Source organism: Chiloscyllium punctatum, chromosome 6, assembly GCF_047496795.1.
Source record: "Chiloscyllium punctatum isolate Juve2018m chromosome 6, sChiPun1.3, whole genome shotgun sequence".
NCBI lineage: Eukaryota > Metazoa > Chordata > Chondrichthyes > Orectolobiformes > Hemiscylliidae > Chiloscyllium > Chiloscyllium punctatum.
The window spans coordinates 93,829,607-93,890,554 of record NC_092744.1 but is presented as its reverse complement, the minus strand read 5'-3'; the positions used below and the strand labels follow the sequence as shown (position 1 = coordinate 93,890,554).

General features: G+C 46.7%; 2 long non-coding RNA genes across 4 annotated transcripts; both read left to right on the top strand.

Annotated features, from left to right (window-relative positions):
- Nucleotides 1–1,587: 1,587 nt before the first annotated feature.
- Nucleotides 1,588–10,899, top strand: LOC140478535 (uncharacterized). The gene is made up of 3 exons (XR_011960787.1): nucleotides 1,588–1,736; nucleotides 2,686–2,801; nucleotides 9,978–10,899. It is a non-coding gene; the product is annotated as an uncharacterized lncRNA (long non-coding RNA).
- A 4,580-nt stretch (nucleotides 10,900–15,479) lies between these two features.
- Nucleotides 15,480–53,325, top strand: LOC140479194 (uncharacterized). Of its 3 annotated transcripts, none has more exons than XR_011960962.1 (6): nucleotides 15,480–18,305; nucleotides 26,620–26,748; nucleotides 31,829–31,931; nucleotides 36,500–36,635; nucleotides 40,893–41,021; nucleotides 52,615–53,325. It is a non-coding gene; the product is annotated as an uncharacterized lncRNA (long non-coding RNA). The 3 variants fall into 3 exon arrangements; XR_011960961.1 differs by lacking the exon at nucleotides 15,480–18,305 and adding an exon at nucleotides 24,520–24,651; XR_011960963.1 differs by lacking the exon at nucleotides 31,829–31,931.
- Nucleotides 53,326–60,948: the final 7,623 nt, after the last annotated feature.

Here is a 60,948-nt window from a genome sequence, read left to right as displayed (position 1 = left end):
CTCACAACACTTCAACCCCAGGGCAACCTTCAACAGTTTCCTCATTTCTCCTTCCCCAACTCATCCCAGTTCCAAACTTCCAGCTCAGCACTGTCCCAGTGACTTGTCCTGACTTGTTCTACCTGCCTATCTTCTTTTCCACCTATCCACTCCATCCTCCGACTGCTCCCGACCTATCACCTTCATCCCCTCCCTCACTCACCTCTTGTACTCTATGGTACGTTCTCCCCAACCCCATCATCCTCTAGCTTATCTCTCCATGCTTCAGGCTCTCTGCCATTATTCCTGATGAAGGGCTTGTGCCCGAAACATCGATTTTACTGCTCCTCAGATGGTGCCTGAACTGCTGTGCTCTTCCAGCACCACTAATCCAGAATCTGTACCCCACCACATCACTTTGCCCCACAATCGTGGTATCTGTCTGTGCACAAAGAGAAGTGGCACAGTCTGTACTGGGATGCACTGGGGCCTTGAAACACATGGTAAAGACTAAAATCACCAGAGCATTGAGAGCCCCACCATATTGTTTGCATGTTCTATTGTTTTTACACTGTTCCTACCTTCCCTTATTTTTTCTTAATAAAGTCGTTATTACACACACCTGCACAAGCTGTGAAATGAACTCAGGCCTCTCGATCCAAGATTCGGGATATTTTCACCACATCACAAGGCATCGACTGTAACTTCCCTTGTCTCTTAGCCTGCTGAGTCACGCCTGAATCAACTCCGCAATTGGGAGGAAGGGGCGGAACAGGAGGACCGAGCAGCGGCCGGTCGTCTAACCAGAGTGAGTGAGGAGCGGGGCCAAAGCATTCTCGGAGAGTGAACGCTTCAGGATTGATCATTCTCACTACAGAGCATTGAGAGCCCCACCATATTGTTTGCATGTTCTATTGTTTTTACACTGTTCCTACCTTCCCTTATTTTTTCTTAATAAAGTCGTTATTACACACACCTGCACAAGCTGTGAAATGAACTCAGGCCTCTCGATCCAAGATTCGGGATATTTTCACCACATCACAAGGCATCGACTGTAACTTCCCTTGTCTCTTAGCCTGCTGAGTCACGCCTGAATCAACTCCGCAATTGGGAGGAAGGGGCGGAACAGGAGGACCGAGCAGCCTCTCCGATGAATCAATGTGAGATTTTTAAGAAATTGTTGAGATATAAATCTGATAACGTACATTAGGGAGATTTAAACAATCCTTCGATAAACATATGGGTGATTCTGCAATAGTGTAGGGGGACGAGCTGAGAATAATTCATAGGTCGGCGTGAATAATTCACAGGGCGGTTTACACAACTCGAGTAAGAAACTTATTTTCAAACTCCCAGAACGATTGGTAATTTACATACCTGGCTAGTATGGTTAAGTTGGACCAAACAATCTATTTGCATACTAATCATCTCAATGACTATAATTCGACAGAGCAATTGTTAATGACGATTATTTCACCCATGATCCTTTGCGCATATGAATATTCTCTGTAAACTCACTGATAACCAAACTGCGCGTGCGTCTGAGGTTTCCATGCAGAGCATGCGCAGTGTCACATTGAACAGGTCACGGAGAAAGAGAAACATGGAGTTACTTTCTCCGACATCGGCTGCAATCAGCTTCAGAGAGCGGCGCTCAGAGTCGTTGTGTGGTAGCCTCGCTGGGAGAAAGGAGCGGAGAGAATTCACAAGTCCTGGATACAGGTTAAAAATAACTCGGAAAAGACCTCCAGGCCCGGGTAAGGAGGCGGCGGTCTCTGATCAGGGAAGGGGCCCAGGGTCACGGACGCCATTTGTTTGAGGGAAGAGGGAGCACGGGCCTGGGGGCCGCCATCTTGAGAAGGTCAAGGTGCAGGAGGGCGGGGCTGTCGGGGTCTGTAGAACAATCAGAGGAAAGGGAAGCCCCATTGTTATTGATTAATTCCACGAACACAGCGTCACTGGGCGATCCTGCAGGAATATCCTCTCTCAGTCCTGCTGTGATGTTTCACCCCATCAGAACCAGCAGCTCTCCTCCTCTCTCAGCTCCCCTTCTGTCCTTCCTGCAGCATCTGTCCCCTGGAACACTGAGCTGCCTGTCCCTCCCTCAGCTGTTGTTTCTGTAATACCTGTGATACCCCAGTCCCATCTTAGATTACTTCACTAAAGACAGGAATGCATCCGATGGATTTTTCTTAACATCAGCAATTGTTTAATACTCATTTACAGGTTTTTAATTACATTGAATGTGAAGTAAATGCTTCAGAAACAATCATTTGCAATGGTGGGATTTGAACTTGTGTCCAGAGGACATTTGCTGAGTTTCTGGATAAATTGTCACACAATAATGCCACTAGGCCATCACTCCACCTGCTCACAGTTTGTATATCGCAGTGCAACATCAATCAAAACCCTTTCTTTCTGCACAATTGTTTGATCCGGCACTCTGGTGATGTGACTCAGTACCTCTCCATGTGGTATCCCTCACTATGTGGGTCTAATTGCTGCCTCTGTCAGCGTCTCTCACTTTTGAAGCTACTCCAGATCATGAGTCAACAGAATTCTCCACTCCAGAGAGATGAGGCAGCACAGGTCAGGAATGGAGACTGGGATTTTCCAGATCTCTGTGGGCTCACTGCCATTTTATATGTGTAACCCTCACAGCATCAGTCTAACTTCCCATTCGGCCTATTTCTGTGTCTTCTACAGGTACTCATGGAGTTCCTGACTCAATAGATTTGCCAACTGCTGGTTGGGACGATGGTTGGTCAGCCAGAAAGACAAAGTCAGGGAGGTCGGGAGTCTTCAATAAATCCTGCTGCCAGGTAAGATCATTCCAGTGCACAGAGCAGAAAGTAATAAGGGGGATCCAGACATCAGCTAACAAGACATGACATAGAGAAAGTGTTGGAGGGGGAGCACAGTACAGACACACCCCAGGCTCAATCACCATGCCTGCTGTAAGTTTTGTTGTAATGAGACAGCATTGGGAGTTCCCAGTTATCAGTCCAGGCCTGTGCTTTCTTAGGGAGCGTCAGAACAACTGGGGAGAAAGCAGGCCTCCCACCAGAGGGTGGTAATGCTGCCTGGGATCATTCTGTTCCCTATTCCCTCTCCAACACTGTAACTATGGCTTGTATTGAGGACCAGTGTCTTCAATCATTCTAACTCCTATAACAGTTCCTATCTCTGTCATCTCCTCCCCCCTCGCCAATTATTTCACATATTTGAAATCTCCAGTCCAGATGACCATCCGTATCGCTGTAACTTGCTTCAGTCTCGACAACATGCCTTGTCTCGATAGTCTCCTCCTCCAATAACTGGAGACACAGGGTCTGTTTCTGTGTGGCATGACTCTTCGGCCGAGGTTTCCTAAATGGAATGAGTTGCGTTTGCCTGTGTTTGGCCCATACCCCTTCCAATCTTCTCCTCTCCATGTACCTGCCCGAGTGTCTTTTCCATGTTGTAATTGTACTTGTTTTCACCATTTCCTCTGGCAGTCCATTCTGTCTATGCACCATCCTCTGTGGATAATGTTACCCCGCAGCTCCCTCTTTAAATCCTTGCTCTGTCACCTCAAGTGTATGCCTCTAGCTTTGGACTCACCTACCCTTGGCAATTCACCTTACTTTGGCCCTACATGGTTTCATAAATCTTTATAACGTCACCCCGTGGCCTCCCCTGCCCAGGAGAAATATAGACGACAATGTTACCAATATCTCCAACTCATGTACTCAATGCTCTGACCATTGAAGACAAGTGTTCCAATTGCCGCTTTCAACACCCTGTCACCCTGTGATGCGAGTCCAAGGAACAATGTAACTGCACCCCTTGGTCTCTCTCTTTTCTATAACACTGTCCAGGGCCCAACCATTCTCCATGTTAGTCATCCCTGGTTTGTCTGATCTAAATCCAACACCTGAATTAAACTCCATCTTTCATTCCTTGGCCCACTGGCCCAGTTGATTAACATCCCCTTCGATAACTATATTCCCTGCCCACTCTTCCACTCATCTTGGTATCCACAAACATACTAACAGGGACTCCTATATTTTCACTCAGATTGTTTATGTAAGTGGTGCACATCAGTGGTCCCAGCACCAATCCTTACAGCACACTGCTGGTCAGAGGCCCCAGTCTGAACAACAACCCTCTCCCACCACCCGCTGTCTCCCACTGTCATCCCATTTTGTATCCAGTTGGCTAGCTCTCTCTGATCCCTTGTGATCTACCCTTACTAACCAATGTATCATGCTACACCCTGAACAAGGGTTTGCGGAAGCCAGAAACAATGTCTGTTGCTCTGCCTTCATCGATCTTTTTGGTCACATCTTGAGCAAACTCCAGTCAAGTTTGTGGGACATGTTTTCCCACGCATAAAGCCATGCTGGCTGTCCGTAATCAGGCCTTATCTTTCCAAATGCATGGACGGCCTACCTCTCAGAATGACCTCCAACAACTGTCCCACCCTGATGTCTCGCTCATCAGTCTGTAGTTCCCTGGCTTTCTCTTGCAGCCTTTCTTAATTGATGACACGACATTATAATCATAGTCAGAGTCATACCGCACTGTTCAGTTAACGCTAACTATACTCTAAAACGGATCTCATCCCACCTGCCTGTTCCTGGATCATATCCCTTCAAACCTTTCCTATTCCTGTACTAATCCAAATGTCTTTTAAACATTGTAATTGTCCCCATGTTCACCCCTTCCTTACGAAGTTCATTTCACACACAAACCACCCTCTGTGTAACAATGTGCCTCATGTCTTTTTTTTTATATATCTCTCCTCTAAACTTAAAAATGTAGTGCCATGTCTTGAAACTCCCTTGTCCATGGGAAAAGACAACTCCCATTAACTCTGTCTATCCCCCTCATGATTTTATAAACTTCTATGAGGTCATCTGTCAACATTCAGGTTTCAGTGAAAAATACCAACCTATTCAGCCTTTCTTTATACTGAAGCCTTTCGTACCCAGTCACATCCCAGTAAATCTCCTCCCAAACGTTTCCAGCTTAATAATATCCTTCCTAGAACTGGGCAGCCAGAACTGGACACAGTCTTCCAGAAGAGGACTCACCAATGGCCTGTATAATCCCAATGCGACTTCCCAACTCCTATATCCAAAGGACTAAGCAATGAAAGCAAGTGAGGCCAGCACCTTTTTTTCAACTGTCCTGTCTCTCCATGTTACAAACTTCAAAGAATTATGTAGCTAAACCCTGAGGTCCCTCTGTTCTACAACACTACTGAAGGTCTTGCCATTAATTGTATAAGCCCTGCCCGTGTTTGTTGTACAAAATGCATTACCTCACATTTAATCAGATTGAACTCCATCTCCAGTTTTTCAGCCATTCACACAATTTATCAGGATCCCTTTGTAATCTCAGAAAACCTTCTTCACTGTCCACAATGCCACCCCCCAGTCTATCAGCCTATCATACATAGCTCTCTATGGTACAAATATCTCTGCTAGGGGGCCTACAATTTCTTCACCAGCTTCCCACAATGTCCTGAGATCCATTTGATCAGGTCCTGGGGATTTATCTACCTTTGTGTTTTAAAACCTGCAGCACCTCCTTTTCTATAATGTGGACTCATTTCAAGACATTGAGTCATAGAGATGGACTCCTGCATGACATTTCTAGTCACATTTGCCACAATTTTGCCAATATCCCTCTAAACCTTTGCTATTCATACACCCATCCACATGCCTTTTAAATGTATTTCTATCAGCCTCCATTACTTGCTCTGGCAGCTTATTCCATCCACTCTGCAGGAGCCAGTTGTCCTTTAGACCCCTTTGAAAAGTTTCCATCGCCTGGGGAAATGACCTTGTCCATTGACCCTATCGATGACCACCATGATTTTAAACACCTTTTATCGGTTAACTCCACAGCTTCCCATGTTCAAGTGAAAACAGCCCCATTCTATTCAGGCTTTTCCCTGAAGTACAAAACCTCCAACCCTGGCAACATCTTTGGTCATTTCTTCTGATCCCTTTCATGTTCCACGAAATCCTTCCGATGACATTGAGACCAGAATTGCACACACTATTCCAAAAGTGGTCAGGCCAAACACTGTTTAGTTCCCTGAGCGCCCCAGTCTTTATCCACAGTAAGTTCCAAAGTGAAATATTTGTTTTGGATCTTGTAGTTTCACACATCGTTGCCTTCATTGATCATTAAGGAGACCGGGTTTGTCCCGAGCTCTTCTTTTGCTCTTAATACACTTGTAGAGTCTCTTTGGATTCTCCTTAACTTTCTCTGCCAAAGCTATCTCGAGTCCCCTTTTTACATTCCTGATTTCTATCCTAAGTGTATTTCTACAGCCCCGATTGTCCTGAAGGGATTCCCTTGAGTCAGCCAGTTATATCTGACATGTGACCCCTTTTTTCTTGACCACAGCCTCGAAACTCAGCCAGTGTTTCCTAATTCAGTCAGCATTGAGCTGCACACTAACAGGAACACGCTGGCACTGAACGCTCCTTTTATCTCGGTTTTAAAATATTCCTACTTGCCAGACTTCCCTTTATCTGCAAATAGCCTCCTCAGATCTACTTTAAAAATTCCTGTCAAATACTATCTTGCTCCATTGAATAACTTTAACTTGTGGACCAGGCCTGTCCTTTTCCATCGCTATTTTCAAACTAATACAATTATGGTAACTTTCCAAAGTGCTCCCCCACTAACACCTCAGTCCCGTTCCCTACCTTGTTTCCCAAGGGGAGGTCAGGTTTAGCCCCATTCTCCAGTTGGGCCACTTACATAATGACTGGGAGTTTTCGGAACACACTTAACAAATTCCTTCCATCCAAATCCTTAACTTAGTCGCAATCCCAGTCCAGGTTTGGAATGGTTAAGATCCCCTATTATTACAACCCTATTATTCTAAGAGATATCTGAAATCTCCTGACATATTTGCTCCTTCATCTCCCGTTGCCTATCGCTGTAGTCCGACTGTAGAAAACTGATGACCAATTTTTATTTCTCAGTTCCACTAATATCGCTTAACTGGGCGATCCTACATGAATCCTCCCTCTAGGTACTGCTGGGATGTTTCCCCCCAATCAAACCCACCAGCTCTCCTCCTGTTTTGCCTCCTGTTCTATCCTTCCTGTAGTATCTGTCTCCGGAACATTGAGCTGCTGCTCCTGTTCCTCCCTCAGCTGTGTTTCTGTAATATCTATGGGATCCCAATCCCATGTTCCCATCCATGCTCTGGGTTCATCTGCCTTATCTGTCTGGCCCTTTGCATTGAAATAACTGCAGTTTAATCCACCAGTTTTCCCTAATTGTCTGCTATGTTCTTGCCTGCCTTGTCTACTAATATTGCTCTCTTGAACATTTGTACCAGCCTCAACTTTCTTTCTGGCCTTACAACTCTTTGGGGTCACACAGCCCTGCCAGATGAGTTTAAGTCCTCTCGAGCAGCTCCAGCAATGCTCCCCACCAGGATGTGGGCCCCCCTCCTGCTCCCAGTTCAGGTGTATTCCCCACCCTGTCTACCTGTGCTGACACCTTCAGACATCCAGGGACTTGCCCACCGAGGTCCCTGTGTTCCTCAGTACTCCAGGAGGACCTACCATTCATGATGTATATCATTCATTTATTAGACTTCCCACAGTGCATTACCTCACAGTGATCAGAAGTAAACTCTGTCTGCCATTACTCTGCTCAGTTTATCATCTGATCGATATCAGACTGCAGCCTAATTCCATCCCCCTCACTGTGGACAATACCCTCACCTTTCATGTTATCTGCAAACCTATTAATGTTACTTTCTGCTTTCACAATCGAGTGATTAATGTCCATAAGGAACAGCAATGGCTCCTGCACAGATCCCTGTGGTACACCCGCTGGGCAAAGGCTTTCAATCTCAAAACCAACCCTCCACCAATTGTGGAGTCAATTTACCGACTTGCCTTGGATCCCATGGGATCTTCCCTTTTGGACCAGCCTTCCATGTGGGACCTTGTCAAAGACCTTAATGAACTTCATGTAAACCACATCATCTGCACTGCCCTCATCAATATCAGAGGACAATCGTCGAGCAAATCCATACAGACAATCCCTAATGAAATTGCGGGGTATCCGTTTTTGGCGAATACATTGTATAGGTGTTCTTCTTTCTCTTTTTGCAGTTCTGGTGTACTGCAGTGTGTTGTGGCCCTTTTGAACAATGTCTTGATGCAACTACTTTTGTATGTGCTGGGGTGGTTGCTTTCGTAGTTTAGGACTTGGTCTGTGTGTGTGGCTTTCCTGTAAACCTTTGTGGTGAATTCTCCGTTAGGTGTTCTCTGTACCATCACATCTCGGAATGGGAGTTGGTTGTCCTTTTCTTTCTCTCTAGTGAATCTGATTCCTGTGAGTGTGGCGTTGATGATCTGGTGTGTGTTCTCTATTTCTGTGTTTTTAATGATTACAAAGGTGTCATCCACATATCTGACCCAGAGTTTGGGTTGAATTTGCGGTAAGACTGTTTGTTCTAATCTTTGCATTTCAGCTCCTGCTATGAGTCCAGAGATCGGTGAGCCCATGGGTGTGCCGTTGATTTGTTCATATATTTGGTTGTTGAATGTGAAGTGTGTTGTGAGGCCCAGGTCCGGTAGTTTGAGTATACCGTCTTTGTTGATAGGTTCAACGTCCTGTTGTCTGTTCTGTGTGTCCAGCGGGTTGGCTATTGTTTCTCTGGCTAGGGTTTTGTCGATAGAGGTGAACAGTGCCGTTACATCGAATAAGACCATAGTTTCTTCCTTGTCTATGTGTATATTTCTGATGATGTCCAAGAATTCCTGTGTTGACTGTACAGAGGGTCTGGATCCGCTGATCAGGTGTTTCAGTTTCTGCTGTAGTTCTTTAGCCAGTTTGTGTGATGGTGTCCCTGGTAGTGATACTATGGGTCTGAGTGGGATGTCTGGTTTGTGCACTTTACGTAGTCCATAGAATCTGAGAGTGTTGTTGCTTTCAGTTTTCATTCTCTGTAGGTCAAACCTGGTTATGTCTTTTTTTTGTAGGTTTCTCAGTGTGTTGTTTATCCTCTTGGTGAGCTGCAGGGTGGGGTCAAACTCCACGCAATTTCATCCACAGATGCCTCGGGGAAAGACAACGGAATGAAGACATGCCACGACCCAAAGGACTAGCCACACTACATCAAGAACATTTTGGAACGGACAGCCAGACTGCTGCGATCACTAGGACTAATAACAGCACACAATGCAACAGCCACTCTCAGACAACAACTCACCAGGACGAAGGACCCGATACCCAGCATGAGCAAAACCAATGCAGTGTACAAAATCCCATGCAAGGACTGCACAAAACACTACATAGGACAAACAGGAAGACAGTTAACAATCCGCATCCATGAACACCAACTAGCCACGAAACGACACGACCAGCTATCCTTAGTAGCCACACACGCAGATGACAAGCAACGTGAGTTTGACTGGGACAACACTATTATAGGACAAGCCAAACAGAGAACAGCCAGGGAATTCCTAGAAGCATGGCACTCATCCACAGTTTCAATCAATAAGCACATCAACCTGGACCCAATATACCGACCACTGCAGCGGACAGCTGGAACTGACAACTGGAAGCAGCAGATGCAAATCACTATAAATGCCGGAGGAAAGATCACAGAAGCGCTTCACAGGAGGCTCCCTGAGGATGTCACCTAGACAGGGGATGAAATGTCTGCAACACAAATTCCCAGCTCGGTGAACAGAACCACAATAATGAGCACCCGCGCTACAAATCTTCTCCCAAACTTTGAAGCCCTTTAGACTCTACAAAGCTCCGTCATGAACAATCCACCATCTCTCTATTTCCTTTGCCTTCTTCAGTGTCTGCAACTCTCGCAGTATCTTCCAGTAACGTTCTTTAATTACTGCAGGTCTGCCTCGCTCCCCAGATAACCTGTTTCATCCCCTACAGGTCCCTCAATCACTGTAACACCCTCTTCTCTGTCTAATACTCCTCTTCCCACTGTCTTCCAGGCACAACGGCGATCCTGTAAGAGAGCAGTGCGGAATGGGGTGTTATAAATCTCAGCTGAGGCTTGATGCCTACCATTACCTGGGAGTCACAAGCGGAGAGAACCTGAGAGAGAGCAGCACAGAGCGGGAGAATATACATCAGCAGCGAGGGTCAAGGCCGACTGGGACTTGGATTTGGATAAAAAGCAGAGCAGGAGGCTCGAAATCAGCACCGAGTCACAGACGGAGTGACCGTGTGAGGGAGCAACTTGGAGCAGGAGCTTGAGGCTGACTCACACCTGGGAGAATATAAATCAGCACTGAGGATCGAGGCCTAGTTGTACCTGGGAGTCACAGAGACGGTGACCCTGTGAGGGAGCAGACTGGAGTGAGAGCTGGACGATTACACATCCGAGGAGAGACATCACTGTGTGTGCACGTGTCCCTCCATTGTTCTGTGTTTGTGTGTGTATGCGTGTATGTCACCCTCCCTCACTGTGTGCGAGCATGTCCCTCTCTGTGTGTGTGTGTGTTTTTATGTGTGCATATGTCTGTGTGTCACCCTCCCTCACTTTGTGTGTGTGTGTCCCCTCTCGCATTCTGAGCATATGTCCCACCCTCGCTGTCTCTGCGTGTCTCAACCTCGCTGTGTGTGTGTGTGTGTGTGTGTGTGTGTATGTATGTGCCTCTTTTGCAGTGTGTGAGGGTGTCGTCCCCTCGCTCTGTGTGTGTATGCGTATCACTCACTCACTGTGTGTCTGTGTGTCCCTCTCTCGCTGTGTGAGTGTGTGTGATTCCCTTTTCACTGTGTGCGCGTAACTCTTGCTGTTTGTGTGTGTGAGTGCGTGTCCCTCCCTCCCCCTCGCTGTGAGTGCGTGTCCCTCCCTCCCCCTCGCTGTGAGTGCGTGTCCCTCCCTCCCCCTCGCTGTGAGTGCGTGTCCCTCCCTCCCCCTCCCTCTCCCTCCCCTCCCCCTCGCTGTGCCTGTCCCTCCCCCTCCCTGTGAGTGTGCCTGTCCCTCCCCCTCCCTGTGAGTGTGCCTGTCCCTCCCCCTCCCTGTGAGTGTGCCTGTCCCTCCCCCTCCCTGTGAGTGTGCCTGTCCCTCCCCCTCCCTGTGAGTGTGCCTGTCCCTCCCCCTCCCTGTGAGTGTGCCTGTCCCTCCCCCTCCCTGTGAGTGTGCCTGTCCCTCCCCCTCCCTGTGAGTGTGCCTGTCCCTCCCCCTCCCTGTGAGTGTGCCTGTCCCTCCCCCTCCCTGTGAGTGTGCCTGTCCCTCCCCCTCCCTGTGAGTGTGCCTGTCCCTCCCCCTCGCTGTGAGTGTGCCTGTCCCTCCCCTTCGCTGTGAGTGTGCCTGTCCCTCCCTCCCTCCCCCCTCGCTGTGAGTGTGCCTGTCCCTCCCTCCCCCTCGCTCTGAGTGTGCCTGTCCCTCCCTCCCCCTCGCTCTGAGTGTGCCTGTCCCTCCCTCCCCCTCGCTGTGGTGCGTGTGTCCCTCCCTCCCTCCTTCACCGCACCCCCCCCCCTCGCTGTGGCGCGTGTGTCCCTCCCTCCCCGCCCCCCCCCCCCCCTCGCTGTGGCGCGTGTGTCCCTCCCTCCCTCCCTCTCTCTCTCTCCCCCCCCCCCCCCCCCTCGCTGTGGCGCGTGTGTCCCTCCCTCCCTCCCTCTCTCTCTCTCCCCCCCCCCCCCCTCGCTGTGGCACGTGTGTCCCTCCCTCCCTCCCCCCCCCCCCCTCCCTCCCTCGCTGTGGCGCGTGTGTCCCTCCCTCCCCCCCCCCCTCCCCCCCTCTCGCTGTGGCGCCGTGTCCCTCCCTCCCTCCCCCTCGCTGTGGCGCACGTGTCCCCTCCTCCCCCTCCTCCCCCTCCTCCCCCTCGCTGTGGCGCGTGTGTCCCTCCCTGCCTCCCTCCCCGCCCCCCCCACCTCCCTCCCCCCCCTCCCCCCTGCCTCCCTCCCCCCTGCCTCCCTCCATCCCCCTTGACATGTGTGTGTCCCTTCATTCGCTGTGTGTGTGTGTGTGTGTGTGTGTCCCTCCCTCCCTGTGTGTCTGCGGGTAACCCTCTCACTGTGTGTGTTTGTATGTAGCTCCCTCACTGTGCGTGTGTGTGTGTGTTCTCCCTCGCTGTGTGTGTATGTCCCCCCCTTGTTGTGTGTGTGCGTGTCCCTCCCTTGCTGTGTATGTGCGTGTCCCTCCCTTGCTCTGTGTGTGTGTGTGTGCGTGTCCCCCCCTTGCTGTGTGTGTGTGCGTGTCCCCCCCTTGCTGTGTGTGTGTGCGTGTCCCCCCCTTGCTGTGTGTGTGTGCGTGTCCCCCCCTTGCTGTGTGTGTGTGCGTTTGAGCATGAGCTTGTCCATCCCTCTCTGTGTGTACGTGTCCCCTCTTGCTGTGAGTATGTGTGACCCTTTTACAGTGTATGTGTGTCCTTCCCTCATTGCGTGTATGTGTGTCACTCCCACTGTGTGTGCGTGTCCCTCCCTTGCTTTGTGCGTGTGTGTGTGTGCCTCTTGCTGTGTGTGTGCATGTCACTCCCTCACTCCGTGAGTGTGTGTCTGTCCCTTGTGTGCGTGTGTGTCCCTCCCTTGCTCTTTGTACATATCCCACCATTGTGTGTCTGCATCGACCCTCACTGTGTGAGTGCCTGTCCCCCCTTGCTGTGTGTGCATGTGTCCCTCCCTCGCCATGTCTGTGCATGTCCTCTCTCGCTGTGTGTGCGTGCCCCCTCTCAATTTCTGTGCACATGCCCTACCCCTCACCATGTGTCTGCTTGTCCCTCCTCCCCTGTGTGTGCGTATCCCTCCTTACTGTGTGTGCGTATCCCCCCTCACTGTGTGTGTGCATGTCCCTCCCTGGCTGTGTGTGCATGTCCCACTCTCACTGTGTGTGTCTGTGTTTGTGTGCTTGCGCATGCGCGTGTCCCTCCCTCGCTGTGTGTGACCCCCTCTTGCTGTGAGTGTGTGTGTCCCTCATGCAGTGTGTGAGAGTCCCTCCGTCTCTGTGTGTGTGTGTGTGTGTGTGTGTGTGTGTGTGTGTGTGTCCCTCCCTCGCTGTGTGTCTGTGTGTATCCCCTTAACTGTGTGTGTGTTCCTCTTGCTGTGTGTGCATGTCACTTCCTCGCTGTGTGTGTGTGTGTGTGTGTGTGTGTGTACGTTTCATTCCCTCGCTGTGTGTGTGTCCCTCGCTCACTGTGTGTGCATGTCCATCCCTTGCTGTGTGTGTGTCCCTCACTTGCTCTGTGTGTGTGCATGTCCTTCCCTCCCTCACTGTGTGCATGTGTGTGTATCACACTCTCACTGTGTGTGTACGTTTCACTCCTTCGCTGTTTGTGTCTCCCTTGCTCACTGTGTGTGTGTGTGTGTCCCTCCCTTGCTCTTTGTGTATATCCCCCTCGCTGTGTGAGTGCATGTGTCCCTCCCTTGCCGTGTCAGTGCGTGTCCCCTCTCACTGTGTGTGCGTGCCCCTCTCACTTTCTGTGCACATTTCCTCCCCTTCGCCGTGTGTGTGCTTGTCCCTCCGTGTGTGTGTGCGTGTGTCCCTCCCTCGCTGTGTGTGTTTGTGTATGACCCTCCATTGCTGTGTGTGTGCATGACCTTCCCTTGCTGTGTGTGTATCGCTCACTTGCTCTGTGTGTGTGCATGTCCTTCCCTCCCTCGCTCTGTGTGTGTGTGTGTGTGTGTATGTGTCCCGCCCTCGCTGTGTGTCTGCATCTATCTCATTAACTGTGTGTATATGTGTGTGTGTCCCTCCCTCACTGTGTGTGTGTATGTTTCACTCCCTCACTGTTTGTATCTCCCTCGCTCACTGTGTGTGTGTGTGTGTGTGTCCCTCACTTGCTCTGTGTGTATGCGTGTCCTTCCCTCCCTCGCTGTGTGTGTGTGACTCTCTCATTGTGTGTGTGTGTGTGTGTGTGTACGTTTCACTCCCTCGCTGTTTGTGTGTCCCTCGCTCGCTGTGTGTCTGCGTGTATCCCCTTAACTGTGTGTGTCCCACTCTTGCTGTGTGTGTGTGTGTGTCCCACTCTTGCTGTGTGTGTGTGTGTCCCACTCTTGCTGTGTGTACGTGTGTGTCCCACTCTTGCTGTGTGTACGTGTGTGTCCCACTCTTGCTGTGTGTACGTGTGTGTCCATCCCTCGCTGTGTGTGTACGTGTGTGTCCATCCCTCGCTGTGTGTGTACGTGTGTGTGTGTGTGTGTCTCCCACTCTTGCTGTGTGTGTGTGTCCCACTCTTGCTGTGTGTGTGTGTGTGTCCATCCCTCGCTGTGTGTGTACGTGTGTGTGTGTTTGTGTATGACACTCCATCGCTATGTGTGTGCATGTCCTTCCCTTGCTGTGTGTGTGTCCCTCACTTGCTCTGTGTGTGTGCATGTCCTTCCCTCCCTCGCTGTGTGTATGTGTGTATGTCACTCTCTCACTGTGTGTGTGTGTACGTTTCACTCCCTCACTGTTTGAGTGTCCCACCCTCGCTGTGTTTGTGTGTGTGTGTATGTATCCCTCCCTCGGTGTGTGTGTGTGTGTCCCTCCCTCACTTGTATGTGTGTATGTTTCACTCCCTCGCTGTTTGTGTGTCCCTCGCTCGCTCTGTGTGTGTGTGTGTGTGTGTGTGTGTCCCACCCTCGCTGTGTGTCTGCGTGTGTGTGTGTGTGTGTTTGTGTGTCCTGCCCTTGCTGTGTGTCTGCGTCTATCTCCTTAACTGTGTGTATGTGTGCGTGTCCCTCCTTCGCTTTGTGTGTGTGTCCCTCTTGCTGAGTGCGCATGTCACTCCCTCGCTGTGTGTGTGTGTGTACGTTTTACTCCCTCGCTGTTTGTGTCTCCCTCGCTCGCTGTGTGTGTGTGTGTCCCTCTCTCTCTCTGTGCATGTCCATCCCTCGCTGTGTGTGTGTGCATGTCTGTGCGCGCGCGTGTCATTCACTTGCTGTGTATGTGTGTGTCCCCCCCTCGCTGTGTGTGTGTGTGTGTGTGTGTCCCTCCCTCGCTGTGTGTGCATGTCCCTCACTGGATGTGTGCGCGTGTCACTCCCTTGCTGACTGTATATGTCCGTCTCTTGTGTGTGTGTATCCCTCCCTTGCTCTTTGTGTATATCCCCCTCACTGTGTGTGCGCATCTCACCTCGGTGTGAGTGCATGTCCCCCTTGCAGTCCTCCCTCGCTATGCCTGTGTGTGCGTGCACCCTCTCAATTTCTGTGCACATGCCCTCCCCCTCGCTGTGTGTCTGCTTGTCCCTCCTTCCCAGTGTGTGCGTGTCCCTCCCTCGCTGTGTGTGTGTGTGTGTGTGTGCGTGCGTGTGCGTGTCCCTCCCCTCCCTTACTGTGTGTGTACATGTCCCTCCCTCGCTGTGTATGTGTGAGATCCCCCCTTGCTGTGTGTGTGTGTGTCCCTCTTACTCTGTGTGTGTGTGTGTGTGTGTGTGTGTGTGTGTGTGTGTGTGTGTGTGTGTGTGTGTGTGTGTGTGTGCGTGCGTGCGTGCATGGCCCTCCCTCGCTGCATGTGCATGTTTCTCCCCCTCGCTGTGTGTGCGTGTGTCCCTCTCTTGCTTTGTGTGTGACCCTCAATATGTGCACGCGTGTTTGTGGCCTTCCCTCTTGTGTGTGCATGTGTCTCCCCCTTGCTATGTTTGCGAGTGTTCCCTCTCTTGCTCTGTGTGTGTGTGTGTGTGTGTGTGTGTGTGTGTGTGTGCCCCCTCTCACTTTCTGTGCACATTTCCTCCCCCTCGCCGTGAGTGTGCTTGTCCCTCTTTGTGTGCGTGTGTCCCTCCCTCACTGTGTGTGTTTGTGTATGACCCTCCATCGCTGTGTGTGTGTGCATGTCCTTCCCTTCCTGTGTGTGTGTGTCCCTCACTTGCTCTGTGTGTGCGCGCATGTCCTTCCCTCCCTCGCTGTGTGTGTGTGTGTCTCACTCTCTCACTGTGTATGTGTACGTTTCACTCCATCGCTGTTTGTGTGTCCCTCGCTCGCTGTGTGTGTGTTGTCCGTCCCACCCTCGCTGTGTATTTGTGTGTGTGTGTGTGTGTGTGTGTGTGTCCTTCACTCACTGTATGTGCGTGTCTATCTCTCGCTGTGTCTGTCTGTCTGTCTGTCTGTCTGTCCCACCCTCGCTGTGTATATGTATGCGTGTCCCTCCCTCACTTTGTGTGCGTGTCCCTCCCTCGCCCTGTGTGTGTGTCCCTCACTCCGTGTGTGCGTGTCCGTCCCTCGCAGTGTGTGTTTGTGTATGACCCTCCATCGCTGTGTGTGTGCATGTCCTTCCCTTGCTGTGTGTGTGTCCCTCACTTGCTCTGTGTGTGCATGTCCTTCCCTCCCTCGCTGTGTGTGTATGTGTGTTTGTGTCACTCTCTCACTGTGTATGTGTGCGTTTCACTCCCTCGCTGTTTGTGTGTCCCTCACTCGTGTGTGTGTGTGTGTGTGTGTGTGTGTGTCCCACCCTCGCTGTGTATGTGTGTGCGTGTGTCCCTCCCTTCCTGTGTGCGTGTGTCCCTCTCTCGCTGTGTGTGCATGTCCATCCCTCGCTCTGTGTGTACGTGTGTGTGTACGTCCCTCCCTCGTTCTGTGTGCATGTCCTTCCCTCCCTTGCTGTGTGTGTGTGTCCCTCCCTTGCTGTGTGTGTGTGTCCCTCCCTTGCTGTGTGTGTGTGTCCCTCCCTTGCTGTGTGTGTGTGTCCCTCCCTTGCTGTGTGTGTGTGTGTGTGTCCCTCCCTTGCTGTGTGTGTGTGTGTGTGTGTGTGTGTACGTCCCTCGCTCGCTGTGTGTGTGTGATCCTTGCTCGCTGTGTGTGTGTGTCTGTGTCCCACCCTCGCTGTGTATATGTATGCGTGTCTCTCTCTCGCTGTGTGTGCATGCCCCTCACTCTGTGTGCGTGTCCATCCCTCGCTGTGTGTGTGTGTGTCCGTGTCCCTCCCTTGCTGTGTGTGTGTGTTCCTCTCTCACTGTGTGCTTGTCCCTCTCTGTGTGTGTGTGTGTGTGTCCATCCCTCGCTGTGTGCGTTTGTGTATGTCCCTCCCTCACTCTGTGTATGTGCATGTCCTTCCCTCCCTCACTCTGTGTGTGTGTGTGTGTGTGTCCCACCCTCACTGTGTATATGTATGTGTGTCCCACCCATCGCTCTGTGTGTGTGTGTGTGTGTGTGTGTGTGTGTGTGTGTGTATCCCTCCCTTGCTCTTTGTGTATATCCCCCTCGCTGTGTGAGTGCATGTCCCCCCTTGCTGTGTGTGCGTGTGTCCCTCCCTCCCCGTGTCAGTGCGTGTCCCCTCTCACTGTGTGTGTGCACTCTCTCACTTTCTGTGCACATTTCCTCCCCCTCGTCGTGTGTGTGCTTGTCCCTCCTTCTCTGTGTGTGTGTGCGTGCGTGTCCCCCTCTCAGTGTGTGCGTGTCCCTCACTCTCTGTATGTGCATGTCCTTCCCTCGCTGTGTGTGCGTGTCCCTCCCACACTGTTTGTGCATGTCCTTCCCTCCCTAGTTCTGTGTGTGTGTGTGAGTGTGTGTGTTTGTGTCCCTCCCTTGCTGTGTGTGCATGTCCCTCTCTGGATGTGTAGTGTGCATGTCACTCCCTTGCTGTCTGTGTGTGTCTGTCCCTTGTGTGTGTGTGTCCCTCCATCGCTCTTTGTGTATATCCCCCTCAATGTGTGTGCGCATCTCCCCTCGGTGTGTGAGTGCATGCCCCCCTGACTGTGCGTGTGTCCCTCCCTCGCTGTGCCTGTGCGTGTCCCCTCTCGCTGTGTGTGCGTGCACCCTCTCAATTTCTGTGCACATGCCCTCCCCCTTGCCGTGTGTCTGCTTGTCCTTCCTTCCCTGTGTGTGTGTGCATGTCCCTCCCTTATTGTGTGTGCACGTATCCCTCCCTCGCTGCGTGTCTCAGCACATCCCTTCCTTGCTGTGTATGTGTGTCCCTCCCTCGCTGTGTGAGAGTACATGTCACATCCTCACAATAGGTGTTTGTGTGCCCCCCCCTTCACTGTGTGTCCCTCACTCGCTGTTTGTGTGTGTGTCACTCCATCGCGTTGTGTGTAGGTGTCTCTCTCTCGCTTTTTGTGTGCATGTCCCTCTGTGTGTGTGTGTGTGTGTGTATGTCTCCCTCCCATGCTGTGAGTGTGCGTGTCCCCCTTGCTGTTGTGTGTGTGTGTGCGTGTGTGTGCGTGTCCCTCCCTTGCTGTGTGTGTACATGTCCCTCCCTCGCTGAGTATGTGTGAGATCCCACCCCCCTCGTTGTGTGTGTGTGTGCGCGTGCATGCATGTCCTTCCCTCGCTGTGTGTCTGCGGGTATCTCCCTCACTGTGTGTGTTTGCGTGTTGCTCCCTTGCTATGTGTGTCCAAACTTTGCACCATCAGTGAATTGGCCATCATAACTTGACTGTGGTATTCAGGAATGTGTGGTTTAAGTAAGTTCACCACGAGAAATGCAGGGTTTAATGTATAGTTGGAGGGATGGGTCTGCGTAGGATGCTCTTCAGAGTTTTGGAATGGACTGGTTGGGCCAAATGGCCTGGTTGCACACGATGGCGATTCTATTCAGGTTATTGTCCAGCACTGTCAACCATCCCCGTCTCTTACACCTTGCCTTATCCCCAATATTCTCCTTAATACTGTAATCTCCCCCAGACTCTAAAACACTCCTTTCCTATGTAAGCTTCTCCAGTCCTTACTAAGATCGATATGTCTGTCACCTCGTCCTGCTTTTAGAACCCTCCCTATAACTATTACCATTTGGTACAGCACTCCCAATCATTGTTCCCTCTTGAAACTCCCATAAACATTTGTATCTCTGAAAACTCATCTGGACTGTCTCAACTTCCCTTTGACAGTTACATGCTGAGACCTGCTCTATTTCGGTGAAGTAATTAAGTCTTGGCAACACTCACTGTTATAACCTCCCTCCAGCTTTACAGCACTGAGGATCTGTAGAAGCTCTTTTCAACCCGACAGCCTTCTCTGTGTCTGTAATCTCCTCCACTCCCCATAATACATTCTCTCTGAGCTCCTCTGTAGTCCACTAAACACTCCCTAACACTGTCTGTATCATTGTAACCTTCTCCAAAAACACAACCTTCCCTATCTGTGTAAATCCCTACACCGGTCCCTATCCCTCTCAGCTCCGTCTAACAATACAACCCTTCATGTCTGTGTATTCACCTTCAGTCCCTACTCACCTCCCTATCTGTGTAACCTTCTCCATGCATTTTTGCTTCAGTCTCTTCAACTGTCTCTGTCAGTGTAACCTCTTCCAGACGCGAAAACTCTCCTCTTTTTGACTTATTCAGACCACACAGCCCTCACTATCTATGACCTACTCCAGTCTTAGAAACCTACCTCTGCAAATTGCTCCAACTCTTCAACTCTCCATAAGCTCCTGCAGCTCTTATATCCCTCCCTATCTACCAAATCTCTTCCATTCCCTAAACACCAACAGTCTGTGGAGATCCGACCACTATCCCTATCAGTGTAATCCTCTCAGGTCTCTGCAGTAATCCTGATCTGTCGAACTCACTCCATGCCTGTTCTTCTCCCAATCCAGTCCCTACAAAACCCACTATCTATTTAACACCCTCCTGTCACTATCACCCTCATGTCAATGTAAGCTCCTCCTGTGTCTCCACCATCTACCCATCTCCATAACCTTGTCCAGCTCTTACACCACTATCTGTTTAAACGTCACCCTCCTCTACAACTTCCTCCTGTTTGTGCTATACTCCCTTATCTGTGAAACTGTTGCTGACCAAAATTGTAATCCCAATCTCTGAAAAGAAATCCAGATTCCACAGCCTCCATAACCCCCAGACCCTAAGCCTTCCTATGTCTATAAACATCTTCAGTCATGACTACCCTGCATATCTCTGTTTGTTCTTCCAGTCAATACAAATATCTTTATCTCTGTAATCTGCTCAGCTCCCTAAAACAGTCCCTGTCTGTGATCCAGCCCTGGCCTACAAACATCCTTATCCCTGTAAACTTCTCCATCCCTATTCCCATCTCCATGAACCCCCGTCAGCCCTACAGCTCTCCACATTTCTGTAACCTCCTGTGGGTCTGTGGTCCTCCCTCCCTGTGAAACCACCTCCAGTCCCCACATCCCTCCCAGTCTGGGTCCTCTGCTCCAGATCAAACCATTGCTGTCTCTGTAAACACCTCCAGTCCTGACAACTCTTCCCATTTGTGTAACCTCGTTCAGACCCCATACTCTCCAGCTTCCTGAATCCTCTTCCTGCATTGCAACCAAAACCACATGTTTATGTAATATCCACCAGTGCTTACACCCTCCCCAACTCAGTAACCACTTGCAGCCCTAACAAACACCTAAACTGTGAACGCTCTCATTTCCCTATAATCCTCCCTCCCTCACTCCTCAAATATCTTCATCACCATGAAACCTCACAATTACTGAAGCCTCCTTTTGGCACTGCAACCCTCCTAATGTCTGCAAAAACCCTCCTGTCCTGATATCCCTCCCTATCTCTATAACCCCCAGTGCCCTTTGGGGAACATGGCAGAGGAGGGAAGATTTGTAAAGTCCGAGCCATGTTATGGAGGTAGAATTCTGGGAATTACAGATTTGGTCGAATGTCTGTGGTGTGCAGATTATTGGCGAGGACTCTAAAGACAGGATTTTTAACTATTTGGAAAACCATATTTAAATTTGTGACAGTCAGCATGGGTTTGTGAGGAGTCAGGTCATGCCTCACAAACCTTATTGAATTCTTTGAGGATATGGCAGAATATGTTGATGGCTCATTCAGAAAAGAAGGAAAATTGGGATAAAGGGAAATCTGTCTGTCTGGATACAGGATTGGATGGCCTAGAGAAGACAGAGGGTGGCAGCAGATGGACAGTATTGAGCCTGGAGCTCAGTGACCAGTGGGGTTCTGTAACAATCTGCTCTCTGTGATTTTTGTAAATGACTTGGATGTGGATGTTGGAGAGTGGGTTAGTAAGTTTGCCAATAACATGAAGGTTGATGGAGTGGTGGGGAATGTGGAGGGCTGTTGTAGGTTGCAGTGGGACATTGATAGGACGCAGAGCTGGGCTGGAAGCGGCAGATGGATTCCAATCTGGAAAAGTGTAAAGTGATTCATTCTGGAAGGTCGAATTTGAATACAGAATACAGGGTGAAAGGCAGAATACTTGGCAGTGTGGAGGAACAGAGAGATCATGGGGTCTGTGTCCATAGATCACTCAAAATCGCCACGCACGTTGGTAGGGTTGTTAAAAAGGCATATGTTGTGTTGGCTTCCCTTAGAAGGGGATTGACTGTAAGAGCCGTGAGGTTTTACTGCATCTTTATAGCGTCCTGGTAAGACCACACTTGGAATATTGTGTTCAGTTCTGGTCCCCTGTTTACAGGAAGGCTGTGCAAGTTTTAGAGAGTGTACACAGGAGATTTACCAGGATGCTGCCTGTAATGGAGGGCAGTTCTTATGAAGAAAGGTTGAGGGAGCTAAGGCTTTTTTCATTGGAGAAGGGGGCAGGGCGACTTTGTGGAGGTGAGCAAGATGATAAGAGGCACAGAGTGAGTGAATAGTCAGAGACTTTTCCTCCTATGGCATAAATGGCTATTACAAGGTGGTGTAATTTTAAGGTGAATGGAGGATGGATGAGGATAGAGAATGGTTGGTGGTTGGATGGACTGCCAATGGTGGTAGTAAAATTAGATACATCCGGGACATTTAATAGACTCTTGGACATTCACATGGATAATAGTGAAACGAAGGGTATGTAGTTTAATTTGATCTTACAGTTGGATAAAAGGTTGGCATGAAATCATGGCCGAAGGGTCTTGGGCTGAACTGTTCTGTGTTCTGGTAAACTGGGTAATAAGCTCAGATCAGTGTAAAAGGATATGGCATTCAGGAGGAGCTCGTGAACTGGATACAAAATTGGCTTGATGGTAGGAGACAGAGGGTGATGGGAGACATGTTATTTTTCTGACTGGAGACATGTGACCAGCGGTGGAGTGGGTCCCCTGTTGTTTGTCATTTGGATAAATGGTTTGGATGGGAATATTGGTTTCCTGGTAAGTAATTGTTTTGGGTGACACCGAAATTGGTGGGAAAGTGGACAGTGGAGAAGGTTATCTATGATACAACAGGATGGGCAGTACTGCTGGGATAGTGGGCTGAAGAATAGCAGATGGAGTTTAATTAGATAAAGTTTAAGTGTTCCATTTTGGTGAAACAAACCAGGGTGGGACTTGTACAGTTGATGTTCAGGCCCTGGGTAGTGTTGTCAGTCAGAGAGACCCAGGGATGCAGGTACACAGTTCTTTGAATGTGGTGTCACAGGTAGACAGGCTGGTGAAGCAGGCATTTGGGATGGTTACCTTCATTCGGGAGAGCATTAAGAGTAAGAGTTGGGATGTCATGTTGTGACTGTAAAAGACATTGATGGGGCCACCATTAAAACATTGTTGATCAGGAGGAAGAACTCATCTAGTTCACTAACCTTCTTAAGGGAAGGTCATCAAATATTCTAACCTGGTCTGGCCGACATGTGACTCCAGACCCACAGCAATATGGCTGACTCTGATCTACCCTCTCAGTAATTAGCAGAGGGGTCAAAGAACGTTGTTCCAGGCAGTGACACCTACATCCCATGAATGAATATATAAAAATACCTATGTCCCTCCGTACCTCTGCAAACCCCTCCAGCTGCAGCAATCCGTCCTGGCTTTGTAACACTCTGACCACTCTTTGTAACACTCTCACCACCTCCAGCACCTTCACCTCTCCCTGTCCCTATTGTGTCAATGAACCCTGACCGTGGCTCCCCTTCCCACAGCCCTCCTCCTGCGAGCAGACCCAATGCAATCCATTAACATTTACTCCTAAAGCACACTCTCATTTCAGGATTTTAAGTACTTTTTGGTGATCTTCTCAGCCTCCTAATCTAGTATGATTCCTTTTGTCCTGAGTGAGGGATCAGTAGGAATTTCTTGCTGAGGTTTTTACTGTTTCAATTGAATGTCCTTTTGTTGAGTATTTTGCATTGTCCCTTCAAATGGTTTCCACTGTTCATTTACAGGCACATATTTCAGTCTGTTTAGCCTATTTGTCTTGGTCAGTTCTCCTCTCAAACTCATGTCATTGGCTATTTTTGTTTCTAGTTGTAGCTTGTCCTTTCTGTGATTCACTTTAAAACTTTATATTTATCAAAACTGCACTTTATCACAATTTCCCGAAGGATCTCTCCAGGTGACATTACTCATTCACTAAGTTTCATTACACGGTCGCTCTGTGCAACTGTTAAGGGACATAACTATTGCAATGTGTTTTTCAAAGAAACACTGAAAAAAAATTAACCAAACTCCTCTTCCAATATCAACGTTGACCGTGTGTTGTCCCAGATTATACAAATATTGAAGTTTTCCAAAATTATCACAATGCCTGTGTTAAAAAATTCCAATGAGTTCCTGTGTAATGTAGTGATGAGCAATGAAATGCTGTTTGGTGGCTAAAACTGTTCTGCTGCTTGTGTCCTTGGCGAGTAGTAGCCAGAATTTACATTCAGTCTGACTCTACTTCATGGTCTGCGGCCAAATGCTTTCTCTGTAATGCCTTTCTTATCCATTATTGTTAGAGTTGCCCATTTTGCCTGAGTTTGCACAAGATTACGAACAACTGAATATTTTTGTTCACCCTGTATCCATGTCTCCCTGGTGTCTAAATCTCTTTTATCTGTGTCACACATCCATCGACCTTATTGCAGCAACGTTGTCCATTCAAAAAAAACCAATATACTCTCTTCCACAATTTTCTGTCGCAAATCAATTTGCTGATGTCCAATTTTAGTTAAACTTTGTCCCATCCTGTTCCTTTCTGCTTGTCTTCAGCCACCTTCCCATGCTGTTCCATTGCTTCACCTTTTCCCTTTGGATTTGGAAAGCTCCTTTCACCTGCATCCTCTCTGTCAGTTTAATGCCCTGTCCATAAACCTACCAACATGATTAGCCAGGACACTGCTCCCAGCACAGTTCCAGGGGGATCATCCGAATAGCTTTTTGTAAAATCAGGTATGGGATGTGTGAGTCTCTGGCTGACCAGCCTTTCTTGCCCAGTCCTAGAAGCCCTTGAACTGAGTGACTTGCTCAGCTATTTCAGAGGGTCATTGAGAGGCAAACCCTTTGCTGTGGGGATGTCGTGCAGACCACGTGAGGATGGGCAGATGTCCTTCTCTAAAGGACAAGTGTTTGCATTTGTTGTACATCAGTAATGGTTTCATACTTATTTGTGGATTGTTAATTATTATTTTTAAAATTATTGATTTCAAATGTCTCCTTTTCAGATGGTGAGATTCAATCCTGCCTCCCCTAAACATTAGCTGAGGTTTTGGATACATTCTCTCGCAATAATACCACTAGGCCATTACTTCACCTGCTCACTGGGTGCTCATTCCTGAGCACTGATACCAGGGCATCATGAAGCTAAACCCATTCTTCCCACACAATTGTGTGATGTTGACATCTTCCAACTATCTGGGACTATTACTTAATATCGCTCCATTTTCCAGATCTCTGTGGAACTCAGTGCCATTCTCCATGTGTAACCCTCACGGCATCTGTTTAATTTCCCATTCTGTCTATTTCTCTGTCTCCTGTAGGTACTCAGGAAAGTCCTGACTCAATAGCCTTCCCAGATGCTGGGTGGGTCGTCCATCACCTCATTGAACGCAGTTGGTCTGTAAAGAGAGAGACAAAGGGAAAGGAGATCTGGAGCCTTCAGTAAATCCAGTAGTGAAGTAAGGTCACCCACAGTGCACAGAGCAAAGAACAATGAGAGGGCTCCAAACATCTGTTAACACAACATGACATAGATACAGTGCTGGAGGGGAGCACAGTACACACACACACACCGCAGGCTCAATCACCACCCCAATGTAAGTTCAGTTATATTAAAACTCACTACTCTGCAACAGTGTGTCTATGGCATGTCTTGTGGTCCAGTGTCTTCAATAATTTTAATTCCTATAACAGATCCTATCGCTGTAACCTCCTCCCTTCCTGATAGTCCCTCCACATATTTGAAATGTACTGCATTCCAGACTACCATCCCTATCGCGGTAACATGCTTCAGTGTCTACAACATGCCTTATCTCGGTAGTCTCCTCCTCCAATGCGGTAAAAACAAGGACTGCAGATGCTGGAAACCAGAGTTTAGATTAGAGTGGTGCTGGAAAAGCACAGCAGGTCAGGCAGCATCCGAGGAGCAGGAAAATTGACGTTTCGGGCAAAAGCCCTTCATCAGGAACAGAGGCCGGGAGCCTGCAGAGTGGGGAGATAAATGAGAGGGGGTGTTGTTGGGCAGAAAGTAGCATAGAGTACAATAGGTAAATGGGGTGGGGAAGAAGGTGATAGGTCAGAGTGGAGGATGGGGGAAGGTAGCAAAGAGTACAATGGGTGAATGGGGGTTGGGATGGTGGGTGATAGGTCAGAGAGGTGGGTGGAATGGATCGGTGGGAAGGGAGATAGGCCATTAGGACAGGTCATGAGGGCGGGGCTGAGCTGGAAGGCTGGAGGTGGGGTGAGATGGGGGAAGGAGAAATGAGGAAACTGGTGAAGTCTGGAGGCTGGCAAATGAGTCCTCAGAAAATAGGCGGGAGCCTTCATTGTAAAAGTAAGCTCTGAGGCGGAGGTGGTGGAAGAAGTGTTCAATCTCACAGCGTGTATTAAATTCATTGATGTGTGGACGGAGGGGGATAAAGGTGAGGCCTTTGCTGAGGACTGATCATTCGTCCTCAGTGAGGGGGAGGTCAGGGGGATGGTGAAAACTCGGCAGGACTGGGAGCTGGGACCAGGCGTAAGTGTGGAGCTGGGGGAGGCGACGGAGCCTGTAACTGGAGTGGGTGTGGTGTTAGGGGGAATGGGGCTGGAGTCATGAGCAGGGGTGGTGTTCCCCTCAGGGTTCTGGGGGCAGGGATGGTTACGGTGGGACTTGGGGGGGTGTCAGCAAAATGCAGGTGAGTGGCGTTGGTGGGGGTGAAAGTGGTGGCAAACACGGCAGTGGGGGGGGGCGTGGAAGTCACTGAGTGTGTGACATCAGCGATGATGTGATGGGCGGAAGTGATGTCACTTGTTGTGAATGAGGAATTGTGAGGGGCGGAAATGGCACTTACTTTATTGTAACCAATGATTTCCTGTCCCAAATCTGACAATGTCATACTTTAATTAAACTCAGTCCCTTACTGTTTCTTTCTTTTGGTCTTCATTCACATCTCCATGGTGTTCCATTATTTCAACCTTTCTCTTTGGAAATGGGAATTTCCATTCACCTGAGACCTGTCCCCCTCCTCATCTGTGTCCGTTTATAGCACACTGCATAATCCTGGTACCAGAGGAGCCTATCCCAATAAAATAGCTCAGTCCTCCCTGAGTACTGGTAGCAGTGCTCACTAGTCAGAACCACTTTTGATGATACCATTGTGTGATCCTGATACATTCCTGCACTCTGCTAATATCACTATCTCTCTCCATGTGATATCCCTCACTGTGTGGGTCTAATTGCTGCCTCTGTCAGTGTCTCTCACTCTTGCAGCTACTCCAGATCCTGAGCCAACAGAATTCTCCACTCCAGAGGGAAGCAACTGCACAGGCCATGGATGGAGACTGGGAATTTCCAGATCTCTGTGGGACTCAGTGTCATTCTCCATGTGTAACCTTCATTGCATTAGTCTAATTTCCCATTCTGTCTATTTCTCTGTCTCCTGTAGGTATTCCTGATGTCTCTGACTCAGCAGAATTCCCAATTCCTGTCTCGTCCATCACCACATTGAAGACAGTTGGTCAGCCAGAGAGAGATGGAGAGGGAGATCTGGAGCCTTCAGTAAATCCTGCAGCCGGTAAGATCACTCACAGTGAACAGCACAGGGAGGAGTTAGTGGGCTTTAATTCAGACCCTGAGGGCATGATGTCGGAACAATGCTGGGCAAGAAACATGAGAAAATTCTCAGGCTTCATTATCACCATCTTGTCTGTAAATTCATCTGTTCCACAGAACCCTCCCTATGTCTGTCAGTTTCTCCATTGTCTGTTTCATTGATACCATTTCCCCTCTCTCTATCAGCCCCTACAATCCTGCTTATCCCTGTAAGCTCCTCCTATCAGTAAAACTCTTCAACTCTTAAAGGCCTTTGCCTTTAATCCCGGATTCTGTCACGTCTCTCCTTAACTGAAGAAAAACAACTCTTCAGTTCCTTAAGCCATTCTGGTCAGTGTAGTCCTTTCCAGACCTGGAAAACCTCCCTGTCTTTGTGACTTTTTTGAACTCCTACTACCTTCATGACCTCTGTAACCTTCCCCGTCACGACAACAAAAAAGCTCTGTACCTTAGTAACCTCCTCCAGCTGTTAGACTCCTCCTTGTCTCTGGGCACAAAGCAGAGTGACCCTGCTTCTCTCCTAAATTAGTGTCTGCATTTCTAATGCTGACTATGAACTCTTCCTGTCTCTAAAACGCACTCAGTCTCTGTAAACTCTGCTGGTCCGGATTGATGTAATTTCCTTCGGTAACTACAAATCTTTATACCTTTAATCTCCTCCAGACACGACCACACAGCAGACAGTTTATTTCTATAACCTCTATGAGTGATAGAGTCGTAGAGATGTACAGCACGGAAACAGACCCTTCGGTCCAACCCGTTCATGCCAACCAGATATCCCAACCCAATCTAGTCCCACCTGCCAGCACCCGGCCCATATTCCTCCAAACCATTTCCATTCATATACCCATCCAAATGCCTCTTAAATGTTGCAATTGTACGATCCTCCACAACATCCTCTGGCAGCTCATTCCATACATGTACCACCCTCTGCGTGAAAAAGTTGCCACTTAGGTCTCTTTGATTGGACTAGGTCTCTCACCCTAAACCTATGCCCTCGAGTTCTGGACTCACTCACCCCAGGGAAAACACTTTGTCTATTTATCCTATCCTATCCACGCCCCTCATAATTTTGTAAACCTCTGTAACGTCACCCCTCAGCCTCCGAAGCTCCAGGGAAAACCGCCTCTCCCTGTAGCTCAAATCCTCCAATCCTGGAAACATCCTTGTAAATCTTTTCTGAATCCTTTCAAGTTTCACAACAATTCTTCCGATAGGAAGGAGATGGGAATTGCACAAAATATTCCAACAGTGGCCAAACCAATGTCTTGCACAGTCGCAACATGGCCTCCCATCTCCTGTACTGAATACTCTGACCAATAAAGAAAAGCACACCAAATACCACCTTCACTATCCTATCTACCTGTGACTCTACTTTCAAGGTGCTATGAATTTGCACTCCATGGTCTCTTTGGTCAGCAAACTCCCTAGGACCTTACCATTACGTGTATAAGTCCTGCTAAGACTTGCTTTCCCAAAATGCAGCACATCGCATTTACCTGAATTAAACTCCCATCTGCCAGTTAGCCCATTGTCCCATCTGGTCCAGATCCTGTTGTAACCCTCTTCGCTGTCCACTACACCTCTAATTTTGGTGTCATCTGTAAGCTTACTAACTATACCTCTTATGCTCACATCCAAATCATTTATGTAAATGACAAAAAGTAGAGGGCCCAGCACCGATCCTTGTGGCACTCCACTGGTCACAGGCCTCCAGTCTGAAAAACAACCCTCCACCACCCTCTGTCTTTTACCTTTGAGCCAATTCTGTATCCAAATGGCTAGTTCTCCCTGTATTCCATGAGATCTAATCTTGCTATTCAGCCTCCCATGGGGAACCTTGTCGAATGCCTCACTGAAGTCCATACAGATCACATCTATCACTCTGCCCTCCTCAATATTCTTTGTTACTTCTTCAAAAAGCTCAATCAAGTTTATGAGACATGATATCCCACGCACAAAGCCATGTCGACTATTCCTAATCTGTCCTTGCCTTTCCAAATACATGTGCATCTTGTCCCACAGGATTCCTTCCAACAACTTGCCCACCACTGAGTTCAGGCTCACTGGTCTATAGTTCCCTAGCTTGTCTTTACCACCCTTCTTAAACAGTTGCACCACTTTTGCCAAACTCCAGTCTTCCGGCATCTCATCTGTGACTATCGATGATACAAATATCTCACCAAGAGGCCCAGCAATCACTTCTCTAACTTCCCACAGAGTTCTAGGGTACACCTGATCAGGTCCTGGGGATTTATTCACCTTTAACCATTTCAAGACATCCAGCACTTCCTCCTCTGTAATCTGGACATTTTGCAAGTTGTCACCATCTATTTCCCTACAGTCTATATCTTCCATATGCTATTCCACAGTAAATACTGATGCAAAATACTCATTTAGTATCTCCCCCACTTTCTGCGGCTTCACACGAAGGCCGCCTTGCTGCTCTTTGTGGGGCCCTATTCTCTCCCTCGTTACCCTTTTTTCCTTAATATATTTGAAAAAACCCTTTGCATTCTCCTTAATTGTATTTGACAGACCTATCTCATGTCCCCATTTTGCCCTCCTGATTTCCCTTTTAAGTATACTCCTACTTCCTTTATACTCTTCTAAGGATTCACTCGATCTATCCTGACTGTACCTGACATATGCTTCCTTCTTTTTCTGAACCAAACATTCAATTTCTTTAGTCGCCCAGAATTTCCAATACTTACCAGCCTTCCCTTTCACCCTGACAAGGATATACTTTCTCTGGACTCTTGTTATCCCATTTCTGAAGGCTTCCCATTTTCCAGCCATCCCTTTAGCTGCGAACATCTGCCTCCAATCAGCTTTCAAAAGTTCTTGCCTAATACCGTCAAAATTGGCCTTTCTCCAATTGAGAACATCAACTTTTAGATCTGGTCTATCCGTTTCCATCACTATTTTAAAACGAATAGAATTATGGTCGCTGGCCCCAAAGTGCACACCCACTGACACCTCACTCACCTGCCCTGCCTTATTTCCGAACAGTTGGTCAAGTTTTGCACCTTCCGTAGTATGTATTTTCACATACTGAATCAGAAAATTGTCTTGTACACACTTAAGAAATTCCTCTCCATCTAAACCTTTAACACTATGGCAGTCCCAGTCAATGTTTGGAAGTTAAAATCCCCTACCATACCTACCCTATTATTCTTACAGACAGCTGTGATCTCTTTACAAGTTTGTTTGGCAATTTCCCTTTGACTATTGGGGGGGTCTGTAATACAATCCTAATAAGGTGATCATCCCTTCCTTATTTCTCAGTTCCACCCAAATACCTTCCCTGGATGTATTTCTGGGATTAACCTCCCTCAGCACAGCTGTAATGCTATCCCTTATCAAAAATATTACTCCCTCTCCTCTCTTGCCTCCCTTTCTATCCTTCCTGTAGCATTTGTATCCTGGAACATTAAGCTGCCAGTCCTGCCCATCCCTGAGCCATGTTTCTGTAATTGCTATGAGATCCCAGTCCCATGTTCCTAACCATGCCCTGAGTTAATCTGCCTTTCCTGTTAGGCCCCTTGCATTGAAATAAATGTAGTTTAATTTATTAGTCCTACCTTGTTCCTGCCTGCCCTGACTGTTTGACTCACTTCTGTTCTCAGCTGTACCCATCTCAGATCGAGCTCCCAAAATCCTCCCTGTGATTGTTATCACGTCCCATCCCTGCATTCCTCCAAATCCCTGTAAAGTCCTCCCATTCCTAAAACCCGCCCTGTATCTGTCATCTGTCCCAGCTTCCACAACCCTCCCTATCTTTGTAAGACACCCCCCCAACACCCCCGTCCCAGTTACTACAGCCCGCTGTATCACTAAATGTCAGTAGTCACTATAATATCAGAGTAAGGTGTGAAAGCAGGAATACTGTACTGGGTTAAATGGTCAGTCGTGATCATATTGAATGGTGGGACCGACTCTGTGGTCAAATGGCTGATACCTGCTCTTCTTTCCTGTGCTTCTCTATAAACTTATTATCTATATAACCTCCTTCAGTCCCCACAGCCCTCCCCTATCTCCATAAACTCCTTCAGTCCCCATGATTAGAACATAGAACATAGAACAATACAGCACAGAACAGGCCCTTCGGCCCACGATGTTGTGCCGAACTTCTATCCTAGATTATCTATGTAACCTGAATCATTCCCCATAAACCTCCCTAACTCCATAACCTCCAAAAGGGCCCACGACCGTCACTATCTCCATAATCTCATCCTGACCCAATGACCCTCCCGTTCAGAGTAACCACCTTCAATCCCCATGATCCTCCTGATCTGTGCAACCTCCTTCAGGCCCAACAGCCCTGCAGATCTCTTTGGCCCCTTTCAGTCCCCACATCACTCCCTATCTCCATAATGTCCTTCAGTCCCCACGACCCTCCTTATTTCCAAAACATCTATTACCTGTTGAATATGTAAGCTACCTTTTTCAGACTGAGAAACAAGAACTCCCATAACCCTTTCTCCTGCCAGTCTGAAACCAAACAGTGTTAGCCTGACAGTAGGTCGGGAGCTGAAATATGTTTGAAAGGATATGTCAATGAACAATAACTGGACCCTTAGAAATGCATTTAATAAAAAGAGAATGTGTTTTTGAGCCTGTTGGATTGTATTTTTATTGGTGAGAGTTTTAATGGCAGAATAGATACGGGTGTAGGAGTGGCTGTACCGAGGATACGGTTTATTTGAATTTTCAGAAACCTTTACACCAGTTTCAGTTCGGGCTGAGGAGTAATTTGGTAGAGAATAGGGCACCTTAACTGTCAGGAGGTGGGTGAGATATTAGACAAAATAGTGTTGTCAGTATTTTCTGTGGAGAAAGACATGGAAGGTCAGGAAATTGGGGAAATAAATAGTGATGTCTTGGAAAGAATCCTCAACAGAGAAGAAACAGTGCTGGAATCTTAAAACAAATAAAGGTAGATCAAACCTCAGTCGCTTATTAGGTCGATCCTAGAATATTGTGGGAATCTGGGGAAGAGATTGCCGTGTCCCTAACAGAGATATTTATATTATCAACAGACACAATGGGTTACTGGAAGACTGGAGGGTGGCTAATGCTGTTCCATCACTTAAGGTCTGCAGGGAGCAGCCAGGAAATCACAGCCCAGTGAGCCAGTGCTGGGTAAGTTGTTGGAGGAGATTCTGAGAGAAAGAAGCTACATATATTTGGAAAGACAAGGGCTGATAAGAGAGAGTCAGCATGGCTTTGTGAGTGGGAAACCGTGTTTCACAAACTGGATTGACTCTTCGAGGAGTTGACCAAGCGATAGATGAAGGCAGAGCAGTCAGCGTTGTTTACATGAACTTCAGCAAAGCATTTGACAAGGTTCCAAGGGATGTAGAACATCTAGTCAAGAGGAAGAAGGAAGCTAACTTAAGTTTGAGGAACCAAGGATCAGAAGCAGGGCTCGAGAGTTACATGGGACAGCACGGTGGCTCAGTGGTTAGCATTGCTGCCTCACAGCACTAGGGACGCGATTTCAATTCCATCCCCAGGCAACTGTCTGAGTGGAGTTTGCACATTCTCTCCATGTCTGTGTGGGTTTCCGACAGGTGCTCCGGTTTCCACCCACAGCCCAAAGATGTGCAGGTTAGGTGAATCAGCCATGTGTTGTTCAAGAAAGGGAATAGAGATAATCCTGGGAATCACAGACCTGTCAGTCTTCTGTCTTTGATGTGCAGATTGTTGGAGAGGACTCTGAGATACAGGATTTATGATTCCTTGGAAAACAATAGTTTGATTAGAGAAAGTCATCATGACTTTGTAAGGGACAGGTCATGCATCACAAATCTTATTGAATCCTTTAAGAATGTGACAAATCACATTTATGGCTCATTGAGAAAGTACAGAGCATGGGATACAGGGAAATTTGCCTGTCTGGATACAGAATTCCTGGTCCATAGAAGACAGAGGGTGATGACAGATGGAAATCTTTTAGCTGGAGCTCAGTGACCAGTGGTTTTCTGCAGGGAGAGGTCAAAAAATCTCTGCTCTTTGTGATTTTATGTATGACTTGGATGTGTGAGTGGAAGAGTGGGTAAGTAAGTTTGCCAATGACATGAAGGTTGGTGGAGTGGTGAATCGTGTGGATGTCTGCTGGAGGTTGCAATGGGACATTGACAGGATGTAGAGCTGGGCTGAGAAGTGGCAGATGAAGTCAAATCTGGAAAAGTGTGAAGTGCTGCATTTTGGAAGGTGAGACTTGAATGCAGAATACAGGGGTAAAGGCAGAATACTGGATAGTGTGGAGGAACAGATGGATCTTGGATTTCATGACCAGAGATCCATCAAATCTGCCACCAAGCTGATAGTGTTGTTAAGAAAGAATATGTTGTATTGGCTTTCATTAGCTGGGGGATTGAGTTTTAAAGCCATGAGGTTATGCTGCAGCTCTATACAGTCCTGTTTAGATCTCAATTAGAATATTGTGTTCAGTTTTGTTCCCTTCATTACAGGAAGGATGTGGAAGCTTTCGAGATGGTAAAGAGAAGATTTACCAGGATGCTACCTGGACTGGAGAGTATGTCTTATGAAGAAACGTTGAGGGAGCTAAGGCTTTTCTCATTGGAGTGAAGAAGAGTGTGGTGTGATTTGGTAGAGGTGAACAAGATGGTGTGAGGCAAAGATAGAGTGAACAGTGAGAGACCTCTTTATCCCATGGTATACATGGTACAAGGGGGCATAATTGTAAGGTGATTGGAGGATGGGTAAGGGGAGATTTTTCCCTCTGTGTTCTTTACACAGAGAGTGGTGGATGGGTGGAATGGGACATTTTACCAGACTCTTGGATCGGCAAAATGAAGTGTATGTAAGTTAGTTTGATCTTACAGTCGGGTAAAAGATGGGCATGGCATCATGGCCGAAGGGTCTTGTGCTGTACTGTTCTGTGTTCTAAGTTCTGTATGGTAATCTGGGTAATAAACTCAGATCAATGTTAAAGGATATGGCATTCAGGAGGAGCGAGTGAACTGGATACAAAATTTGCTTGATGGTAGGAGACAGAGGGTGATGGGAGACATGTTGCCTTTCTGACTGGAGACATGTGCCCAGCGGTGAAGTGGGTCCCCTGTTGTTTGTCATTTGGATAAATGGTTTGGATAGGAATATTGGTTTTGTGGTAAGTTTTTTGAGTGATGCTGAAATTGTTGGTAAAGTGGACAGTGAAAAAAGTTATCTATGATACAACAGGACGAATGGTACGCTGGGATAGTGGGCTGAAGAATAGCAGATGGAGTTTAATTAGATAAATGTGAGGTGTTCCATTTTGGTGAAACAAACCAGGGTGGGTTTGTACAGTTAATGTTTGGGCCCTGGGTAGTGCTGTCAGTCAGAGACCCAGGGATGCAGGTAGACAGTTCTTTGTAAGTGGTGTCACAGGTCGACAGGCTGGTGAAGCAGACATTTGGATGGTTACCTCCATTCGGGAGAGCATTAAGAGTAGGAGAAGGATGTCATGTTGTGGCTGTAAAAGACATTGGCGGGGCCACCATAAAACATTGTTGATCAGTAGGAAGACCTCATCTGGTTCACTAACCTCCTTTAGGGAAGGTCATCAAATATTCTAACCTAGTCTGGCTGACACGTGACTTCAGACCCACAGCAATATGGCTGACTCTGAGCTACCCTCTCAGTAATTAGCAGAGGGGTCAAAGAACGTTGTTCCAGTCAGTGACACCTACATCCCATGAATGAATATATAAAAATACCTATGTCCCTCCGTACCTCTGCAAACCCCTCCAGCTGCAGCAATCCCTCCTGGCTTTGTAACACTCTGACCACTCTCTGTAACACTCTCACCACCTCCAGCACGTTCACCTCTCCCTGTTCCTATTGTGTCAATGAACCCTGACCGTGGCTCCCCTTCCTACAGCCCTCCTCCTGCGAGCAGACCCATTCCAATCCTTTAGCATTTACTCCTAAAACACTCTCTCACTTCAGGATTTTAAGTACTTTTTGGTGATCTTCTCAGCCTCATAATCTAGTATGATTCCTTTTGTCCTGAGTGAGAGATCAGTGGGAATTTCTTGCTGAGGTTTTTACTGTTTCAGTGGAATGTCCTTTTGTTGAGTATTTTGCATTGTTCCTTCAAATGGTTTCCACTGTTCATTTACAGACATATGTTTCAGTCTGTTTAGCCTGTTTATCTTGGTCAGTTCTCCTCTCACACACACATAATTGGCTATTTTTATTTCTAGTTGTAGCTTGTCCTTTCTGTGTTTCACTTTAAAACTTTGTTTATTTAAACTGCACTTTATCACAATTTCCCAAAGGATCTCTGCAGGTGACATTACTCATTCACTAAGTTTCATTACACGGTCGCTCTGCGATAGTTATGTCCCTTAACAGTTGCACAACGTGTTTTTCAAAGAAACACTGAAAAAAAATCCTCCGAACTCCTCTTCCAATATCAATGCTGTCCGTGTGATTGTCCCATATTATACAAATATTGACGTTTTCCAAAATTATCACAATGCCTTTGTTAACAAATTCCAATGAGTTCCTGTTGAATGCAGTGATGAGCAATGAAATGCTGTTCGGTGGCTAAAACTATTCTGCACCTTGTGTCCTTGGCAAGTAGTAGCCAGAATTTACATTCAGTCTGACTCTACTTCATGATCTGCGGCCAAATGCTTTCTCTGCAATGCCTTTGTTATCCATTATTGTTAGCGTTACCCATTTTGCCTGAGTTTGCACAAGATTACGAACCACTGAATATTTTGTTCACCCTGTATCCATGTCTCCCTGGTGTCTAAATCTCTTTTATCTGTGTCACAAATCCATCGACCTTATTGCAGCAACGTTGTCCATTCAAAAAAAAACATAATATACTCTCTTCCACAATTTTCTGTCGCAAATCTATTTGCTGATGTACAATTTTAGTTAAACTCTGTCCCATCCTGATCCTTTCTGCTTGTCTTCAGCCACCTTCCCATGCTGTTCCATTGCTTCACCTTTTCCCTTTGGATTTGGAAAGCTCCTTTCACCTGCATCCTTTCTGTCAGTTTAAAGCCCTGTCCAGAAACCTACCAACATGATTGGCCAGGACACTGCTCCCAGCACAGTTCCAGGGGGATCATCCTAACAGCTTTTTTTTAAAATCAGGTATGGGATGTGTGAGTCTCTGGCTGACCAGCCTTTCTTGCCCAGCCCTAGCTGCCCTTGAACTGAGTGACTTGCTCAGCCATTTCAGAGGGTCATTGAGAGGCAAACCCTTTGCTGTGGGGATGTCGTGCAGACCACGTGAGGATGGGCAGATGTCCTTCTCTAAAGGACAAGTGTTTGCATTTGTTGTACATCAGTAATGGTTTCATACTTATTTGTGGATTGTTAATTATTATTTTTAAAATTATTGATTTCAAATGTCCCCTTTTCAGATGGTGGGATTCAATCCTGCCTCCCCTAAACATTAGCTGAGGTTTTGGATACATTCTCTCGCAATAATACCACTAGGTCATTACTTCACCTGCTCACTGGGTGCTCATCCCTGAGCACTGATACCAGGGCATCATGAAGCTAAACCCATTCTTCCCACACAATTGTGTGATGTTGACATCTTCCAACTATCTGGGACTATTACTTAATATCGCTCCATTTTCCAGATCTCTGTGGAACTCAGTGCCATTCTCCATGTGTAACCCTCACTGCATCTGTTTAATTTCCCATTCTGTCTATTTCTCTGTCTCCTGTAGGTATTCAGGAAAGTCCTGACTCAATGCCTTCCTAGCTGCTGGGTGGATCGTCCATCACCTCATTGAAAGCAGTTGGTCTGCCAGAGAGAGACAAAGGGAAAGGAGATCTGGAGCCTTCAATAAATCCTGTAATGAGGTAAGGTCACCCACAGTGCACAGAGCAAAGAACAATGAGAGGGCTCCAAACATCTGTTAACACAACATTACATAGATACAGTGCTGGAGGGGAGCACAGTAAACACACACCGCAGGCTCAATCACCACCCCAATGTAAGTTCAGTTATATTAAAACTCACTACTCTGCAACAGTGTGTCTATGGCATGTCTTGTGGTCCAGTGTCTTCAATAATTTTAATTCCTATAACAGATCCTATTGCTGTAAGTTCCTCCCTTCCCGATAGTACCTCCACATATTTGGAATGTACTGCATTCCAGACTACCATCCCTCTTCCTGTAACTTGGTTCAGTGTCTACAACATGCCTTATCTCGGTAGACTCTTCCTCCAATAAGGTAAAAACAAGGACTGCAGATGTTGGAAACCAGAGTCTAGATTAGAGTGGTGCTGGAAAAGCACTGCAGGTCAGGCAGCATCCGAGGAGCAGGAAAATCGATGTTTCGGGCAAAAGCCCTTCATCAGGAACAGAGGCCGGGAGCCTGCAGAGTGGGGAGATAAACAAGAGGGGGGTGGGGATGGGGAGAAAGTAGCATAGAGTACAATAGGTGAATAGGGGAGGGGATGGGGGTGATCGGTCAGAGACGAGGGTCGGGGAAGGTAGCAAAGAGTACAATGGGCGAATGGGGGTTGGGATGGTGGGTGATAGGTCAGAGAGGAGGGTGGAATGGATCGGTGGGAAGGGAGATAGGCCATTAGGACAGGTCATGAGGGCGGTGCTGAGCTGGAAGGCTGGAGGTGGGGTGAGATGGGGGAAGGGGAAATGAGGAAACTGGTGAAGTCCACATTGATGCCCTGGGGCTGAAGTTTTCCGAGGCGGAATGTGAGGCGTTCTTCCTCCAGGCGTCGGGTGGTGAGGAAGTGGCGGTGGAAGAAGCCCAGGACCTGCATGTCCTCGGCAGAGTGGGAGGGGGAGTTGAAATGTTGAGTCACAGGGTGGTGGGGTTGATTGGTGCGGGTGTACTAGAGATGTTCCCTAAAGTGCTCTGCTAGGAGGTTCCAGTCTCCCCAATGTAGAGGAGACCGCATCGGGAGCAACGGATACAATAAATGATATTGGTGGATGTGCAGGTAAAACTTTGGATGTGGAAGGCTCCTTTGGAGTCTTAGATGGTGGTGAGGGGAGAGGTGTGGGTGCAGGTTTTGCAATCCCTGAAGTGGCAGGAGAAGGTTCCAGGAAGGGCGGGTGGGTTTTTGGGGGGCGTGGAGCTGACCAGATAGTCATGGAGGGAATGGTCTTTGCGGAAAGTGGAGAGGGGTGGGGAGGGAAATATATCCCTGGTGGTGGGGTCCGTTTGGAGGTGGCAGAAATGGCGGCAGATGATTTGGTTTATGCGAAGGTTGGTAGGGTGGAAGGTGAGCACCAGGGGCGTTCTATCCTTGTTACGGTTGGAGGGGTGGGGTTTGAAGGCGGAGGTGTGGGATGTGGACGAGATGCGTTGGAGGGCATCTTTTACCATGTGGGAAGGGAAATTCCGATCTCTAAAGAAGGAGGCTATCTGGTGTGTTCTGTGGTGGAAATGGCCTGGGAGCAGGTACAGCGGAGGAGGAGAAATTGGGAATAGGGGTTGGGAATTTTGCAGGCGGTAGAGTGGGAAGATATGTAATCTAGTTAGCTGTGGGAGTCGGTAGGTTTGTAAAAAATGTCGGTGTCCAGTCGGTTGTCATTAATGGGGATGGAGAGGTCCAGGAATGGGAGGGAAGTATCAGAGATGGTCCAGGTAAATTTAAGGTCAGGGTGGAATGTGTTGGTGAAGTTGATCAATTGCTCAAACTCCTCGAGGGAGCACGAGGTGGTGCCCATTCAGTCATCAATGTTGCGGAGGAAGACGTGGGGAGTGGTGCCATTGTAACTACAGAAGATGGACTGTTCTACGTAGCCAACAAAGAGACCGGCACAGCTGGGGCCCAAACGGTGCCCATGGCGACCCCTTTGGTCTGGAGGAAGTGGGAGGATTTGAAGGAAAAGTTGTTAAAGGTGAGGACAAGTTCAGCCAAACGAATGAGAGTATCAGTGGAAGGGGACTGTTGTGGACGTCGGGAGATGAAGAAACGGAGGACTTGGAGGTCCTGGTCATGGTGGATGGACGTGTGGAAGGATTGGATATCCATTGTGAAGATGAGGCGTTGGTGGGCCAGGGAAACAGAAGTCTGGGAGGAGTGGAGGGTGTGGGTGGTGTCTCAAATGAATGTGGGTAGTTCCTGGACTGGGGGATAGGACAATGTCGAGGTAGGTAGACATGAGTTCGGTGGGGTAGGAGCATGCTGAGACAATGGGTCGGCCAGGGTTGTCAGGCTTGTGGATCTTTGGAAGGAGGTAGAACCGGGCAGTGGAGGATCCTGGACAATGAGGGTGGAAGCTGTGGGTGGGAGATCTCCTCCTGAGGTGATGAGGTTCTGTCTGCTCTGGGAGATGATGGTTTGGTGATGGGAGGTGGATCATTGGAGAGGGGGTGGTAGGAGGAGGTGTCTTTGAGTTGGCATCATGGCTTCAGTGGTGTAGAGGTCAGTGCACCAGACTACCACTGCACCCCCTTTATCTGCTGGTTTGATGGTGAGGTCGGGATTGGAGCAGAGGAAGTGGAGGGCTGCACGTTGTGAGGGTGAGAGGTTGGAGTGGGGGAGAGGGTAGATCGGTTGAGGCGGTTCATGTCTCGGTGGAAGGTGGAAATGAAGAAATTGAAGACAGGTAATAGGCCAGCGCGGGGTGTCCAGGTGGATGGAGTGTATTGGAGACTGGCAAATGGGTCCTCAGAAAATAGGCGGGAGTCTTCATTGTAAAAGTAAGCTCTGAGGCGGAGGTGGTGGAAGAAGTGTTCGATCTCACAGCGTGTATTAAATTCATTGATTTGTGAATGGAGGGGGATAGAGGTGAGGCCTTTGCTGAGGACTGATCATTCGTCCTCAGTGAGGGGGAGGTCAGGGGGATGGTGAAAACTCGGCAGGACTGGGAGCTGGGACCAGGCGTAGGTGTAGAGCTGGGGGAGGTGACGGAGCCTGTAACTGGAGTGGGTGTGGTGTTAGGGGGAATGGGGATGGAGTTATGAGCAGGGGTGGTGTTCCCCTCAGGGTTCTGGGGGCAGGGATTGTGACGGTGGGACCTGGGGGGTGTGTCAGCAGAATGCAGGTGAGTGGCGTTGGTGGGGGCGGAAGTGGTGGCAAACATGGCAGTGGGGGGCGGGGGGGGGGGGGCGTGCAAGTCAAGGATGCCTGCCTTGAAGAAGTTTTCCTCCTCTCTCTACAAGAATCTCAGAGAATCCCTCTCCCACTGCAACTCCCAGGTCAATTCCTCCACCTATCCACTCCACCCTCCCTGACCTATCACCTTCATCTCCTCCCCCACTCACACATTGTACTCTATGCTACTCTCTCCCAACCCCCACCCTCCTCTAGCTTATCTCTCCACGCTTCAGACTCATTGCCTTTATTCCTGATCAAGGGCTTTTGCCCGAAACGTCGAATTCGCTGCTCGTTGGATGCTGCCTGAAATGCTGTGCTCTTCCAGCACCACGAATCCAGGCGTGGAAGTCACTGAGTGTGTGACATCAGCGATGATGTGAGGGGCGGAAGTGATGTCACTTGTGGTGTATGAGGAATTGTGAGGGGCGGAAATGGCATTTACTTTATTTTAACCAATAATTTCCTGTCACAAATCTGTTTGACAATGTCGTATTTTAATTAAACACAGTCCCTTACTGTTTCTTTCTTTTGGTCTTCATTCACATCTCCATACTGTTCCAATATTTCAACCTTTCTCTTTGGACTTGGGAATTTCCATTCACCTCAGACCTGTCCCCCTTCACATCTGTGTCCATTTATATCACACTGCATAATCCTGGTACCAGAGGAGCCTATCCCAATAAAATAGCTCAGTCCTCCCTGAGTACTGGTAGCAGTGCTCACTAGTCAGAACCACTTCTGATGATACCATTGTGTGATCCTGATACATTCCTGCACTCTGCTAATATCACTGTCTCTCTCCATGTGATATCCCTCACTGTGTGGGTCTAATTGCTGCCTCTGTCAGTGTCTCTCACTCTTGCAGCTACTCCAGATCCTGAGCCAACAGCATTCTCCACTCCAGAGGGAAGCAACTGCACAGGCCATGGATGGCGACTGGGAATTTCCAGATGTCTGTGGGACTCAGTGCCATTCTCCATGTGTAACCTTCATTGCATTAGTCTAATTTCCCATTCTGTCTACTTCTCTGTCTCCTGTAGGTATTCCTGATGTCCCTGACTCAGCAGAATTCCCAATTCCTATCTCGTCCATCACCACACTGAAGACAGTTGGTCAGCCAGAGAGAGATGGAGAGGGAGATCTGGAGCCTTCAGTAAATCCTGCAGCCGGTAAGATCACTCCCAGTGAACAGCACAGGGAGGAGTTAGTGGGCTTTAATTCAGACCCTGAGGGCATGATGTAGGAATAATGCTGGGCAAAGAACATGAGAAAATTCTCAGGCTTCATTATCACCATCTTGTCTGTAAATTTATCTGTTCCACAGAACCCTCCCTATGTCTGTCAGTTTCTCCACTGTCTGTTTCTTAAATACCACTTCCCCTATCTCTATCAGCCCCTACAATCCTGCCTATCCCTGTAAGCTCCTCCTACCACTACAACTCTCTAAGTCTCTGCTTTTGCCTTTAATCCCGGATTCTGTCACGTCTCTCCTTAACTGAAGAAAAACAACTCTTCAGTTCCTTAAGCCATTCTGGTCAGTGTAGTCCTTTCTAGACCTGGAAAACCTCCCTGTCTTTGTGACTTTTTTGAACACCGACTACCTTCATGATCTCTGTAACTTTCCCGTCACGACAACAAAAAAGCTCTGTACCTTAGTAACCTCCTCCAGCTGTTAGTCTCCTCCTTGTCTCTAGGCACAAAGCAGAGTGACCCTGCTTTTCTCCTAAATTAGTTTCTCCATTTCTAATGATGACTATGAACTCTTCCTGTCTCTAAAACGCACTCAGTCTCTGTAAACTCTGCTGGTCCCGATTGATGGAATTTCCTTCGGTAACTACAAACCTTTATACCTTTAGTCTCCTCCAGGCACAACCACACAGTTTATTTCTGTAACCTCTATGAGTGATAGAGTCATAGAGATGTACAGCACGGAAACAGATCCTTCGGTCCAACCCGTCCATGCCAATCAGATATCCCAACCCAATCTAGTCCCACCTGCCAGCACCGGCCCATATCCCTTCCCATTCATATACTCATCCAAATGCCTCTTAAATGTTGCAATTGTACGATCCTCCACAACATCCTCTGGCAGCTCATTCCATACACGTACCACCCTCTGCGTGAAAAAGTTGCCCCTTAGGTCTCTTTTATTGGACTAGGTCTCTCACCCTAAACCTATGCCCTCGAGCTTTGGACTACCTGACTCCAGGGAAAAGACTTTGTCTATTTATCCTATCCTATCCATGCCCCTCATAATTTTGTAAACCTCTGTAAGGTAAATCCTCAGCCTCCGAAGCTCTAGGGAAAACCGCCTCTCCCTGTAGCTCAAATCCTCCAATCCTGGCAACCTCCTTGTAAATCTTTTCTGAACCCTTTCAAGTTTCACAACAATTCTTCCGATAGGAAGGAGATGGGAATTGCACAAAATATTCCAACAGTGGCCAAACCAATGTCCTGTACAGCCTCAACATGACCTCCCATCTCCTGTACTGAGTACTCTGACCAATAAAGGAAAGCATACCAAAGGCTGTCTTCACTATCCTAGTTACCTGCGACTCTACTTTCAAGGAGCTATGAACTTGCACTCCAAGTCTCTTTGTTCAGCAACACTCCCTAGGACCTTACCATTACGTGTATAAGTCCTGCTAAGACTTGCTTTCCCAAAATGGAGCACATCGCATTTATCTGAATTAAACCCCATCTGCCAGTTAGCCCTTTGTCCCATCTGGTCCAGATCCTGTTGTAACCCTCTTCGCTGTCCACTATACCTCCAATTTTGGTGTCATCTGTAAACTCACTAACTATACCTCTTATGCTCGCATCCAAATCATTTATGTAAATGACAAAAAGTAGAGGGCCCAGCACCGATCCCTGTGGCACTCCACTGGTCACAGGCCTCCAGTCTGAAAACAACCCTCCACCACCACTCTGTCTTTTACCTTTGAGCCAGTTCTGTATCCAAATGGCTAGTTCTCCCTGTATTCCATGAGTACTAACCTTGTTAATCAGTCTCCCATGGGGAATCTTGTCGAATGCCTCACTGAAGTCCATATAGATTACATCTATCACTCTGCCCTCCTCAATATTCTTTGTTACTACTTCAAAAAACTCAATCAAATTTGTGAGACATGATATCCCACGCACAAAGCCATGTCGACTATTCCTAATCAGTCCTTGCCTTTCCAAAAACATGTACATCTTGTCCCTCAGGATTCCCTCCAACAACTTGCCCACCACCGAGGTCAGACTCACTGGTCTATAGTTCCCTGGCTTGTCTTTACCACCCTTCTTAAACAGTGGCACCACTTTTGCAAACCTCCAGTCTTCCGGCATCTCATCTGTGACTATCGATGTAACAAATATCTCAGCAAGAGGCCCAGCAATCACTTCTCTAGCTTCCCACAGAGTTCTAGGGTACACCTGATCAGTTCCTGGGGACTTATTCACCTTTAACCGTTTCAAGACATCCAGCACTTGCTCCTCTGTAATCTGGACGTTTTGCAAGATGTCACCATCTATTTCCCTACAGTCTATATCTTCAATATGCTTTTCCACAGTAAATACTGATGCAATATATTCATTTAATATCTCCCCCATTTTCTGCGGCTCCACACGAAGGCCGCCTTGCTGATCTTTGTGGGTCCCTATTCTCTCCCTAGTTATCCATTTTTCCTTAATATATTTGTAAAAACCCTTTGCATTCTCCTTAATTCTATTTGTTAGACCTATCTCATGTCCGCGTTTTGCCCTCCTGATTTCCCTTTTAAGTATACTCCTACTTCCTTTATACTCTTCTAAGGATTCACTCGATCTATCCTGTCTATACCTGACATATGCTTCCTTCTTTTTCTGAACCAAACACTCAATTTCTTTAGTCATCCAGAATTCCCAATACTTACCAGCCTTCCCTTTCACCCTGACAGGAATATACTTTCTCTGGACTCTTGTTATCTCATTTCTGAAGGCTTCCCATTTTCCAGCCGTCCCTTTAGTTGCGAACATCTGCCTCCAATCAGCTTTAAAATGTTCTTGCCTCATACTGTCAAAATTGGCCTTTCTCCAATTTAGAACATAACTTTTATATCTGGTCTATTCTTTTCCATCACTATTTTAAAATGAATGGAATTATGGTCGCTGGCCTCAAAGTGCTCCCCCACTGAGACCTCACTTACCTGCCTTGCCTTATTTCCTAACAGTAGGTCAAGTTTTGCACCTTCTCTAGTAGGTACATCCACATACTGAATCAGAAAATTGTCTTGTACACACTTAAGAAATTCCTCTCCATCTAAACCTTTAACACTATGGCAGTCCCAGTCAATGTTTGGAAAGTTAAAATCCCCTACCATACCAATCCTATTATTCTTACAGATAGCTGAGATCTCCTTACAAGTTTGTTTGGCAATTTCCCTTTAACTATTGGGGGGTCTGTAATACAATCCTAATAAGGTGATCATCCCTTTCTTATTTCTCAGTTCCACCCGAATAACTTCCCTGGATGTATTTCTGGGAATATCCTCCCTCAGCACAGCTGTAATGCTATCCCTTATCAAAAATGTCGCTCCCTCTCCTCTCTTGCCTCCCTTTCTATCCTTCCTGTAGCATTTGTATCCTGGAACATTAAGCTGCCAGTCCTGACCATCCCTGTGCCATGTTTCTGTAATTGCTATGAGATCCCAGTCCCATGTTCCTAACCATGCCCTGAGTTAATCTGCCTTCCCTGTTAGGCCCCTTGCATTGAAATAAATGCAGTTTAATTTATTAATCCTACCTTGTTCCTGCCTGCCCTGACTGTTTGACTCACTTCTGTTCTCAGCTGTACCCGTCTCAGGTTGAGCTCCCAAAATCCTCCCTGTGATGTTATCACGTCCCATCCCTGCATTCCTCCAAATCCATGTAAAGTCATCCCATTCCTAAAACCCTCCTGTATCTGTCACCTGTTCCAGCTTCCACAAACCTCCCTATCTCTGTAAGACACCCCCCCCACCCCCTGTCCCAGTTACTACAGCCCGCTGTATCACTAAATGCCAGTAGTCACCATAATATCAGAGTAAGGTGTGAAAGAAGGAATATTGTACTGGGTTAATGATCAGTCGTGATCATATTGAATGATGGGACCGACTCTGTGGTCAAATGGCCGATACCTGCTCTTCTTTCCTGTGCTTCTCCATAAACTTACTATCAATATAACCTCCTTCAGTCCCCACAGCCCTCCCTCTCTCCATAAACTCCTTCAGTCCCCACAACTCTTTCTATCCATGTATCCTGAATCATTCCCCACAAACCTCCCTAACTCCATAACCTCCAAAAGGCCCCACGACCCTCACTATCTCCATAATCTCATCCTGACCCAATGACCCTCCCGTTCAGAGTAACCTCCTTCAATCCCCATGATCCTCCTGATCTGTGCAGCCTCCTTCAGGCCCAACAGCCCTGCAGATCTCTTTGGCCCCTTTCAGGCCCCACATCACTCCCTATCTCCATAATGTTCTTCAGTCACCACTGCACTCTCTTTGTCCATAATCTCATACAGTCCCCACATCAGTCCCTATCTCCATAATGTCCTTCAGTCCCCACGACCCTCCTTATTTCCAAAACATCTATTACCTGTTGAACCTGTAAGCCACCTTTTTCAGATTGATAAACATGAACTCCCATAACCCTTTCTGCTGCCAGTCTGAAACCAAACAGTGTTAGCCTGACAGTAATTCAAGAGCATGCAGGAATGTGTTCGAAAGGATATGTCAATAAACAATGACTGGACCCTTAGAAATGCATTTAATAAAAAGAGAATGTGTTTTTGAGCATGTTGGATTTTATGTTTATTGGTGTGAATATAAATGGCAATATAGATACGGGTGTAGGAGTGGCTGTACCGAGGATACAGTTTATTTGAATTATCAGAAACCTTTACACAAGTTTCAATAAGGGCTAAAGAGTAACTTGGTAGAGAATAGGGCACCTTAAATGTCAGGAGGTGGGTGAGATATTAGACAAAATAGTGTTGTTAGCATTTACTGTGGAGAAAGACATGGAAGCTCAGAAACCTGGGGAAATAAATAGTGATGTCTTGGAAAGAATCCTCAACAGAGAAGAAAAAGTGGTGGAATCTTAAAACAAATAAAGGTAGATCAATCCTCAGTCGCTTATTAGGTCTGTCCTTGAATATTGTGGGAAGTGAGGGAAGAGATTGCAGTGTCCCTAACAGAGATATTTATGTTATCAACGGAGACAATGAATTACCGGAAGACTGGGAGGTGGCTAATGTTATTCCATCCCTTAAGGGTTGCAGGAAAAAGCCAGGAAATCACAGCCCCCTGAGCCCAGTGCTGGGGAAGTTGTTGAAGGAGATTCTGAGAGAAAGGAGCTACATATATTTTGAAAGGCAAGGGCTGATTAGAGAGAGTCAGCATGGCTTTGTGAGTGGAAAACCGTGTTTCACAAACTGGATCGACTCTTCGAGGGGTTGAAAGAGATAGATGAAGGCAGAGCAGTCAGCGTTGTCTACATGAACTTCAGCAAAGCATTTGACAAGGTTCCAAGGGATGTAGAACATCTAGTCAATCAAGGGATGTAGAACTTCAACCTATACCGTCTATAACTGCACTCCCCTAACCCTGGGAAAAAGACCTTGGCCATTCAGACTATCCATGCCCCTCAAGATTTTATAAGCCACTTTCATGTCAACATTCACCCTCCTCCAATCCAGGGGAAAAGCCTCAACCTGTTCATCTTCTCCCTGCATCTCAACTCCCCCACCCTCAGTATCGAAAAATCCTTGTAAATCATTTCAGCGTCCTCTCAACATCCTCCCATCAGCAGAGCCAACATGGTGCGCAGTATTCTTAACGTGGCTCACCTGCGTCCTGTACAGGGGTAACATGCCACATCAACTCCTATGCTCAATATTTGGATTGATTAAGGCAAGCATGTCAAACGTGTTCTTCACCATCCTGTCTACCTGTGACTCCACTTTCAAGGAACTGTCAACCTGCACCTGTAGGTCTCTTTGTTCAGTAACATTCCCGAGGGCACGACCCTGCTTTAATTTACCAAAATGCAAAAGCTCACAAATATCTAAATTAAACTTATCTGCCAGTCCTTGGCCCTTTGATGGTCAAGGATGCCGCTGTACTCTAAGATAATCTTCTTCACTGTCCGCTACACCACTCTGTTGATGTTATCTGTAAACTTACTAACCATGCCTCTGATATTCACATCCAAGTAATTAATCTGCATGATGAAAAGCAGTGAGCTCAGCAGTGATTCTTTGAGGACACCCCTGGCCACATTGCTCCAGTCTGGAAAACAATCCGTTACCTTCAAGACAATTTTGTATTTAATTGGTTAACGTTCCCTGAATTCCATGTGACCTAACCTTAGTAATCTGTTAGAATGAGGAACCTCATTAAATGCCTTGCTGTAGCTAGTGTAAACAATGTACATCAGACTACCTTCGTCAACCTTCTTTGTCACGTCTTCAAAATACTCAATCACATTAATGATATTTGATTTACATGGCACAAAGCCATGTTGACTACCCCAAACCAGTCCTTGTCTTTCTAAATGCATGTAAAACATATCGCTCAAAACCTCCTCCAACAACCTACACTATGCTGACGTTAGGCTCACTGAGTTGACAGTTAACTGTGTTTTTAGATCACTGTTTCCTTTTCTAGTCCCACTCTTCTATTGGTCCCAAAATTTTCAATTATTACGAGGTTAATGAAATGGCCAATGATACAGATCTTAGAGTGTGTCAGCGTCAGTGTTCGGAACAAGTCAGGTAGATTTCTTTCATCTGCTAAAACAACATGTTTATGACTAAAACAATGTTACTCAAACTATGATCGAAAGAAGAATGATGAGTGGGTATTGAAAACATGTACATGAATATTTCCCTTTGAAAAATACTGAGGAACACACACACACACACACACACACACACACACACACACACACACACACACACACACACACACACACACACACACACACACACACGGGAATCAAAACCTCTGCGATGTTAACTTGAAAGAACGTTGTCCAAACATTATTGGAACTCATGACAAAAGGAAAAATGAGAGTTCGGCCCAAATGTTATTCTACTTGTAGAGTCAGAGAGTCCTACAACATGAAGACAGGCGCTTTGCCCCAAATTAGTCTATGTTGACCTTAATGTCCATCCAGGCTAAACCCATTTCCCTGCACTTGGCCCATATGTTTCTGAACCTTTCCTCTCCATGTTCTTGTTCAAGTGCCTTTTAAATATTATTAATGTAAATGTCTCAACCACTGACAGCTCATTCCATATGCGTATCACCCTCTGTGAAATATATCCGCTTCTTGGTCTCTTTTATTATTTCCCCTCTAACCTTTCGCTGATGCGCTCTAGTCCTCGATTCCAAAACTCCGGGAAAAAAGACTGTGTTCATTCACCATATCCGTGCCTCCCATTATCTTGTACCTGTCCCCACCCTCAGTCTCCTATGCTCTAAAGAAAAATGTCATTGCTTCTCCAACCTCTCCCTGTAAATCAGACTGTTGGGTTATGTGAACATCCTTGTACATTTCGTCTGCAATCTTTACAGTTTAATAACATCCTTCTGATAGCAATGTAACCAAAACTGTACACAACAATGCAAGTGCGGCCTCAGCAACATCCTGAAACTTGCAACAGAACTTCCCAACTTCCACACTCAATGCCTTGACTGATGAATACCAGTGTGCAAAAAACCATTTCACTCACCTGTCTGCATGTGACTTTACTTTCAGAGAACCATGCACCTGTACTCTGTCCCTCTGTTCCACTACACCATTTAACTCCCGGCAATTCACCACGAAATTCCTGCCTTGATTTGACTTCACAAAATGCAAAACACACATTTGTCTATATTAAACTATATTTTCCCATTTTTTGGCCCACTTCCCCAGCTAATTAAGGTCCTGCTGCAATTTCTGAAAACTTCCCTCACTGTCATCAGCAAATTCTGTTAGACTTACTGGTCTATAGTTCCCAGTTAATTCTTTCCTTCCCTTCTTGATTAAGGGAACAACATTCGCTACCCTCCAGTTTTCTGGGACCCCACCTGTAGCTAACGATGATGCAAAAATATTAGCCATAGTCCCTGTAGTTTCTTCTTTAGCCTCCTGCTGTGTTCTTTGATGCATATGACCAGAACCAGGAGATTTATCCATCTTTCTACATTCTAATACCTGTACATCCAACACCTCCACTACTATGATGACTGTCCACAAAGATATCACCACTAAATTCCATAAGCTCCCACATCAAGTCTTCATGTATTTATCTATGGTAAATACAGAGGAGAAATATTAATTAAGAACCTTCAGAATTTCCTGCAGTTCTGCATATACATATCCACTTTGGTCCTTGAGGGGTCGTATTCTCACCGTAGTTATTCTCTTTTCTTTAATGTATGTAACCAACCTCTTTGGATTCATCCTGATCTTCTCAGCCAAGGTTATCTCGTGCCCCCTTCTCACCCTCCTGATTTCCTTCTTCAGTAAACTCCTGTATTCCCTGTATATGTCCAGGGATTCCTTTGATCCCATTTGCCTGCACCTCACCCACGCCTCCTCCTTTTCTTTTGGTTAAAGCCTCAATATCTCTTGTCATCCAGTGTTCCCTCTTCATGCCAACTTTGCCTGTCACCCTCACCGGAGCATATAGACCTTGAACTCTTGTTATCTCATTTTTAAATGCCCCCCCAGTTGCTGGAGGTCTGTTGCCTGCAAACAAACTACTCAATCAGCCTCTGCAAGTTTCTGTCTAATTCTATCAAAATTCACCTTGCCTCAAGTTAGATCTTGCAGCTGTGGACCAGTTTGTCCCTCTCCATAACTATTATAAAATTAATAGAACAATGGTAACTGGTCTCAAAGTGCTCCCCCACTGTCACCTCAGTCACCTGTATTTCCCAAGGGTAGGTCGAGTTTTGCCCCTCCCCAAGTAGGCTCCTCTACATACTGCTGGGGGAAACTTCCCTGAACACACTTAATACGTCCACCCAATCGAAGACATTAATTCTGTGTCAGTCCCAGTCTATGTTAGGAAAGTTAAAATCTCCTGCAATGACAATCCTATTGACCTTGCAAGTCTCCCCTGTCACTCCACATATTTTTCTTCCTCGAATTCCCATTGACTATTTGGGGGCCTATAGTACAACCCCAATAATGTCACCATTCCATTCTTAATTCTTAGTTCCACCCACAAAGCTTCACTGGACGATCCTTCAGTTATTTTATACCTGGTCACTGCTGTGATACTCACCTTAATCAAAAATGCAACTCCCCCTCTGGTCCTTACATCACCACTATCCTGCCTAAAGTAGCTGTACCCTGGTACATTAAGCTGACAGTCCTGTCACTCCCTTTGCCCTGTTGGTGTAATGGCTACGATATCCCAGTCCCACGTACCTATCCCCGCCCTGAGTTTATCAGCCTTAGCTGTCAGCCATCTTGCATTGAAACAGATGCAATTTAATCCCACAGACATTCCTTGCCCTCTGTCGTGTTTCAGCCTGACCTGTCTCTTCACTTTACTGTTTCTGATTACTGTATCTCCTTCCATCCTCGCACTTTTCTCCCTGATGTTGAGGATCCCACTCTCAATAGCCTCCCCAGCCCCAGTCAATCAAGTTTAAACCCTACCTTGTACCACCAGCAAACTTGTCTGACAACATATTGGACACCCTCTAGTTCAGGTATAACCAGTCCATCTTGAACAGGTTACCTCTGCCCCACCAATGATCTAAAAATCTGAATTTCTGCCTGCTGCACCAATTCTTTAGCCACACATTCATCTGCTATGTCCTCCTGTTCTTACCGTCACTAGCATGTAGCACTGGAAGTAAACCAAATATTACCAATGTCATGGGCATGGCTTTTATCTATTTTTCCTAGTTCTCCACAATCACTCTGCAGGATCTCATCCCTATTTCTACCTCTGTCATTTGTACCAACGTGCACAATGAACTCTGGCTGCTGCCCCTCCCCCTTGAGAACGATTTGCAGCCGCTCTGAGACATCCTGGACCCTGGCATTTGTGAGGTTACACACAATCCTGGATTCCCGTTTGCAGCCACAGAATCTCTTGTCTGTCACTCCATCCCCCCCCCCCCCTCCCCCACCACCACCAAACTATCGAGTCTTAATAATTATTTCTGAAGTTATTCTGCTCACACAAGCTTCTGAAAATGTGATTCCTTCCCGGAGCAGATGAAATTAGCTTTCCTTCAAGCAGTGGGGAGATTTCAATGAATCCTCATCCGGACTCCTCTGTGAGAGATAAACCGACTATGTTTTTGTTTTTGCTCGCACACATTGCTGTGATGAGGGACAGGGAAAGAGAAAGGGAGGAACAAGCTGTTTCTTCTAAGATGGGTTCCATTTTTCCATCTCTCAATTGATTCAGAGATGTTGTCAGGACGCGAACTGGACCATATGAGCTCTCCTTGAACATTGTTTGAATGATATGACTCCATCACATTCTCTGCTCCATGCAGGTGCATCTATGGTGCTGTCATACACAGAATCATTTCATTAACAAATAATTACCCTACTTGATCTGAAGATGTGTTTATATGTGCCTGCGTAATATAAAAATAAAACGTTTAATATCTTCACAATATCTGCATTAAAATGAAGATGTTTTATTCCTAAAGAAATACTGAGATTGCTGGAAATGCTCAGCACGTCAGGCAGCATGTCTGAAGAGAAATGAGAGTTAACCTTTCTGGTCCAGTGACCCTGCCTCAGAATCTGTCTTATTCTTAAATTACATCCCCACTTTTATTCTCTCCCACACAAGAGGAAATATCTATCAGGTATTCACCAGCTGCACGCACCTCATGATTGTATATGTTCAATAAGAACATCTCTCGTTCTCAGGCCTAAACTGGTAATCCTTCATAACATAATGCCTTCATCCCAAGGCCGAGTAAAGATAATCATCTTTGTAATGTTTGAAAACATTTTCGGTTTTTTTTCAGTTGTGGGGATCATAACTTCAAACTTCACGTCAGATGTGGTCTCCGCAATGCGTTTTACCGATGTAGGGAAATATCGCTAAGTTCAAACCCGATACCCATTGCACGAAACAGCATCATTCAGTTTCCCTTCCAAATCAATTGATGCATCTTCACAGTAACTTGATGTGATTCATCTACTAAGACACACAAATCCCTGTATACCACCAAGTTCTGCATTCTCTCTCCATTTAAATTATTTACTGCTGTTTTGTTAATTCCCCAAAACACAAAGTTCCAGTCACCCACATTGTACTGCTTTGTTTTTGCTGCAGGTTTACTCGCTGCCTTCCCCTGTCTGTATCCCATTGCAGATGCTCTGCTTCCACTTGACTCCTTATTGACTGTTTGTCCTGGTGTATGAACAAACTGAGCTCCAGTTGATTCAGCCCCTTCATCCAAGGCAGAAACCTAGATTATAAACTGTTGATAAACTCACACGTATCCCTGAGGAATTCCACTAGTTACAGCTTTCTAAGCTGAAACTTATTTCTACTCTGTATTTCTAGCTAGTTAGCCACGGCTTCCCTGTACCTGTGTAGCTGCCCAGAAAGGTTGTATGGCCTCTTCCTATGCAATGTAACTTAGTCAATGGGTTGAATGCATATATTCTATTCCTGTGTAATTCCATTGAGAGGCAGAATGGTCTCTCCTCTGTCATTATAATGCATTTGACTGGCTGAAAGGGGCCTACCTTTCTCTCTCTCTGTAACAGCTTCGAGTGGAGAATGGGAGGACAACATGTGGGATAAGAGCAGCACTTGGCCAATCGGCCCCTCCAGCCTGCTGCTCAGTTTAGAAACATCATGGCTGGACTGACTGTAGCTGAACACCCCTTTCCTGTCTGTTCTCAATTAACATTGATTCTGCGTCCCTTCAAAGATCAGTCAAGATCAGCCTTGAGTATTTTCAATGACCCAGTCTTCACTGTTCCCTGAGGATGACAGCGCCACAGATCGCACAGTCCGAAGGAGAACAGAACAACGTTATCTCAAATGTTAATGGGAGACTCTTTAATTTTAAAGTGTGTTAGCCTCACAGAAAGTCGCCCACTATTCTGAGAAATAACAGCACAACAAATGTGAACAGACGTAGACCAATCAGCTCCTCAAACCTATCCCACAATCGCTTTGACTGTTCAGTAAAGTATTTATCAAACTCAGCCTCCATTGCACACTACAAAAAATATTCCTTTCATCTGAAGGCCACACAGCATAGGAAATTGAAATAAGATTATTTGGCCCATCAGCTCTACTTTGCTGTTCGGACCTGCCTGACATGTTCCTCAACACAATTCCCCTGCATCATCAATGTAACTCTGGATCCATGTTTTAATCAAAAATTATCTATCTCTGCATTAAAGACATGACTGTACCTGTGTCTCAATATGGGTGTGTGTTTGTGTGTGCGTCTGTTTCTGTGTTTATCTGTTTTATACCAGGATACAGGGTGGTGGAGGAGGGTTCTGTGTGCGTGTTTTGTGTATATCTGTTTAATGCAGGACACGGGGTGGTGGTGGAGGGTTATGTGTGTGTGTGTTCCTGTGTATAACTGTTGGTGACAGGTTGGTGGTGGAGGGTTTGTGTGTGTTTTATTGTGCAAATCAGTTTAATGGCAGGAGACATGGTAGTGGTGGAAGGTTGTGTGAGTTTGTGTGTTTCGGTGTATGTCTGCTTTATGGCAGGAGACATGGTGGAGGTGGTGGGTTGTTTTCAAACTGGAAACTTCGGACCAGATGTGATTCACAAGGAGAAGAGTTGGATCCTCTTTTGTTTGACATTTATATCAATAACTTGGATGAGAATTGTAGAAGACATGATTAGCAAATTTACAGATGACATCAAGATTGGTTGTATCGTGGACAATGTTTACTTACGATTTACAGTCAGTGTAACGATACCTTAATCAATTGAATATGTGAATCGTAGACCTGTACAGCAGGGAATCAGCCCTTCTGACTCATCCAAGTCGGCCAGATATTCTGGATTAATCTTGTCCCATTTTCCAACATTTGTCCCACATCCCTCTGAACCATTCCTATTCATATACCCATGCCTTTTAAATGTGGTAATTGCACCATCCTCCACAACTTCTTCTGGCAACTCATTCCATACATACACTATGCTTTGCGTGAAAAAGTTCACTCTAGGTCTCTCTTCAATCTTTCTCTTCCCACCTTAAACCTATGCCCATTAGTTTTGGTCTTCCTATCTCTGGGAGATAGACCTTGACTATTTACCCTTCCCATGATTGTATAAACCTCTAGAAGGTATAAATGCGACTCCAATCAACACGAATGATTGTGCTTTCAGTCATCCTGGGCCTAAATTCTGAAATTCAATAATGACACCTCTTCTTTATCCATCAAGTCACAATACAAAAATCATTTTAATCAAACTTGTTCAGACATATAATGAAAGATCTCTGTCGGATTTGAACCTAGAGCCTTTAGGCTCAGAGGTAGGGGCACTACCACTACTCAACAATAGCCTCGAAAGCTGCAACGTGATTGTCCTGCGTGCTTGTTCATCAGCCTGTTTTGACATGCTGTGACACACCTTCACAACAGGTAGGACATGAACCTAGATCATCTGATCCAGAGATTGTGACATTAAGACAGGTTCATGGACTGAAATCAAATCCAGAACTCTGGCATAAGGCCAGGGGCATTTCCCACCACACAAGACTTAAAGCATGCCCAGAATTCGGATCATATTTTAAGTGTCATCTTTCAGCTCTGCATGCATTTTTAAAGTTCTGATTAACTTGACTGAAAGATACAGGCAACAGTTCTCATTGTTAAACAAATAAAAGGTATTAGACTCAACTATAGGATGATAATTCATGCTCTCTGCTATCGAGATAAACAATGAACATCTTGAATTGCTTGGCTATGATTTTCAGCTTAAATGGTGATTATCTGTAGTCTGCAATATTATGGAAAGAAATTGTGCAGGCACGCTCTGAAGTACCTCAAATAGATGTCACTACCGAACACCAGAGATGAGGAAAGAGTCCAATTTCATAGAGTCATAGAGTCATAGAGATGTACAGCATGGAAACAAACACTTTGATCCAATTCGTCCATGCCGACCAGATATCCCAACCCAATCTCGTCCCAACTGCCAGCAGCCGGCCCATACCCCTCCATACACTTTCTATACATATACCCATCCAAATGCCTCTTAAATGTTACAAATCTACCAGCCTCCACCACTTCCTCTGGCAGCTCATTCCATATACGTACCACCCTCTGCGTGAAAAGGATGCCCCTTAGGTCTCTTTTATATCTTTCCACTCTCACCCTAAACCTATGCCCTCTAGTTCTGGACCCCCCGACCCCAGGGAAAATACTTTGTCTATTTATCCTATCCATGCCCCTCATAATTTTGTAAACCTCGATAAGATCTCCCCTCAGCCTCTGACTCTCCAGGGAAAACTGCCCCAGCCTCTTCAGCCTCTCTCTGTAGCTCAGATCCTCCAACCCTGGCAACATCCTTGTAAATCTCTGTAACCACCTTGAAGGTGGATAGAGAGAACAACAGATGGGGTAGGGGCAGCGGTATATCTCTGTAACAGCATTGAGGGTGGATTGAGAGAACAACAGATGGGGTAGGGGCAGCGGTATATCTCTGTAACAGCATCGAGGGTGGATTGAGAGAACAACAGATGGGGTAGGGGCAGCGGTATATCTCTGTAACAGCCTCGAGGGGTGGATTGAGAGAACAACAGATGGGGTAGGGGCAGCGGTATTTCTCTGTAACAGCCTCGAGGGGTGGATTGAGAGAACAACAGATGGGGTAGGGGCAGCGGTATATCTCTGTAACAGGATCGACCCTGGATTGAGAGAACAACAGATGGGGTAGGGTCAGCGGTATATCTCTGTAACAGACCCGAGGGTGGATTGAGAGAACAACAGATGGGGTAGGGACAGCAGTATATCTATGTAACAGCCTCGAAGGTGGATTGAGGGAACAATACATGGGGTAGGTGCAGCAGATGGTCATTCGGCTGCACCATTCAGAATGCTCATGGCTGATCAGATTGTGTCTGACCATCCATAACCTGTCTCTTCCCAATAAACATTGACTCTCCTGTTCGGCAAAGATCAGTCGAGCTCAACCTTGAATATCTTCAATAACCAAGTCGTTACTGCTCCCTGAGGATAAGGACACCACAGAGAGCACAATAGTATTTCATTGCAGGACCCGTTATTTTAAACTGTGTTAACCCAACATCAAATCACCACCACTTTACAGCTAAAAAAGGTACAGTAATTAGGAATAGACAGACGCCATTCCACACTCCAAACCTGTTCCACATTCCCACTGTCTCTTTCCGATCAAATACTTATCAAATCCAGCCTCTGCTGCTGTCTGAGAAAGAGAATACCTGATAGCATCACACCACACGAGAATTAGAAAAGGAGCAGAATTAGGCCATTCAACCCATCGTGTCTGATATGCCGTTCATTAATTTCTTTTTTGTTCCTCAACATCATTCTTCTGCCTTTTGCCTAGAATTGTTGATCCCCTTATAAATCAAAAAAACTGATCTATTTGTGTCTTAATGAGACAAGTGTCTCTGTGTGTGTCCATCTGCTTGTTATATGAGTACTTGTTTACCTACGTCTGTCTGTGTATCCGCCTGTGTATTTCACTCCGTGTTTGTTTCTATTGTGACTGTATATGTTTTTGTGTGCTTGTATGTGTGTGTATGCTTTTCTCCTTGTACACATTGTACATGTTAGTATATTGGGGTATTTATCAATATTTCTATGTAATTCTATGCCTGCATCTCTGTGCAGTGATGTATCTCTTTTTCTTTGAGAGTGAGAGAGCTGACACTGGAACTGTCAGTGGGTTTAAAGTGAGAATTGCCCTTCGCTGATCTTTGCTCCTTACTCGGTTGGTGGGACGTAGATATTTCGGAATCTCCACACAAGTCATCCCGGTCCTCTTTGGCTCCTACCAAGATCTTCCCCACATGGCGTGGGGAGGGGAGAGGGAACAGATGTCAGGCAACCCATCACCTGGGATGGCCTTTTTCTGTCCTATTCCAGGCTGATTATCCTGGATTGGGAGAAAGGGAAGAAGGGTGTGAGGGTAGCCCTGCTGTTAGTGCTTGTACATGTGGGTGCCATGGTGAGAAGTCCTGAGTGAGTCAGTTTACAGTGTTAGATCCACGTCGTGTTATTAGTGTGGAGGCTATTTCATAAGTGACGGAGAAAGTGAGTGAAGGAAGTTGCTGAATTCAATAGTGAGAGTGTTAGTGCCTGAGCCTTATTTGGAGAAAGAGCTTGAGCCTTGTTCGGGGGTAGGTGCTACAACAGGTAGACAGTGAGTGTGAGGGAGCAGACAGAATACAGTGACACCTATCCTGGCAGAGCGGGGTAGGTTATTGATGCTTATGCTTTATTGTTGGATATTTATTCAGATCATCCCAGCGTCGAGATGAGCCTCGTCGAATGTCTTGTCCATGTCTATCAATAACGACACACACCATGTCCCTCAGCTTTCACAGAATCAGTTTAGGTAGAGCTTACAAATAGCAAGGAGAAGCAAACACTGATGTTTTATGTATCTAAACCAAAATGGGAGCAGAAAATCTGAACATCGTGTGCTCTGGAAATGACACATGCAAGTATTGTGACTACTGCAGTCTTATTGGATGGTCTCAAGTTGTATCTAAACTGCGTTAACTAAATGATTGCTAATGCTGTGAAAAATAAATTCCATAAGTGTATATCAGATGGGTTGAAGTGTATGTTGTGAACCAAACTAGATAGCAGGTTATTTCGGAGTTGGTGTTGTGTGGTAAGAAATACTAATTACTAACCTTACTCTGAAGCAGCTTTTGAGGAATAGTGACGTTAATGAGGTGCATTTTACATGGCGTCCGCATGCAATATCAAATGTGTGAATATTCTGGTCAAATATCATGGAAGCCTGGAGGGTAGAGGGTCAAGTGGGAGACAAGCAATGGTTGTTCGACTCATAGAGTTCTAGAGCACGGACACAGGTCCTTCAGCTCAAAGTGGTCCATTCTGAACAAAATGTCCACTCACACCATCCCATTTCCCTGCCATTGCCCTGTATCCTTCTAACCCTTTCCTATCCATGTATTTGTACAAATGCTTTTTACGTGTTGTTAATGTATCCACCTCAACCACTTCCCCTGGCAGCTCATTCCATATGCATACCAAGTTGTGTGTAAAGATCATTGCTTGTCAGTTTCCCTTTTATTCTTACCTTCTGACCTTAGACTGATGCCCTCTAGTCCGTAATTGCTGTCCTGGGTAGAAAAGACTGGGTGCATTCACTCCATCCATGCCTCCTGTGATCTTTTAAGCATCTATAAGATCCCCCTCAGTCTCATATACTCTAAAGTAAAAGGTTCTAGCTTGTCCAACCTCTCCCCATAACGCAAACCATTAAGACCTTGGCAACATTCTTGTAAATTTTTTCTGCACTCTTTCCAGTTTAATAACATCCTTATTATAGCAAAATGAACAAAACTGATCATGACGCTTCAAATAATGCCTTACCAGCGTCCTGTATAACTGCAATGTAACTCCTCAACTTCAATACTCAGTGCTCTCACTGATGAAGGCCAGTGTATTAAAGCCTTCTTCACTGACCTGTCTACCTGTGAATCAACTTTCAGAGCACCGTGCACATGAACTCCAAGATCCCTCTGCTTCACTACACTCCTGAAGGCCCAACCATTCACCATGAAACTCCAACCTTGACTCGACTTTCTAAAATCAAGTACTTACACCGATCTGTATTAAACTGCATTTTCTGTTCTCAGCCGACTTCTCCAGCTGATCAAGGTACTGCTGAAATTTCTAAAATTCCTGACAACCTTCCCCACTCTCCATGATGCTGCCTATTTTACTGTCATCATCAAACTTGCAAATCATGTCTGTGCATTCTCATCTAGATCATAGATGTATGTAATCGGTAAATTTTATATATATATATATATATATATATATATACATACATCTATGATCTAGATGAGAGAATATAAATATAATATACAAACATATATATAGAAATAAACAATGTCCCCAGCACCAACCCCTGAGGTATTCCACTATTCACAGGCCTCCAGTCCGACAAGCATCCTTCCTACATTACCCTCTGCTTCCTACCACCAAGCCAATTGTGTATCTAATTTACCAGCTCCCCCTGGATTCCAGGCGATCAAACATTCCACAGTAGCTGATCTTCTGAAACCTTGTCAAAGGCTTTACTGAAAGCTATATAGGCTATGTATACCATTCTGCCCTCATCACTGTTCCTCGTCACTTCATCAAAGCACTGTAACAAGTTTGAGAGCCATGATCTCTCATGCACACAACCCTTGCTGACGGCTGTTAATCAAACCCTGTCTTTCAAGGACATGTACAGAGGAACCACGATTGTCCAAATATCAATTATCATAAATTTGGATTATCAAAAGAGGACCTCAAGGTCTCGATAGAAACATTATGTCTTTCAACCCTGATTGCGTCTTTTGTTTGTAGGTACAATGACTTTTAAAAAAAAACTTGTCTTACTAAAATGCTGCCAAGAACAGTCCAGGCACCGTCTCCAAAAGACTGATCTCCCCCTTCTCTCTTTCTCTCACCCCACACTTTCGCTGGAGTTCTACACAGAGATTTACACTAAACCCCCCTTCCCCAGATAACTGCGCCAACATTGTCCTGTACACAGCAAAGTTGGAACTTGTCAAAACGTGCGCGTGAGTGTGTGAGTGTGCTATTTGAAGACTTACCCCACAAAGACAGCAGCAACAGCAGTCCTGTTGGTGTACAGTCGTCTGCCCTGGGGCAGGCGGTTAGGGGCGCGGACGGGAGTCCGAAGATGAGTGAGGATGGTTGGGGTGTGGGGTTTGGGAGTGTGGGGTTGGGGGGGCAGGGTTAGAGGTGTGCGGGGGTGTGGATGGGGCTTGGACGATGGGTGGGGATGTTTGGGTGTGCGGGGTTAGGGGACCGATGTTGGTGTTGCAGGGTTAGGGACGGGCATGGGCAGACGGGTGTGGCGTTGGACAGGGTTCTGGGCTGATGGGGGGCAGGATTGGTGTGGGAGCAGTCAGGGTTGGGGCGGGCGTGGGTAGGTGGTTGCACGGAGTGGGAGTCGATTAGAATGTGGGCGGGTGGGTGGGGGTGTAGGATCAGGCAGTTTGGGGGTGCGTGGTGGCAGACAGGGACGTGGGATGGGCGTGGACAGGGTTCCGGGTGGGCGGGGCACATATGGGGCAAGGTGGGAGCGGCCAGGGTGGAGTGGGAGCAGACCTGGCGTGGGGTCTTGCGCGCCGATTGCTTTTGCCTTGTCTTCTAAACGGGGAACAGACTTCACAGTAAACTCCAAGTCCCAGAGTAGATCAATTAACCAAATAATCAATTATCTGAATGAAATAGTGCTCCGTTCATCTCAACAGGATAATCGAGGTTACTCTGTATATCTCATCTCAGTATCTTCTGAAGTAATTACCTACTACAGATGTTAATTCTACAAGTCTATATCTCCCACGTTTATCTTTGTAGTCCTCCTTGAATAAGAGCACAGCATTCGCTATCCTCCAGTCCACCGGGACCTCACCAGTTGGCCAGCAAAGTTGAAAAAGTACCAACCAGGGCTCCCGTAATTTCTTCTCTGTCCTCCTGCAGAGTTCCTGAATAGATCTGGACAGGATCAGGAGTATTATAGAAGTACTGCAAAGTCGGAAAATGCGTTTCTTTCTTGAACTTAAAAACACCACAGAGTTAGCAAGTGACTTTATGATGGTTAACATAACAAATGGAAGATTATATTAATCATAGGAAGTGACTTCAGAAGAATTCCAGAAATTGTGGAAACCTGAGAATTCTCAGAAATTGATGATCCAGAAAAGGAGGGCCATGAAACTGATAAGGAAATCAAAAAGCAAACATACCTGCTAACAAACATGAACACAAAGACTGTATCAATCTACTATCTATATTTCAAAGGAAACAAAATAAAAGCAATGTCAAATGTGGAAATGTGTAATCGGGAGA